The sequence below is a fragment of the Colias croceus genome, chromosome 25 (assembly GCF_905220415.1).
Source record: "Colias croceus chromosome 25, ilColCroc2.1".
NCBI classification, from domain to species: Eukaryota; Metazoa; Arthropoda; class Insecta; order Lepidoptera; family Pieridae; genus Colias; species Colias croceus.
The window spans coordinates 1,119,496-1,190,568 of NC_059561.1; the positions used below are offsets into that span (position 1 = coordinate 1,119,496).

Below are 71,073 nucleotides of genomic sequence, written 5' to 3' on the forward strand. Positions count from 1 at the left end.
TCGGCATAAAACAGGATACTTTTTATCCCGGAAAAATACGTAGAAAAAAATAAATCTTAATTTTTCTTAATTTTTCCGCGCGGACGGAGTCGCGGGCGGCAGCTAGTAATACAATAATTTCATGGATTCAACCTTAAATAATTATCATCAAGCGTGTTTTTTAGTATTATAATAATTATATTTTATTGTTAATACAATATGTTAATTAATACAATGTTAATTACATTTTAATATCTAATTCTCACGAAAATAAATACGTAAACACAATAAACACTCGAGTTAAGCCAATCATAGTGAATTGTTTTTAATCAAAACATTATAGGAAAATAGCAAAACAAAATGACAAAGGAAAATGGACCTAATGACATTCCAATGATAATACTGAATGGATACAATTTCGTCTGATTTTTTTGTTTTTCGCGAGACATTCGGGGCACGAAAATATTTTTATTAATTTTCGTTTTCTATTACGGGGATATTTGGGATTCATTATCATGTACTGGTGGAGTAAATCGTTTTATGGGACAAAATAATATGTTCTTGATAACTTCTTTCTGTTGATAATTTTCAGAATTAGTATAAGAGTATTCTTGAGTATTATTTTTAACTAACTATGAAATGTTAAATCTATACAAATAGGTAATACAATGTTAATTACAAAGTAAAAGTTATAGACATCTTAAGTATAGTTTGTCCAAATATCGATATTTAACTCAATACCTTATCACTACATAGTATAAAACAAAGTCGTTTTCTCTGTCCCTATGTCCCTTTGTATGCTTATATATTTAAAACTACGCAACGGATTTTTTTTTAATAGATAGAGTGATTCAAGAGGAAGGTTTTAGTATTTATACGTAATTTATTAAGTTTTAGACAAAGCGGGCGAAGCCGCGGGCGGTAAGCTAGTTAAAATTAAAGTAAGCTAATTAAATTTAAAAGCTTTTTATTTTTAGTTCCTTATAATCTAGCCCTAAGTTTAAGGTAGTTAGGTACAGGAATAACATTACAAAACAGTGAATTTACTTCATCTATTTTATCAGACGAAAGCTCAGAAAGTCTTTGTAAACATTATACCAACGTATGTGGTAAGCGAACTTCAAACAATATATTATTTCTTATTAGTTAAATTCAGAGTAATGTTAGTGGTTGTTCATTTTGTATGTGATAGTAGTCTTAGTTATGTTGTAGGTAATATACAAAATAGGTTATATACATTTCAATTTTTTTATATTATGACGAACCGCAATCATCGTTACAGCCTTTTTGTGCAGCATTTTGCTGAGGCTGTGTCCATTTGCCTCATTTAATTTTAAGAGAAATTTTGTATATAATGTTAATGGAAATAAATTTCTTTTGTGTCTACAATTTAAGACAAATCTATACTTAGTTGAAGAATTTGGTTTTAGGAATGTAGAGCTTATACTTACTGTATTATAATTACGACAGTATAAGTATGGATGGATCGGACTGAAATTTGGTAAGGTAGATGTTAGGACGCAGGCATCCGCTAAGAGATAAAATAGGGTATGAAAGTTTGTACCATGAAAATTTATCTTTTTTACACAGGCGATGCTGCGGGCAACAGCTAGTTTATTATATTTTTGTGTTAATTTAGCTACTCTCATTTCTTACTCAGATATCCCAATTAGCTCTTATTCGCAGTGAATAAAATATCAACAGTACGACATTTTGTAAATCCTCGAGTCTTCTTTTTTGGCGCACATCCAAATTACACTGCGGAGTCATTAAAAAATCTATATTTTGCACTATTTCAGAGTCATCATTGTTTTCCTGTGTAAGTAATACAAATTTTATACATTTTTAGTTTACATATTGTGTAAATTGAAGTTAGAATGTTTAATTATATTTTTACTAATAAATGCTGAAAAAGGCAGTTCTACCCTATACCAAAAATACGAAAGATAACTTGAAACCTGAGAAAACGAGCAGGGCTTTTGAAGCTGGTAGAGCTAGTTGAAATATAATTATTATTAACTGTATGTTTATTCCATCTAATGACTAAAGGGTCCAAGCGTTTCTGATGAGACTTTTATACACACAATAATATATTACCTACTATTAATTGGATAGTTCGTGAAACTAAAATTCCATGAAAATATGAAATTATTACAATTTTTTTCATACACTATGTAAAAAAGCTGAACATGTTCAAGACATGTAAAATAGGCTTTAAGTAAGGGAACATAAACCTAATTTACATTTGCACAAATTGTCAACGGTATTTATTCAAAAATGATGTGTTAAAATATTCCTGGTTAATAAATAAGATAAACAAATTATTCAATATATATCCATATTAATGCAAACATTTGATTTACATTTTTATAAGCCACGAATTGTTATTTAAATGGATATTGTGCTCGAAATATTGGGTGTGAAATTAACCGATTTATTGCGCTAATTTAAAAAGCGGTTTAACCCTCTTATGCTGAGTACACACTATAGGTTAAGGTTGACCACAAATATTTTGAAGCTTTTTAAAATACTTACACAATTAATACTGATTAACTTTTCTTTCTTTGTTTTTATAAGATATTCAGATTAATAAAAAACATAAATTCTCATCCACTTATAGAAGAACATCAGCTAAACTCTTTTGGTTTGTAGATCTTCTCTTGATTAGGAATATAACCAACTGTAAAGAAAATGTTTTTATATAATTTTGCGAACGTAATAAAGTAGATAGAAAATCATTCTTTCAGTTTTACTATCTTTTAGTGAAAGCGGCGATACAAAAATCTGGTTAAAAAATTTTTAAAAAATAAATAGGGTATAACGTGTCCACAGCATTATACGAACAGTCGTTTGAAAATAGCAATTTTATCGAGTAGATTTGTAGCGGCATTTATGATTTAAATTTTTCGACGTTTTTACGTATGTAGAGTTTATTGTTGTTTGAAATATGTGCTTTTTGTATGTAGAATAATTTTTAGGTTGACCTTTGATCGACGAATGTTTGATTTTTTTATCGTTTGTTAAAATTAAGTAGAATAGGAGTAATTTATCTTAAATCATTTAATATGGATTTGCTTCAATAACATTTTTATTATCCTAAACTTTCTAAGTTTTTGCATAAAGCACTGGCCAGTATCACAGTTCCTTACAAGGTAAGGCATATTATACAGTTCGTATCTATACAAATATTATAAAACTGAAGAGTTTGTTTGAACGCGCTAATCTCAGCAACTACGGGTCCGATTTGAAAAATTCTTTCAGTGTTAGATTGTCCATTCATCGAGGAAGGCTATAGGCTATATATCATCACGCTAAGACCAACAGGGGCAGAGCAATGCTGGTAAAACCGCGAGCACAGCTAGTATTAAATAAAAGTACGGAAATACACGAATAGGTTACATACATTTAAAATTGACACATTTCAACGTAAATATAATGAACATAGTCTTTGATAAACCGACTTTTCAACAAAATAGCTTTCATTTTACCCATGTTTAGCACGCCCTACAATTTTGGGTGTTTCATCCAAACTGCAGATAATTTAACTACGACCAGATGGTCAGAAGTACTATAAACTGAGGGACGCACGTATCACCTATTTGTTATGTTTATAGCTTTTCTTATATCTTCACTAGATTTGAAAGAAAATGGTTTAGCTGGTTTGAAAAATTGAGTCAAATAGGATCAATTGAAGTGATTGCAAAAAATGATAATAAACTATTTATTATCAAGTAGGCAACATTACAAATTAAGAATTTATGTAATAGCAAACTATTTAACTTAACGACCTACATGCTAAAGGATGATGCTACTGGTTGCTGATTTGCTCGATTTTAACTAGGATATAAAACTTTCTATGGTTAAATAATGTTTTAAATCAACCGAGTAAATTGCGCTGCTTTGCTCTAACTTGGTAAGAATGTAGCTTTCTGTGCTAAAACAACTTTTAAAATCGACCAAGTATTTTTTAAATTACCTAAATGACAACAAACATGCATTTTTGAAGGTTATGTTAAAACGCAATAGGCATCTTTGTATCGGGTAGTAACTTACTCTAATTAATTACTTCATAGTAAGTAACCACTTTTTTATGACCATAACTTCAGAATAATCGTGATTTTTTCCACTCTTGAATTTAATTGATCAGTCATCAGCTGATCGCGCTAGCGCAAGGTCGTTGACACAATTGAAGTGAGAGGACAATGACCTCTAACGTTTTGAAGTGTGCCGTGTGCAATATAGTAATTAATGAAGTACTTGCATTTGTTCATAACAAAATGAAAATTATGGACGAGGATGGCCTATCAAGGATTTGCCTAACAGCATTTACGTCAGATGAAATTTTGGAAGCAAAAAAACTGCTGTTTGAGGCGGTGCAATCACAGAAAATTAAAATTCGCAAAAAACAAGATAGATCGGTAAGAGACATGGAAGATATAATAGCGCTATTAAAAAATACTGACGCTACGGATCCAGAACGTCTTCCTATTTTTGTGGCCAGGGACCTGCACAGATTGCCGCCTGTGACCTTTGACCATATTGACGTGACACGGTTGCTAAGAGATGTTAATCAGCTGCAAAGTGAGGTATCCGAAATAAAAAATGGTTATATTACACAGAATCAACTGAAAAACATTTTAAATACACAGCATGATAAGTCTATTGATTACATAAATAGAAAACGGGGAGCTTTTGCAAGAAATAGCTTAAATTGCGATAGCGGACCTATGGGGCTGCATTTTGATAATGACAATTCATTTAACTGCCGGTCGTTATCGCCCCTAGATACAGCAACGAACACAGCCCAAGGTCACACGTGCGAGTCAGCGGCCGCCGTTGAGGCCCAAACAGCGGTTTCTGCTTTGCAAGAAAGGGAGGGTTGCATTGCGTCCAACTTGCAGTTATGCGAGAGAGGGACGACGCCGCAGCAATCGCACGTGGAGGCCACCGCGGTTTCGTGCAATATCTTTCCCGCCGAACGCAACGCGGGCGCATCGAGCGTTAGCCGGACAATAGGTGCAAATGACGAGTTTATAAATAAAAATAAAGTGGACTTACGTAGTCGGTCTATAGCCGAAGTGGTACGCGCGCAACCGGTGTGCACACAAAATGTGAATAATAATAGCCATAATTCTAATAGTGAGTGGACAGTTGTGCAAAAGAAAAAGAAGCCAATCTTAAAGGATAGGTTTAAAAGTAAAACGGGTCGTGCTAATTGTGATTTGAAGTTTAAAGCCGCCTCAAATAAAGTGCCCCTTTATATATCTAACGTATGTAAGAATACAAGTGAAAAAGACATTAAGGACTATATATTTAATAAAACAAATGAGTCAGTGTTATTGGAAAAAATAAACGGTAAGCGTGAGAGAAATTATAACTCTTTTAAACTATATGTGGATAGACATAAATTAGATATATTTATGAATAGTGACATCTGGCCGGAAGGCATTTCTTTTAGACGATTTGTATTGATTAAAAATATAAGTAGACACGGATTTGAAGATAGTAATAAAAAATAAGTTATGGATAATCAAGTATGTACATTTGTCAGTTTTAATTGTAAATCTGTTAAAAGATCAATAGATAATGTCCGAGAATTATGTTCATCTTCAGATATTTTAGCGCTACAGGAAACATGGCTTCTCCCGTACGATCTTGCTTTTCTCGGTACCATAAGTAAACATTTTGAGTACACTGGAAAGTCAGCCGTAGATTTATCCCAAGGGTTATTGAGGGGGAGACCGTATGGTGGAGTTGCCATATTATGGAGAAAAGGTATTTTTAAATCAGTAAAGACCATTGATTGTTCAAGCTCAAGAATAAGTGCCATAAAAGCCAGTTTGTATGATAATTCTGATATCATTGTGTTTAGTATTTACATGCCAACAGATGCAATGGAGAATTTGTTTGAATTTACGAATTGTTTGAGTGAGATTAAAGCTATAATTGAAAGTAATAACGTTGAAAACATTTATATGTTAGGTGATTTTAATTCTCATCCTAATCAACCCTTCTGGAACGAACTTGTTGATTTTTGTTCGGATGAATCCTGGGTTTGTGCTGATGTACAAAAACTGGGTTTAAATTCAAACATTTTCACCTATAAAAGTGATATTAATGGCAGTTTGAGATGGTTGGACCATTGTATTGTATCACAATCGGCTTGGAAAACAGTACTTGATGTTAACGTAACTCGTGATGTCTTCTGGTCTGATCATTTACCTCTCATTGTCAGGTGTGATCTTAATTTAGTTGTCCCAAAAATATTACCGGATGTATATGTCGGTCACAATACTACCCAATGGGGTAATAGATGTACTAGGCAAATAGATGAATATTATGAGATATGTCATAGTCAGCTTAGAAACATTTCGTTTCCAGAATCACTTGTATCTTGTAGTGGAAAAATGTGTACAAATTCTGCTCATAAATGTATACTCGACGATATGTATATCAAAATTATTAAAGTTCTTTCCCATGCTGCAGCTGCCACTCATATGGCTAATAAAAGCTCTAAGGGTCATATAGTTGGTTGGAATAAGCACGTTCGTAGCGCGCACTGTGATGCTCGGTTGAAGTATTATACTTGGCTGTCGCATAATAAGCCGAAAGCAGGCAGGATTTATGAGGATATGTGTCTCAGCCAAAAGATATTCAGGAGTCGTCTGAGATGGTGTCAAAAGCATCAGGACACAATAAAGATGGACATGATAGCCTCTCATAGAGCAGCCAAGAATTTCTCAAAATTTTGGAAAGATTCGAACAAACTGAATATACGACCGAGTTTACCAGTGTGCGTTGCGGGCTGTAACGATGAAAAAGAAATAGCCGATATGTTTAGAAGCCACTTTAGTGTATCATCTCCGTTGGGCCCGGCGTCTCAGAGGTTCGAACCTAAGACCGGAAGTGATACAGACTTATTGCATTTCACTTCAAAACAGGTTACAGAAGCTATAAAAAGGATGTCAGGGGGCAAATCGCCAGGTCACGATAGTCTCAGCGTCGAACATCTGAGATATGCTGGTGTGCATTTACCTAGAGTTTTGTCCATGTTTTACTCCCTTTGTGTGAGCCATGCGTACTTACCTAGAGATATGACGAAAACTATAGTGGTTCCTATTATTAAAAATAAAACGGGTGATATCTCCGACCACACCAACTATAGACCTATCTCGCTCGCTACCATTATAGCGAAAATCTTGGATAGTTTGCTTAATGATGAGCTCAGCAAAACACTAAAATTTAATGACGCACAATTTGGTTTTCAGCCAGGGCTGTCTACAGAAACAGCTATTTTAAGCCTAAAGCAGACCGTAAAATATTACACGTCGAAAAATACTCCGGTGTACGCTTGCTTTCTCGATCTTTCTAAAGCTTTTGATTTAGTTTCTTATGACCTCTTATGGGAGAAGATGGAGAAAGCGGGCGTGCAACGTGAGCTTCTTCTTACTATGCAGTTCTGGTATGAGAGCCAAGTGAACAACGTCAAATGGGGGAACAAGCTATCTGAGCCGTATAAGCTGCAGTGTGGTGTTAGACAGGGTGGACTGACCTCCCCAAAGCTCTTCAATTTGTATGTGAATGAGCTGATTGCGGAGCTAAGCAGTAAACCAGTGGGTTGTTGGGTAGATGGTGTTAGTGTAAATAATATCAGCTATGCCGACGACATGGTGTTACTGGGTCCTTCTGCTGGTTCTATACGGGAGCTGCTGCACTGTTGCGAGAAATATGCGGCTAGGCATGGACTCATATACAATGTGGCTAAATGTGAATACCTCATATTTAAAGCTCCTCGTAAATGCGTCAAATACGACCCCGTAATTACCCTAAATGGGAAAATACTAAAAAGGGTGCAATTTAAATATCTCGGGCACTATGTTACTGAGGACCAACAAGATCGGTTAGACATTGAGCGAGAACGTAGAGCGCTGGCGGCGCGCTGTAACATGCTTGCTCACAGATTTGCTCGCTGTAGTGAGGAGGCTAAAATATCTTTATTTAAGGCGTATTGCCAAACTCTCTACACGGGCAGTCTGTGGTGCAACTATACAGATAAAGCTCTTAGGGCTATTAGAGTACAGTATAACAATGGATTTAGGATGCTGTTGCGTCTGCCGCGATATTGCTCAGCTTCGAGTATGTTCGCTCAAGCGCAAACTGACAGCTTTCCCGCGCTAATAAGAAAAAAGACTGCTTCTTTGCTGAAAAGATTTCGCGGCAGCAGCAATAGCATCCTGAAAGTGTTGTGCGATAAGGTGGATTCGCCTATTTTGGAGCACTTCCGTAAAGTTCTAATAATAAATCATAAGTAGTATTGTGTTTTTAATTTTTATGTTCTTGTTTAATGGTAATTGTTAATGAATTTTTTATCAACTGAAAATTAATATAATTCAAAATTAAATTAAGCACTATTATATTGACTAGAATAAAATTATGTATTGTTACTAACATAGGTATAAGAATATTGTTACTAACAAGTGGACCATTGATGTTACAGTGAATAAATGAATTATTATTATGTTTCTCTTCTCCATAATACTCGGGTACCACCAGAAGGACGGTACCCGGATCTTTGGAAGGCTTACGTGGGGACACGGATCCAACACGCAGAGGCCCTTTAGAGACTTTTAATGTGTTGTGGGACACCAGCCGCAGCCTGCCCATAACTGCACTATAGAGATACAGCCCTGGGCAGTCCGCGGCCGATGTAGAACTATTGCAGGGTATGGAAATTTAATAATTGGGCTATGGATTGGGATGCTAAATGGACTGGTACTGGGGACTATGGGAAACTATGGCACCTGCCTTTCTACTAAAAGAAAGTAAAAATATGTTGGCAGGTGGTGACTCGCCCTCTCACTGTATGGGCCCCCGAAATAAGTCGCTGCAATAGTGCGACTAGGGGGCAACATATTGTGAGCAGCTAAGGGTGGAGAGGCGTCCCTGGACTTTAAACTCCGATCACGCGCTCCCTGAGGGTCCAGCATCACGTGCCCACTCGCCACTTACGCTTCGCATCCACCCTTCGAGCTAAAAGCTCTCGCGACTCCACTCTGGCCGGCCGGTTAAGGCAAGCCAGAGGTGGGGGTCCTGTCCTCGTCAGGCTTCACTCCGACCGGCCGGTGAAGGCAAGCCGGAGATGAAGACAGGGGCCTCCCCCGGGAGCACTCGGTTCCCGCGGGGTCGCTACTCCCCGACACCCCGCCACAAGGTGTCCTGCGGGTTGACTGATTGCACGGGTGGAATATCTATTATCACGTAAACAATAGATATCCCAACCGTGGGCGATGGGGTCGTCACATCCCTACGCCCTTTTAATTATTATTATTATTTAACTGCGTTCGTATGTCGCTAGTTGTTAAAACAAAACGCGATCATTTGTACCGCCAAATCAATTATTGCATAGTCTGAGTGATGTTTTAACTGGCTCAAATAACTGACCAATTTTCTATTTAATACTGTTAGTTTTTAATGGACGCATTGATTGAGCGGTGAAAAATAAACTATACTTCTAACTAATCCGTCTGATTTTAACATTTAATGAACTTTTTCATTTCATTCATTTAATGAATTGCATTGATTGACTGGCCAAGACTAAACTATCCTTCTAACTAGCCCGTCTGCTTTTTCCATCTGATTTGGTATCTTTAAATCTTGACAATTAAGTTTCACTTCTGACACGTGTGCTTGACACACACGCTTTTTTTATTTTATGCATTCTACAGAATACTAGTTAGACCTGCTAAAATAAATTCCCGTCAATCAAGTCTCTATCAGATAACATTTGTAAAACCAAATAATTAAAAACAAATTAGGGTAATTATTTCATAATCAAATTAAATGCTCATTCCATCACCAACCGCGGTGCAGAGCGGACGTCTCAACATGAAGACGAAAACAATAATTCGAATATTATACACATTCGACGCTATATACGTTTTATACGGGCTCGCCACAGTTATAGTTGGCATATGGTTCTTTATAATACAGTATCAGTTCGTGGAATTAATAAAACCTCATCACGATATAGATTTAAATTTGTTTTGGATGCAAATGGTACCATGGGTGTTTTTCATCATCGGATTAATTGACGTGATTCTAGGATTCTGCGGTTTATTTAAAGCCACGAAACGCGAGGAATTCGTTATAAAACTATACTGTGTATTGATGATTCTGTTCATACTTTGTCAGATTACTATCGCTACGCTGTTAATAGTTTACGTGGACAGAGTTTATACAGACGAATTTATTCATGAAACAGTGAACAATGGATTTCACAAGGCATTGAATGATCCGGACACCTTACTATCATTTAATAGTGTTGAAAATTTATACAAATGTTGTGGAGCTAATTCTTCGAGTGATTATCTTCTTTATAGAAATGAACTACCAGTTTCTTGTTGTGATGTATACTATGGTAGTCCATGTGACTTTACGAACGAAATAGCTGTCGAAAGATTAGGCTGTAGTGATGCTGTGACGTATTATACTAAGATGATTAGTTCGGAGTTTGCTGGGACGTTGTTATTCATCTGTTTGATTGAAATAGCTCATGTGTTTTTGGCTAATAAACTTTTTGGGAACGATCGTGTTAGTGATCCTCATATACATACCTACCTTGGTTATTAGATTTGATATATAATAATATTGTATTTGGTGAGTTAAAGATTAGTTAAAAAATAATGTTTTGTGATATTTATACATGTGTGTGTTTCGCATATTTGTGTAGTTAAATTTTATTTTTATCAAAATTCTCTAGTGTAAAACAAAATAAATGATGCCTTCACAATAGGATTATGGACAGTTGTAATGAAAAAATAACAAAGACAATGAATTACGTGCTACTAAATCATAATATCAGGTGGCCAAGATAATACTAATTCAATTTTAATAGCCAATTAATTAAAAACAAATCACTTCTATAATCAATGTATTTTTCATTTATTAAAACCAATTAAATCCTCATTTAATTACCGACCACGGCTCAGAGCGGACGTGTCAACATGAGCTCGAAAACCATAATTCGAATATTATATTCATTAAATGCTATATACGGCGTGCACGGCCTGGCCACAATTTTAGCTGGCCTATGGTTCTTTGTCATACAATATCAGTTCCTGGATGTATCAAATGTCGATCATTATACAGACTTTGCTGTTTATTGGGCACAGATCGTACCGTGGGCGTTCTTTATCCTTGGCTTGATTGCAGTGACACTTGGCTTCTCTGGATTATTGGCAGTTAACAAACGAAGCGAGATTGGAATAAAAATATACTGTGTGTTTTTAGTTCTGCTCATACTTGCCCAGATTACTGTATCTACCCTAATATTCATATATGTAGACAGTGATTATTCTGACGAATTCATTCGGAAAACTGTGTATGAATCTTTTAACAAAGTAATGCCGTATCAGAAAATCTGGACACCGTTTAATACAGTGGAAGAATTATATAACTGTTGTGGAGCCAATTCATCGAGTGATTACAAGAACTACACGAATGAACTACCATCTTCTTGTTGTAATTATGTTACTGGAACACCCTGTACATCTATAGTTAACGAAAAATTAGGCTGTGCTGACGCTGTTTCTTATTATACTAAAATGATTAGTTCTGTAGTCGCTGGTAGTTCATTATTCATTTGTTTAGTAGATTTAGTTGATGTATATTTTGCTATTAAACTAGCAAATTTGTTTCGTAAGGCCAGTATAACAAGATAAAGGATGGTGGAATCACAATTGTAATTATAACAGTCTTGGCTCAGGGCGGTATTGTGAAACCTAGACGGGAGCCCTAGGCTAAAGATTCAGTACCTACTATTCTAGTTAATAATAACAATTTAGATGGAATACTTTATGTATAATATAGACGAATTTTTTGGCAATATTGATTTACTTTTCGATTAGTTGGAGCTAGATTTTTCCAATCTTATGTGTATTTATTGTATGGAATAAATAAAATAACCATAATTATTTGTGTAATTAAAAATTTATTTCCATAAATGTAAAACATAAGAATAAAGGCTTATCTTACATTTCCTATGTGTTTTTATTTATATTACTACAGCTATAATCTATCTCTGTACCACAAATTTTAAAACTATTAAATTGAAATCTAATCATAAATTTTTGCACGAAATATTAATATCATGCATTTTTTGGATATACATATTATAATCTTAGTAGATACAGCAGAAATTACATGTAAAAGCAAAGAAATGCTCTTCCTTGTTTAATTAGTAAATTATAGAGATTATTTTATCAATTTTGTATATTTAAAAATATAAAAAGAACGAATAAATCAAATTACCAAGCTAATCTAGAACATTAGTATATAACTGAATTTTAATAGGGCATGACCTCGAATACGAATTTCTATTAGAAAATGATTTATGCCTGAACTGATAAATTAGATTAAATTTGTATGAACCGAGGCCTATAAATTTAGTAAATTCGTTTCAAACTAGAACTCATTTTCATATAAATGTTATGTAGCGACTGGACGAGATTCGTATGTACTTTAATTATCTATTTTTAATCTATTCTAATATTATAAAGCTGAAGAGTTTGTTTGAACGCGCTAATCCCAAGAACTACTGGTCCGATTTGAAAAATTCTTTAGGTGTTGGATAGCCCATTCTTTAAAAATTTAACGTGTTGCAGAGTTACACGTGGAAATTTCAACAAAAAAATTCATAACGTTTTTTCTGAAGTTTGATTGTAAAGCTTATTTCATTCGATTTGAAATATTTAAATACCTAGTGTTTTTTTTATTTTATTGTATTAACATTTTAGAATTACAGTTTCCAATTCCCATTTCCAAGCATTGTTAGTTATTTAAATTTCAATAAGCCATTGCAATACCAAGTACAATAAATGAATTTAATTAACTAATATTGCAATATTCCATTATATTAAAGGCCAGTTGGGTTTGTAGAACCAAAATTAACTAAGGAAGGGACAATAGTAATTCAAAGCTGGTCACAGAGCACACTAATACCACAATATACAGATACAAACAGTAGGGAAACTTCATATAAACGTTCGAAATGGCTCACGCACACAAGCAAGCGTGTTTACGAGAATTGAAAGGGTATTCTTATATCTGTCAATTGTCATAATATCCTTGCGATTCTCGTAAAGACGTTTGCTTGTGCGCGTGAGCCATATCGAACGTTTGTATGAAGTTTCCCTACTGGTTGTATCTGTATATTGCGCTAATATAGTATAGTTGCGTTTCGCATTGTTTATAAATCAGTCTATTGTTCTATTATGTGGATTTATTCTAGGCGTGAGGTCTTTATCATGCACAGTAGGTTAGATACGATTTATGATAGTGAATTGCTATTGAATGAATTTAGAATAAGGATTTCAACGGAGACTAATTTTACATGAGAAAAGTGTTTGTATATTTTGATAAAAACATAATATTACGAGCAGTTTTATATCTACACTAATATTATAAAGAGGAAAACTTTGTTTATTTGATTGTAATGAGGCTCATAAACTAGGACCGATTTTAAAAATTCTTTCATCATTCGAAAGCTACATTATCCACGAGTAATAGATTTTATACCGGAAATCCCACAGGAACGGGAACTATGCGGGTTTTCTCTGAAAACACGGGCGAAGCCGCAGGCGGGAAGCTAGTAATAGAATAAAATTCAGAGAATTCCGCTGTTGTCATAAATTCTAGTCTTAATAATTGTCTTCTGTTTGATTTAACACGAGTATAACTGAAGCTAAAAATTAACGGCTTTGCAGCAAGCGCAGCCTGATCACGGGGAACATGTATTATATTATTATACTTATATTTGACGACGCGGTTGGCGCAGTGGTAAAGTAACTGCCTACTGAGCCGACGGTCCCGGGTTCGATCCCCGGTCAGGGCAAATATTTGTGTGATGAACTCAATTATTTGTTCTTGGGTCTGGGTGTTATTATCTATATGTATATGTATTTATTAAATATTATATTTATCGTCGCCTAGTACCCACAACACAAGCCTTAATTGAGCTTACTGTGGGACTAGTTCGATTTGTGTAATAATGTCCTATAATATTTATTTATTTATTTATTTATTTATACTAGCTTCCGCCCGCGACTCCGTCCGCGCGGATGTCGGTCTTCGCGTGGATGGTTTATTTCTCCATTTTGAGTAGGTACCTCTGACAATAAAATCTTATAAATATCTATTGGACCCAATTCCCAAATACGGCTAGGCCTATAATAATACGCAACGTGTGTTCGCGGTTCTACGGAACAACGTCTATGGATAAAACTGAAAAATTAAGATTAATTTTTTTCTACGTATTTTTCCAGGATAATAAGTATCCTATTTTACGCCCAGGATAATAAGGTATAATTATACCAAGTTTCATCGAAATCGAACCGCTAGTTTTCACGTGATGCCTTCACATACAGACAGACAGACAGACAGACAGACAGACGGACAGACAAAAATTTTTTTAATCACATATTTGGGTTTGGTATCGATCCAGTAACACCCCTATTTATTTTTTCAATATTTTCAATGTACAGAATTGACCCTTCTACAGATTTATTATATGTATAGATTATTATGCATCTTAAAACTCATAATATTTATATATGCATTATATTATTGTAACTCATAATATTTAATAGGTATTATCAACTTTCATATTTCTTTTTAACACGTTTTTGTTTAAACAACTTCTTATTTTGGAATCATTAATTTCGTCACTGTCATCATGTAGTAACTAAACAGTTTTTAGTAGTATTTAAAAATACTACATTCATCGCAGAAAATGAAAGGACATAACATATACTATAATATCATACAATACAAGCAATCTATTTGAACAAACAACTTGTCTCGAACCCTGTTTGATGGACGGAAACAATTATTCTGCTGTTGTTATGTGTTACTTGATAACGTTAGTATTCTATTCTACTGTATAAAGTATTGAATTTTGTTAAGATGTAGAGAAAATTTCATGTTTGATGGTTAAATAAAAATAAGAGCCTAAGCTCTAACTCTAAAGTTGTCCTACTAATATTATAAATTCGAAAGTTTGTGAGGATGTGTGTGTGTTTGTTACTCTTTCACGCAAATACTACTAAACCGATTAGAATGAAATAAATAGTACATATAGAGGGTAACTTGGATTAACACATAGGATAGGTTTTATCCCTGAAATCCCAATTGAACGGTAACTATGCGGCTTTTCTTTGAAAACGCGGGCGAAGCCGCGGGTGGAAAGAAAAACCCGCGTAGTTCACGTTTCCGTGGAATTTGCGGGTTAAAATCTATCCTATATGTTAATCCAAGTTACCCTCTATATGTGTGCTAAATTTTATTGTAATCGGTTCAGTATTATTTGCGTGAAAGAGTAACAAACTTACGCACACATCCATCCTCACAAACTTTCGCATTTTTAATATTACTAGTAAGTAGTATAGGAAGGATAGGATAGGATATCAAAGCCAAGCTTATATCTTTTCATTCCCTATTGCATAACACCATCATAGAAAAAAAAAAAAAGAAAAGAAAAAATATTTATTGCCACATTAAGTTACACACACTTAAAAACTACTTACATTACTTAAAAAAATTAAGTAGAGAATTTACATGGCAATCGGGTCAGACTCAGCCATGCTGTCGGGCTTTAACACCTGAACAGCGCTGATTTTCAGTCTGCCCGTAAGTTTTTATTTCCGAGGCTCACTAAGTCTACATTAAAATACAAATACCAACCAAAAAACATTCTTTACAGTTCTAAAAATAATTTGCATTGTTATTATTAAAAATTACATACGAATAATATATTAAAACAGATTTATAGATAATTAAGTACACATTATTATGATTATATTAAATAAAATAAACACATATCTATGTATATACTTCGTTACTTATATATACTTAAAACATATAAATATATAGAAGGATATAATATTATATTAAATACATTTGCAATCCACAATTTTGCTTTATTGGGGTGTCCAGTTTGATATTTGTTTGTTCAAAAGTATAATTTTGTATTTATGCTTGAACGATATGTATGACATATTAAGTTTCAAGGGTGGAGGAAGGTCATTCCAAATCTTCGAGGCAGAATACTTGAAACCACCCTTAAAACCCGACGTATGGTGCTTCGGTATTACCAATGCATTGCTACTTCTACCTCGTGTATTCTTACCATGGTACTCCTGGGTCCATTTCAATTTTTCATAGAGGTAGACAGGAACTCCAGTGTGTACCAATCTATGTACCAGGCCTGCTAGATGTAACTGTCTACGACCGGCCATCTTTAGGATCCTTCGGCTATTTAGGTAAGGCGTGATATGTGCACGCTTTGGTATACCGAAGCAGAAACGAGCGCACGCATTCTGTACACGCTGTATTGCTCGCTCAGTTTTAGCGTACAAGCGGGGACCATATATCGTATCACAGTAGTTAAAGTGGGACAGAACCAATGACTCTGTAAGCATTATTCTGGACCGCTCTGATAGATCTTGCCTGAGACCATACAAGACTTTCAATCTGTAAAAGGCATTTCTGATAGTGAGATTTATATGATCGTCATATTTAAGCTGTCCATCCAAAACTATGCCGAGATTCTTAGCCCTATCCACTTCAACTAACTGTTTATTATCGATCTTTATTTCCAAATTAAGATTTTTTATTTTTTTTATTTGATTTTTTGTACCTAATACAATGTATTTGGATTTGGATCCATTAAGTACCAAAGCATTCTGTTTAGCCCATAATGACACCCGTTTTAAATCTTCGTTAATTTGACGCTCTGTGATTATTGAATTTTTGGGGTCTATAGGATAATATAACTGCGTGTCATCGGCATACAAGTGTACTTTACAGTGTTTTATGTGTTTTATCAGGTCAGTAGTGTACAGTGTGAATAAAACCGGACTGAGTATTGAACCCTGAGGACAACCACGCGGAGTTGGCTCAGTTCTTGAATAATTTAAACTTCCTTCCTTTTCGGTGACAACAAACTGTTTTCTATCAGATAGATAGGATCTGAACCAACCACTAGCATTTGGATTAACACCGTAGTACTTTAATTTGGCTAACAAAAGTTCCTTATCGATGGAGTCAAACGCACGAGTGAAGTCCAATAAAATCATAATACTACCCATCCCATTATCACTGTCTGATATGACATCATCAGTTACGTGTGCTAAAGCTGTAGCTGTGCCATGCTTCGCTCGAAACCCAGATTGAACATTTGGTAGGATTTTTTCACTGTCTAAAAATTTTACTAATTGATTACAAACTACTCGCTCAATAATTTTTGATAAAACAGGTAGTATACTGACGGCCCGTAAATCATTCAGTTCCTCCACAATTGGTTTTTTTGGCAAAGGCTTTATCTTAGCAGTTTTCCAAGCATCCGGAAATGTTCGGGTAGATATAGATGTGTTAACCATCCGCGTTATAATTGGTAGAGTTACAGATAAAGTCATCCTTATCATATCAATATTAATTGTATCTTGGCCAGCCGCGTTCGTTTGTATACCTGATATTATTTTTTTGACTTGATCTATTGTACATGGCTCTATATTAAATTGATTACTTACGCCGAAATTATTATTGTTATAAAAATTAATTAGATTAGCATTCAATACGTCGGTTAAGGTAAAATTAGTTTGCATACAAGCAATGTAAATCAAATTCATTTCACCAATTTGGCCCATTAAATCTGAGATCGCAAATTATTATCTAAGATAATGTATTTCTGCGTAACAATATTCGAGGATTACTCGGAAAATTGAGTTTAATAGAGTAGTCGGAATCGTAGTATTTGGTTTAGTTTTAAGTTAAGATTTTAGACAATGCTCATAGCTCTGCAAGGTTGCTTTTAATATTACAAAATGGCGACAGCTTCTTGCTGTTCATGAAGATTTTTTGCCTTTTTTATTAAACTTATCCGTAGGAATCCAGATCTTTGAGTAGATTCTAAATAAAAATAATGCATACAGACAAACAAATAACAATTGCATTGATTATAGCATTTCAAGTTATTGAAAGGTAGGAACTAACCTTATATTTCCTACCTACTTAAGATTTATTTATAACTAGAGAAAAAAATTATGTTTGCTAAATTTATATCAAAAAACGAACAAAGTTCTGAATTACTAAATCAATTACAAAACATTCAGCGCTTAACTCTTAAAACTGAACGCTAAAGCAACAATTACAGAAAATAACTTCCAAATTGAGAACTCCGGAAAAATCGAGCAACAGTTTCAAAACGAAGATTAGATATTACGTAAACGATAAACACAATAAAACGGTACTTAAACTGAAGTATAAACCGTACTTTATATGAGGGTTCTCTAAAGGGCACAAAAGAGCATCATGCAATATCAGATATTGGACCAAGTTGATATTAAACTGCAGTCACGTAAATGCATGATACAAGTACGCATGGAGATGAAATTTATTCAGTAAGGGTGCTTTTCCACCAATGTGTAGAGAGGAATGTGTAAATAACCAATAGTATTGCTATAAACGCTAAACGCTTCAAACTTAAATAAATGACGCGATATGATTGCTTTTTTACAAACACATTCCTTGCTAAACATCCTCGCACATTATTAGTGTAAAAGCACCCTTATAACTCTCGAGCATATTATCTTCACGACATAGTATAAAAAAACGGGTTTTGATTCGGTTTTTTTAATAGATAGAGGGATTTAAGAGGAAGGTTTTAGTACCATTATAGGTAGGTAATTTATTAGGTTTTAGATAAAGCGGGCAAAGCCACGGACGGAAAGCTAGTCTATCTATACTAATATTATAAAGCTGAAAAGTTTGTTTGTTTGTTTGAACGCGCTAATCTCAGGAATCACGTGTCCAATTTGATTACTATTTCACTATTAGTTAGTTCATTTATCGGGGAAGGTTAAAGGCTTACCATCAAGCTAAGACCAATTGGTGCGGCGCAATGTAGGTAAACCCGCGGGGCGCAGCTAGTTAGATACCTATTATAAAGATGAACTTGAAGATTTCATGAAAAACTGTGCAAATAATACAATATTCATAATTTTGTTCTGTGTGAACAATTCCATTTACATAATGAAATGTAATATTATGAACATGCCAAAAGTGTGCAAATAATTCAAGAGAGATAGAGATATTTACTTAGAGAGACAAAAATTCCTTTGCTTAGGTATATTTATGTAAACAATTTAATCTATATAGAAGCTGATCTGGTGTGATGAGTAATAAAAATGCAGGCTAACTTTCTCACAAACATAAATGTACGCATAATCTTTGTTTTGGTACTATGACGTCATTTGTTGCGACGTCATATTATGCTCTGATACAGCATACAATATAATGTCTTTATTACCACAGTTATCACCTAACTACTGTTTAAGTGTCTTGATATAAAGCTAGATGTAGACGGCATATAAATATGTTTTTTGACTTTGAACTGGACAAGGGTCGAGTTGTATGAACTTTGCTTTTAAAAATATCACTGAAACGGAGTTTATTTTTCTTTTTAAGCATTTTTAACGCGCTTTTATTAGCTTCTTTGGTATGTTTGTATGGAACTAACTCATTGAGACTGTTTGAACCCATTTTAAACAGACATATTTAGGTAATATATGTCTGTTTAAAATATTGTGCTCTTTTATTAATTAATGTATTGTGTCCTTACTTGTACTTCTCTATATGGTGCACAATAAAGTATTTTTGTTTGTTTGTTTGTTTGTAATAAAAAAACTTAGTACACTTATCGAGGATTGGTGACAAATAGTTTTATTAGTTTACCTCGTTAAAGGGTTTGGTAAGGGTTATCTTACACCGAAATAATTTTTCTAATCGGACTAGTAGTTCCCGAGATTAGCACGTTCAAACAATCAAACAAACTTTTCAGATTTATAATATTAGTATAGATATAAAACAGCCTCAAAAGTAATGAGACAAGTGGAAATTTCAAGCCATATGTTTTAGTAACACTAAGCCACGTTAACCGACCGCGCAAAGTGCAATTGTGTCGCGTCACCGACGTGACGGTATCAGTTTGTTCCTGTACGGTTATAGTAACAGCGGAATAATTATAAACTTAAATATTTTATACTATTAAGTTTATTTTAGAAGAGCTTGAATAAATATAGAAGTTTATAACTGAACTAAATAAGTAAGGTAGGTAAATCTTTTTCTGCCAGGCTACTTCTTTTTACATAAAAAATGTCTTAAGAACTATTCTCACAGCTCAAATTTCAAAATTGGTCAAGCTGTTGCGGAGTTTTTGTCTTAACTCTTTAATCAGCAGTTTATAATTTGGAACGAAATTTAGAAGAGCCCTCTGTATCCATGTTGTTGACAAATTAGACTGGTATCGCCCAGGAAACGAATTTCGACTTACTGACTTTTGTAAATTTTCTTACCTAGGTTTCACTGAATGTATCCCTGTGAAACATTGATTCGAAAAATATTCCTACTTATACAAGAGCTATTTGCGTGTTAATAGATAGATTTAATAAGCTGCCTGTAGGCTCCAGAGTTGATTGTATTTACACCACCTACGTTTATTACCCACATAATATACGGGTGTGGCGTAATTGATCCATATTATTAACCAATATTGTATGCGCCTGCTTTTATGGCAAATTCCGATCAAGAAATAATTATTATTAAAGTAGGTAATCATGTGAATTGTAACTAATGGAGTCATTACTGGTGCATCAAATAAATTAATAAGTAACCTTAGTAATAATCCTTTACCTCAGGTGGCCTGGAAGAAATCGCTTTTAAGCGATAAGGTCACCTTTTGTACTTTACCTCGAATCTGTACAACTATATATTATATACTGTAATGTTAAATGGTGTGGTACAATAAATGGTTAAATAAAATAAATAAATAATAAATAAGTATTTTAAAATCGCTGTAACAAGAACCTAACTATAAATGTTCACAGTTTCAAACTTGGCCTTATCTTTCAGTGTCGTGCTCGGATTTGCATGTTTAGTTTAGATTTAGTTAGCTTCATATTTTATACGCAAATTCGTGTTACGAATACGTAATTAACTTTTTGATTTGATTAATTATGTATTGAAGTTATTTTGTAATTCTTGTAATAGTGAAATGAAGTGTATTCTACAAGTGGATTTTTATAAATGAAATTACAAAAATTGACGGATGTTCCGTCATTCGTTTTCAACTTGTTTTTTTGCTGGATGACTTTTGAACCGAAACTTCTTTTGGCGCGTTGAGAATAAAAAAATTAAAATTTAAAGGTTGCGTCATGGCAATAGCGTCACGTCATAGAGTAAGGCGACGATTTTGGTATCTTTGAATCTTGCCAAAGAAGTTTCACTTCTGACACGTGTGCTCGGCACATAGCTCTTAGTTTTAATACTGATCTTTTAAGATACTACGCGTAACCGCAATTTAAGACTTCCATCAAGATAACAATGATAAATGTAAGTATTAAATTAATAACTAAGCCACACCATGAATATTCGAACCAACAATCCCACTCCATGCAATCTCATCTCATCTGATCGCATCGTATCCCGGTGTAAGTTCAGGCACAAGTCACGTAACCAGGATGACCGGGGTATAAATCCGCAAGTTGCATATTCCTCACTGAATATATTATTTTGCATAGAATTTCGTATTCTGATAGTGTTGGCTATTTTATTACTATTTTCGATTTTATGAGTTCGAGTTCTAATATTTTGAAATATAATAGTTTAATGCGAGGGTAATGTATTTCGTTATAAGATAAATGGTGTACTTATACTATTTCCTTCTTCCTACATTATACATTTATTATTCTGTTAATAAAGGGTTAAGTAACTACCTAATGTTCTATTTGAAACTATTAAATGAAATGATTGTGTGTCAAATTTTATTAAGAGAATCTCATTGTTCTGGTATGCTGTTTAGTTGTGGTTGTTTATCGATAAATTTTTAAAATTTTAATTAATTAATTTTCTTCTCATACCTTTTTTTATTCAGGTAAGTGACGAATTTAAATATAATATCATCTATCCATGGAACCTTTCACATTTATATTAAAAGAAGGACTGTATCATGTATTCGATTGGATTCGATAGAATAAAGCTTTTTAGATGATTATAAAATCCACTAAAATCTGTCCATCCGCGCTAAAGATTAGCATGAACAAACAGAAAAACAAAAATGTTTGTGATTGTTGTTTTGTACGTATTGATTGCAATCTCATTCATTCACTTTCATTTTATTTGTTTGCATAGATTTTCAATAAAAAAGCAAATTCGTTCTATAGGTCCTCAGAGCCCTGGTTTCAATTCCCGGAGGAAATTAACAAAAAATGCTTGTCGGGTACAAAAGGCTTATCACCTAACTACCAATAAAGAAAATCAATCCGTGAAAAAGTTGTTTTAAAATTCAACTGCGAGTATTATAAATTTAGAAACTAAAGACTTTTTAACGGATTTTAAACGGGATTTATTCATTATATTATTTTCCCGACGTTTCGAACACGAAAAGCAATTTTTTAATGACCGTCAAATATCTCAGTCTCCCCGTGACCACGCTCGCTGTAGTGTTCGAAACACAGTTCGAAACGTCGGGAAAATAATATAATGAATAAATCTCGTTTAAAATCCGTTAAAAAGTATTTAATTTTTTAATTTGAAATTCTTCATGTAGTGTACACAAAAGGCATTCGCATTTCTTTAAGATAAAAGTAACATTTCTGCTAAAAATCCGAGACAACACTATTAATTATAGTATTTTCAAAAGCTGAAAATATATCTTGGAGAATAAACAAAGGTTTAAGAAAGCAACTTTGACCCAAATACGGACAAACCGTCATTTATATAAAGCTAAGTGCGGTACGCTGAATATGTATGGGAGAGCTCATTTATTTCTGTATGTATAAATCTTAAACAGTCCGTTGAACATCGTTTATACGATATCGTTACGATATTTTTGTAGAGTCGTGTCGTAGATATAGAGCTTGAGAGGTACCAACTGAAGTATGTTTTATCTACTAAATATTTGTATGAGTGTTGCAAGATTTTTTAATTCTACAATAATTAATTTACGTTGAAATATGAGAGATACTCTTGATATTTATTTCACAAGTACTTAAACCTTAAAGGTTCTAAATATAAGAAAATCCGACAAAAATCATCTTACAAACTGTCTAACATGTAAATTCGTATGACATGTATTAAAACAACAAAAAAAAATGTGTGCGTGTACTAGTGCACACACGTAAGAAGTGAAACTTCTTTATGACCTTATTTTTCAAAAAATAATTTACTATATGGAACTTTACAGAAATACGTCAAATCACGCGAGGTAGGGATAAGAAAAAGATGGCGCGTAACGGAAAAAGGTCACGCGTAACGAAAAAATGTTACACTAAATTTTTTTCAAACCCCGATAAAGAAGTTTCACTTCAATTAAATTAGACTTTCATGATATTCAGCTCCTGTTTCATAAAAATATTCACTTCGTAACAAAATGCAACCATAATACGACGATCAATTTATATTTTACTGATCCAACACTTTACAACCACTGACGAAGCCAAAAAACTCCGTATTTTTCCATGCACGAAAAAATATTCACGCCGCAAAAGTGTTCGTTTTAAACCGAAATATCGTATGAACGGGCCTAGAATATCGTATAAACCACGTATAAACGGACGTTAAACATTACCAGTTGAATATGTCATTTTTAGCATACACTTCGTGACAACAAAATCTTCTTTATACGAAATAATTGGGTCCAACCACAAACAATATAAACTAGTAATTGCAACTGTTTATTTAGAACGCCTTTGCTATGCTCATAATATTATGTGAAAGTTAAAATGTTTTAATTTAGGCACAGTTGGTGTTCAAAGCGTCATTTGTGCACAAATTACATGATGCTACGGACATTAATAATAGTGGGTATTGTTTCCTATGTTATATAATATATTATTGTATTGTTTGTACGTAGAAAGTAAATATTTTATCTACCTATCTATCCTACTTATTTGTTTTTTCTTCTTTCATGTGAATGATAATAATTCACAGCTATAAAGCAAAAAAAATATTTTCTTGAAGTATAAAACGAAAAGGTGATTGACTGACTGATCTATCAACGCACAGCCCAATTTACTGCACCGATCGAAATGAAATTTTGGCATGAAGATAGCCGCTATGATGTAAGCACCCGGTAAGAAAGAATATAAATTCTACCTCCCAGGGGATAATTTTTTTTACCACGAGATATTTTTCAGTAACAGCGATTTTCTTTATAAAATCGTTGTGTATTTTAAGTATGAGTAAATCTAGTGCTAGCGTCTAGCGTACATAAATCGTGTATATTATAGCTTCCAAACACACGCTAATGTATGGAACCAGGTTAAGTGGTCATCAATTGGTTCGTAATGGAAACATTGACATGGCACATAATGTAATCTGCGATTTTTCCACAGCATAGAGCACTTAGCAACTGATTTTCTAAAATCTTGTCATCGAAATAGGTAAGTACTAAGCAGTATGCTAGTCGAGAGAGAGCATGGAAATATTAAACTTATTTTTAATTTATTAGTACATTCCACATGACCACTGCTACTTATATATTATTATTACTAGCTTTCTGCCCACGGCTTCGCCCGCATTTTCAAAGAAAACCCGTTCTGTAGGATTTCCGGGATAAAACCTATCCTATGTCCTTTCTCGGGTATCAAAATATCTCTATACCAAATTTCATGCAAATTGGTTCAGTAGTTTAGGGCTAAGGCGTGATTGAGTAACAGACAGACAGAGTTACTTTCGCATTTATAATATTAGTATGGATAATGCAAAATACGGTAAGGACTGTGGCATTTATCAAACCTAAACATATATTTTGTTGTTCTATTGTCAAATCGCCCGGAGTGCATTATGACTAAAGATGCTCTAATGATTTTGATTATTAATATTTTTGAACGAAAATCTGATCATTAGCAGAGTCAATCTCTGTTAGAATTAGGAAGTGACAAACTAAAAAAGTTACTTCCCAGTCTAAAATACCATTGATTAGGTACCAATTAATAAATCAAAGCCCTTTCTCAGTCAATATTAATTTGTAAAAGCAAAATCCGTAATATTAGCAGGGATTATATCCATCCCTATAACAATACAGCCTCCCTTCTCATTAATAAGAGAATCAATTTACTGTAATAAATGAACACCACATATTTTTATTTCGTGCGGAAATGATAAAGGGAGTTCATTTATTTGGAGGAAATGACTTAGTGCGGATATAAATTAACTGGATACGACATTTTGTACGATTTTTATATTTTAACGTTTTGACAATTTGTTAAAATTTTAACGTTCATTTCATTTTCCTTAGCAATCATGTGTCAGAGACTTAAAGAGAAGGTTTATCTGTGTGTTCATCGTGTAGGTAATCTTATCTAATGGTGATGTGTTAAGAGTGTATGTCTTGTCATAGCAAATCATAGAGTTTTATAATCTGTTTGAAAATTTTTAATAATATTGTGAGTACCTACCACGAATTACGGGAATCAAGACACTGAGTAGGTATAGAATATTCGCTTACTATCGCAGTGTTACTAGAATGGTCAGATTATTTACAGTATTTGGTCTCGGCCTCACGTTTTATTTGTAACTGTTTCAGTATATTATCATTTATTGGGTTTAAACAAACCAGGCCCGGGCGGGTTGCTACTTAATAATAAATTACCCATTTCCAGTACATTTATATCCGTGCAACATCTAATTGTCGACGTAAACAATTTACCTGGCGACAAGGCACTCCATTAGTCACTGTGTTCAACATCTTATTGAATCTTAATGAGAGAGCTTGATAAGTGGTGATCACATTTTTGTGTGCTATTAATCACTTGACCTATTATGGCTGTTTAATTAACAAAGTGGTTTGTTTGTAAGCACAGATCTATGATTTGTAAATATACTGGTGTATCGTGGAACGAGCTTCGATTCCTAGGGATGAATAAATACGATTTTGACATGGCAGTTGTTTGAATTAGGAAAATCGAACTATTAGTACCTAGATGAGACATTTTCGAGGCATTTGTTTTATTCATTTTTTTTCTTTATAGTATTCAATTGATTTGTAAATCATTTGAATACTATAAAGCTATAAATTAAATTTAATTGAATTGTTTAATGCATTATGTTTATATTAAGTGGATATATATTTGATAATTTTGTTAATATAAATTATAAAGAAAAGAAAAACGATAACGAGGTGGGATTCGAACCTGCGTCTTCCACGCCAATCCGGGGCGGACGCCTGACCAATTCGGCCATACCTGGTTTAGTTTAAACGTATTTATGTGCTTGCCTGTTGCGTAGTAAGTAACTCGTGGAAGGATGAATCGCTTAGAGTATAGTTTCAATATGTAATTAGAATTCTCGTATACTGTATTGTTCTATTAGAAATAAAAGCAGTCGTCTTGTCATAATAATAATAGTAAATTATACCTAAAATATCTTGATTATAATTTTTAAATTAATTTAAGAAATATAAATATTTAATGATATATTTTCCAACGTTTATTGAGCATAATTTTCGAATTCAACACCTTACATCATTAAGGCAACATTTAAAAATTCGTATTCATTAAAACACATGCAGTTAAGATTCTTAATGTATGTAGAACCAGGTTAAGTGGTCTTCAGTCTTAAGCTTACGTTACAAAAAGCCTAAGTATAATAAGCACTGTGCTTTAAACGAAAAATTAACTTTTCATGCATTGTACTGTAATATTGCTATAAACAGGTATCTTCCAGTTAAATTATGTTTTAAACATTTTTTCCCTAAAAAGAAGGAGACAACTTGGTTAATTTATAAATTAAAAATAAAAAGTAACAAAGCAGTAGATGAAAAAAAAAATCGAAATGTACATCTGATAGTGTCCATGTTCTTATTATACTTTATGTATTAAGAACTTTTCTCAGTCATGATTATATTTTGAATTTTCTTAAATTTTGAAGAAGTAACTAAAGCTGTTAAAGGTTGTACATACCAGGAACGTATAGGTATTTAAAAGCAATGAATTTTGGAAATAGCTGTGTTAATTTTAAAATAATTAATATAGATGAAACACATCTTACTAGTTCTTGAACTTTAATAGAAACGTCTGTTTTCCCTCGAGTCACGGAAAACGTCGCTTTATAAATGCAATGCAATTAACAACTTTATATGGACAGGAATAATCATCAAAATTAAATACGCTGCAATTCAGCCAAATTATGCCGTCTACCTGAATTTAGTCTACACAATACTGACACATCTTAAATATGAATGACCTGCTTAATTTCGACCTTAATTCTCAGTTCTTATTATTTGAAATCGAACCTAATTTCAACGATATAGAGTGTATATTTGAAGAATGATAAATAAAAGCTAAGATCGTCAATATTCTGGGTGCGATCCAAGTGGTATCCGAACTGAATTTCTCGTTCTAATCTATGTTATCTAGTCTATAATTATTCTACAACTTTATGGTTCGGAAACGTATTCAAATTAGTCTGTTTTGTATGTAAATCGATAAGTGAAATACGCTTGTTTTTGGAACAAAACATGTTTGCAAACAGTGTAGATGTTTTAAAAAGTTGTTTAGTTTTTTGAACAATTTAGTTTGAGTTAATTTTATAATGTTTGTATTTTTAAGGAAACAATTTGTTTTATTTTTTACTAGATTTCCGCCCGCGGCTTCGCCCGCGTTTGCAAAGGAAAACCCGCATAGTTCCCGTTCCCGTGGGATTTCCGGGATAAAAACTATCCTATGTGTTAATCCAAGTTACCCTCTATAAGTGTGCTAAATTTCATTGTAATCGGTTCAGTAGTTTTTACGTGAAAGAGTAACAAACATCCATCATACATCCATACATCCATACTTACAAACTTTCGCCTTTATAATATATATTAGATTAGATATTAGATACCAGTAAGATTTTTTAATAAAGCGTCAGTAGTAAAAAATAAATTCTAGTATCAAGTGAAGTTTGTGCACTCATTTTTTTGTAGGTTATGGAGTATCAAAATACATGATTTGGATAAAAATAAATTTACTTTGAAAATGCTTTCAAACTTTCAGTTCGGTTTTTTTTGACTTTGTTTTTATTGAAGTGAAATCCTTTTGCGTAAAATTTCAAGGTCGCGTCATGGCAATAACGTTACGTCATGGAGTAAGGCGACGATTTTGATATCTTTGAATATTTCCAAAGAAATTTCACTTCTGACACGTGCTCGGCACACACGCTATTTTTTTCTCCGTAGTAAGCGAAATTTAATACCAGTCGGTTGCTAACAATTTCCTTATTATTGGAATGCTTCATTCGGAAATTGAGAAATTATAACCGAGGTTTTTGCTTAGGTATATTTTTATTGAAATCAATTGACATGAAAGCAATATAAAGGAGCATATAGAAATGAATCATTTTTGTGTAAATGCCATTTTAGTTGAGTATAAACACCCATAAACAACCTACAAAAACAAAATAAACGATCCACAAAAGAATTTCATGCACCAATCGTGTGCGTCGATGCATTCAAATAAGGCCAATTATCGGTCAGAATGGACCCTCGTTAGTGTCATCTGGATCCCGGATCCCGGATCCCGGATAATCCGCGCACCGACAAGCGTTCGACCGGGAAAGACGACGGTCAGGATACCAATACCGATTTGTATATAGGTGTAGATGGAGTTTCTGTATAAATAGCTCTTCTTTGGTAAATATGGGTAGGTATATCATAGTGCTTTTAGTCGCTGCTATGGAGCAGCGAAGCAACGCGGCAAGAAACCATTTTCTAGCGAGATGATACTTAGCCTATATGTTGAAACAACATGTTAGTGATATTCGTGCAAAATTTAAAGTTAATTCATGCAGTTATTTTTGAGTTTAGCCCGGACATACATACAAGGAGACATTAAAAATATATTTTTTGCCTTCGATTGGAGATCACGACGATTTCCTACGATTTTATTACAAGTATAATAGATATAGGGAGGTGATGGACCGGAGCTGAGGTGATAGACATAGGTCTTTGGTTGATGTGGGTTAAGTAAATAGACAGTTTTATTGGAACTATTGTGTCAAAATAAGTAATAGTTACGACTTTACTGAAACTGCCTTAGCGTAAATACCGATGATCATTAATAGGTAAGTTTCATAATGTACTAGTTAACGCTCTTGGCTTCGCTTGCGTTGTCTAAAATTTAACCAAAAAAAATATGTTATAAAACCTTCCTCCATTTATGAGTTTATCGCGAATTGACAGACGAGGCAATTTTGTATTATAATAATAAAATATGTACCAATTCGTCACACGATATGTAATTATTTATTACAATATTATTAGCTATAAGGATTCTTAACGTTGATTAGGTAGTCTATGGGGCTTCATTTGAACTAGTTTAATGTTACAAAATTTAATCGCAGTATGTTATAGATTTTCTGTTGTTCGCGAACAATAGTATGAGAAAGATCATTCCCTATTTTTCAGACTTTTAAAGGTTGCTTTTTGAATAAAAGTTATAATTTGTAAGTTTCCTGTGAAAATCCTAGAAATTTTCATTTATATAATACTACTTTCGGTTTCGCCGAGCTAAAGACCGAGCTCTATGGCTAAAAAAAAATACTCTACTCTTTATCTAAAAAAAAAGATGGAATATTAAATTATATAAATTTATAAACAATAGAAAAAATTCATCGCATCCTTTCACGCCAATCCGGGGCGGATGCCTATTGCCTAACCAACTCGGCCACCCGTGACCGTGACCCGCCAGAGCGAATTTATTCTATTCTTTCAGTTTTATGTTTCTAAGGGACACACTGCGCTTTATAAATTTATATTTATAAAGCATTTTTCTATCAAATTCAACATATTAATTTATGTTTAGATAACTCAAATAAATAATGTAGAGACTTAAATAATGTCATACCCCTGACTGAAAATTATCGTTTTGACAGTCACATTGTAGAGACTGCAAATGTGTGTGTTAACGCTTTATGGTTGGCACATTAGTTGTGACTAGCGTAAAAAAAAATTCGCGTTTTTCTGATGAAATACATCCGTAAACAGCACAATATCTAACCATTTTCTACGAAAAACGATAATCAGAATCACAAATCCAAAATAATAAAATTACTTTAAGTCAATTTGATTAATGTTGTCAATCTTCGTTGCGTATCGTCCTTGCAGAAAAATGCGGGACATTTATAGCACGATCGTGCGGGGTGAGGTAAGTGCACACGGTAAGTGTTTAATTTTAGCGGGAGACGGAGAGTGTCCGTTCTGTAGCGTTTAGCTACTATTATGTATTCTGTGATAATGTAGAGCTGACATAATCTTTAAAACATGCAACTATTTCAATTCTTCCCAAAAAAGAAAAAATATATCCAAAGAATAAACTAGAAAATACTCCAAAGATACTCGATATCCTAATAGCCTCCAATACCAAATCAATAGGACTGAATAGTGCTTGATTTTTCTGACTCGTGAAATCGAATCTCGATATTTAAGTCTTGGATTATCCCAGTGCAATTCGAAGACTGTATTTTTAAGAATTCAGTTAAGTTCTTATGCTTTTTGATAGGGGATTAAATGAATAAAATGTTATCTGAGTTTGATAATGGAGGTAGTTTTCTTACCTACGAATGTAATCGCTTTCAATTTTAATACGGTTTGTAAGTTTTTAGAAACATTTGATTGTATCCCAATTTCTAGGTACTTATTTAAATTAAAATAAATTACTCTTTTTAATTGCTTTACGGATATTCTTTCAAAGATTGGTAAGAAAATCGTTCATTTTAAGCAAGATTCATGTTTTGTACATGAAAAGACATAATTTTAAGAGTACCATGGAGTTTTTATAAAACTAATAAAAATCGACATTCGACCGTGACCGTGACCGTGACCCTGACCGTGACCGTGACCCTGACCGTGACCGCCTAATCGTCTATAAAACGTTTCTCCGGGCGAAGCCGGAGCGAGTGCGAGTAAATTACACCTAAAATGTTCATAAAACTCATATGTTAAAATTTTCTAACAGTTGTTCCGTGTTTACAGCATCGTAAAATATTTCGGTATACGGAAAAGTTTTTTATGCACATAACCAAAGAGTGCTTGGGTGTAAAAACATGTGAAGTTATGTTACACATCCCGCATTTGACATAATGATTATACCTCTGTAGATTATTGATTTTTATGTACCTACCGAATGCGCTTGCATTAACACGAATACATTTTATGAGGAAAAGTAAAACCCTTTTATTTAAAATTCGTGTTTACGATCTCAACAAAATGGTTTTTGTGAATTTTATTGGAGTAATAATTTTTTATTTTTATAAAAAAAATCTACTGCCTTGGCTTCATTAATAAGTAACTAGCTTTATACCACAACTTCATCCACGATAAAAAAAAAAACAAATAAGAAATTTTATCCCGTGTTTTTACTTTTTACTCTTTAAAATGTGTTTTATGAAAAAAACATACCTACCTTGCAGTTGGATATTCATCCCAAATATTTAAAGCGGTTTAGTCTCTAATACGTTACAGATAAACAGACACACACACGAATTAAGATTTAACTTACCAACAAGACCTATATGTAAATTCGATCATTATTCATCCTGACGTGTAGATTTCTATGGCAATAGGTACCTAGAACCAAGTAACTTCGTCTTAACCTAGGTTAAATAAGGCTGTTTTCATATTGACGTTTTCCTATTTTCTTAGGAGAGTATAATTGAAATTATTTTTGCGAGTTTATTGAAGTTATACTTCTTTTGGCGCGATGGAGAAAAATGATGAGAGTGAATTTTTACGTTGCGCGCGCACACCGACACCTAAATTTAACAGCATGAAGTTAGTTCTAGGTGGTATGAAAATTGATAACTATGTTCAAATTGTATATATTCTAGTATTTTTTTTCCATACGCCAAAGAAGTATAACTTCTAACGCGTGTACATAAGTACACACACTCATTATTTTTTGTGTAGTTATTGTATCAGTTTGTAAGACGATCTGAATAATTGTTTAATACATCTAATAATTAAATCTGTAGGAGTATTACTAACATAGTTACCTATAAATTATATAATATACATTAATACAAAATATAAATTGCCTTTACACAGTTATGTTTTACCTTCACATTTACCCATTATATATTATACTAGCTTTTCGCCCGCGTCTTCGCCCGCGTTTTCAATGGAAAATCCGCATAGTTCCCGTTCCCGTGGGATTTCCGGGATAAAACCTATCCTATGTGTTAATCCAAGTTACCCTCTATATGTGTGGTAAATTTCATTATAATCGGTTCAGTAGCTTATGCGTGAAAACCATACATATATACAAACCTTTCCTCTTTATAATATTAGTTTAGAAGTATAGATTATGTTTTTATATTTACCAGATTACTTTCTTCCTACACGTACCTTTTATCAAATCACGATAAAGAAACACACGCAGTACCATACCTTTAAATACATCCCACATGCACCTTTTACAAAATTGACAAAAATACATAAACCAATACTACGTAAAGTAGATACAATAAAAGTCAGTGGGCGTCGGTATATAATATGTCTACGTATTTATCCCAACTAATATTATAAATGCGAAAGTAACTCTGTCTGTCTGTCTGTTACGCTTTCCCGCTTAAACCTCTCAACCGATTTTGACAGTCACATTGTAGAGACTGCAAATGTGTGTGTGCTTTATGGTTGGCACATTTGTAACTAGCGTAAAAAAATTCGCGTTTGTCTGATGAAATACCTACATCCGTAAACAGCACAATATCTAACCATTTTCTACGAAAAACGATAATCACTGTCAATCTTCGTTGCGTATCGTCCTTGCAGAAAAATGCGGACCATTTTTAGGCTGATCGTGCGGGGTGAGGTAAGTGTTTAATTTTGGCGGGAGGCGGAGAGTGTCCGTTCTGTAGCGTTTAGCTCACAGATCACAGATAGATCTCTATGGTTTAGCTACTATTAAGTATTCTGTGCCAGAAGCTGTGAAAAATACATGTATACATATTTGAGCCAGTATGAATACAGCTCTACCAAAGTTTAGAACGTTATAATAATGATTAAATGCGAATTCAATTTTCGACCCAATACTCTGCTGACTCACGGGCGGGATATTAATTAGGCCTAGGATTTGATTTGGGTGAACGGTGATTAAATACCGTTTTTAGACCTGAGTTAGTAATTTGTACGGTTTTTTGTTGATGTTTTAATTGATACTTTGCTGTTTTCAATGCTTATTGAGATTTATTGCACGCCTCATAAGCGAAGCGTTGAGGTGGGTACTACTGTCACTTCGCGCAAAACATCTAATTTTTCAAACTTAAAATGTCTTTATGTATCATACATTGCACTTGTAAGATAATACATACACACACATATTAAGAAAAAAACACTATTTTTAACATTCATGATATTTTTGATGTCATTTTTGTTATTTAAACTAGTTAAAAAACAGTTTAAAAAAGTTCTGTCTTGGACGTTCGTGTGTCTGTATGTGCGGAGGATTTTCTTGTTAACACGATAGCGACCGAAATACTTCACTAATCGAGTCTTTTTTTTTTCTCTTACGCTTGAGTATGCTCAGGAATAGAACCCTTTCATTTTTCAGGGTCTGATTCGATGTGGTTTAATTGTTATTAAATAAACAAAAAAAAAATATCGACTGTTCTCCATAATTTTAGTATAATATCTATATAGATATTATACTAAAATTATATACCTATATTCTTTATTTTTAAAGTGTTAGTGTACCTTTTTTTAGTGTACTCAAAATTCACCATTATAAACTCGATTCTTTATACTATAAGCCAAGGTTTAAAAAAATAAGTTGGTAGTCAGTCCCTTAAACCTGCGCAGTTTCACATCTAGGTGGGGCCACAAGAAAAATAGCTCAATTATTACGGTACCGCTTTCTTTACTTTTCCAACTGTTTTATTTTATTTCTTTTTTATATTTATAGTTTATAAATAATCAATTTTATTGTAAAGGATGAGATTATGAGGCGTGCACTTTTGGATTTTCCAAACTATTTTTCATATTAGACTGCTAGAAAAGCTACTATGAAAATAAAAACTCAAAAAAAAACTCAAATAAAAGCGTGAAGTAAGATTTTGTATTTTTTTTTTTTTATAAAATTGAGTTTAGTAACACATTGACGTTGTGATAACAAATGTAACATTATGTTCAAATAAATAATATTTTGTTGCAAAAAACGTGTTATTGAGTGCTAAACTTAAATAAGTTGTATTAGTATAATATTTTCTATTACATTCTTAAAACAAAGCATCATAATTCATAAATGCGTTATAAAATACAGCTGCTAAGTACAAACGATCGTCAGAAATTCTTAGAAAATAAATTGCGGAAAGGCATTGTTATTTAATGCTTTCCTCGTAACAGAAAAGTCACTTAGGTATGTTTGGATAATTTATTAACAAACAAGGACATGGCACTGTTAAACATAATACAAGTGAATAGAAAGAAAGAAAGCGTTTATTTAAACACACAACCTTAGTAATTAAAAATACATAATAACAAGTAAGTATATGGAATTATAATAATAGAGTGCAATAATTTAGAAATTCTTGCGGTGATGTTCCTTTGATTAGCTAGCTGTGCTTGTGATCGGCCGTCATCGTAGTTGTTTATTCATATTCGCCGTATTAGCGGCAATCATTTGTTGGGCCAACGTTGCCCATTGTGAAGAGGGCTCAATGGCCAACAGAATATAATATTGTTAAGAAATTCAATTTTTGAACTGAAACTTCTTTAAACGCGTTGAGAGTAAAATTTCAAGGTCGCGTGAATGCAATACCATCACGTCATGCAGTAAGGCGATGATTTTGGTATCTTTGAATCTTGCCAAAGAAGTTTCACTTCTGACACGTGTGCTCGGTACACATGCTCTTTTTTAACGTTAGTAGAATGTCTTCTAATTGTGTGTGAGATAATTTCCATTTAATCTGGTCCTTACGTCATACGTGTATCGTACTTGCTAATGAAGTTAAGGAAGTAATCTTGAAGTTAAAGCAGCGTGTAATAGCTGTAAGCGCCTCGGAGAATCTGTAATTGTTGTACGGATTAGTTTAACATCGCTTGAAGCGCTTTTTTGTCAAATTCGTGGTCACAAACTGGCTTTAATTGTTTATGATTTCGCTCGAGGGCAAAAGGTTTTCTATATCTTATGTTAAATTCTAGTTTGTTAGATGCATCATTGCCAAGTATCGTCAAAATCCGTTTTGTGAAAGAGTAACACATAACACAGGGATTTTTTATTCATTTTCTTCATTCTATTTTCAGATTCAACATGAAAATATGTCTTTTACCAATTTTTATATGACTGCTAAAATACTTACATTTATAAAAGTGGCTACAGTTAAATTTGTGAATGGTCCAGCGGTAAATATAATTAATTTGGATAATTGTCCAACCAGGATATAAATACTTCTCTGTTTTGATGCATTTTGTGACCACCATTTGCTTTCATACGGACCTGTGGCAAGGGCCATACTCTGTAAAATATAACAATTAAAATATATAGTTAAAAAAAATCATGTTATAATGAAATAAAGTCATGAATTCATTATAATGTCTCTTATCTATACTAATATTATAAAGCTGAAGAGTTTGTTTGTTTGTTTGAACGCGCTAATCTCGGGAACTACTGGTCCGATTTGAAAATTTCTTTCGGTGTTAGATAGCCCATTTATCGAGGAAGGTTATAGGCTATATATCATCACGCTACGACCAACAGGGGTGGAGCCACGGGGGTGAAACCGCACGGAGCAGCTAGTCCTTGATATGAGTACAAAGTTTGAATCTTTGTCCATTTACAAGGAGTATAGTCGATTCTAAACGAGTCTGGTACATAACATGGCAGTTACATACAAACATACAGATGAAGTTAATGATATCATATTAATTACAGATTACACGACTAGCTTACCGCCCGCGGCTTCGCCGCTTTATCTAAAACCTAATAAATTATATACTAAAACCTTCCTTTTGAATCACTCTATCTATTAAAAAAACTGCATCAAAATCCGTTACGTAGTTTTAAAGATTTAAGCATACAATGGGACATAGGGACAGAGAAAGCGAATTTGTTTTATACTATGTAGTGATGGAAAAAAAATCGTAAGTAGGTACTTCCATTAATTTTAAAGTTAACATTTTTTACCAAAATATTTACTTACAGCATAATAAACATCGTTGCTGTGCCAACAATAGAGAAAAAGTTGAGATATGCCAAATATGAGATAAATTAATGTCATCATTTGTTGCATTTTATTTGTTTCCATCTGTAACATAAACAAAAAAATATTTAAAAAAAACGACGTGTGGCACTCGGGGACTGCCGCGGTAAAGCTATTGCATGCTACCTATGCCTTCAAGCCACACCTCCGCGCCCGTTGGAGTTGGGAGCGTGAGGTTTTTCGTTAGGTACTAAATTTGGATTCGGTCCCCGCGCTCAAGGCCCGCGATAGAAGCTATGCAATAGCTTAAAATTTAAATCATAATTTAAAATTAGATTTGAGTGCTTCATAATATAAACAAGGCGCTTTTACTACTGTGACGAAAAATAAAATAAAGCATCAATATTACAATATAAATAATGTTATTTTAAAATATGATTTTTGTTTTTAGTAATAACAATCTAAACTGTTATTAAAATATATAGAAAATACATTTTATACAATTACATTTTATACGATGCACTTTGTTTCCAATCAAGGGATAACGTATTTTAACGTTACTTATGTTCAACTAGGTTTCCGCCCGCGGCTTCGCTCGCGCACTCAAAGAAAAACCCGCATAGTTCCCGTTCCCGTGGGATTTCCGGGATTGCGTCATTTTCCCGGGTTAAAAAATAGCCTATGTCTTTTCTCGGGTATCAAAATATCTCCATACCAAATTTTATGAAAATTGGTTCAGTAGTTTAGGCGTGATTGAGTAACAGACAGACAGAGTTACTTTTGCATTTATAATATTAGTATAGATTTTGTATATCGAATTATTTTTGTACTTTAGTCACAGAATACATAATAGTAGCTAAACGCTACAGAACGGACACTCTCCGCCTCCCGCCAAAATTAAACACTTACCTCACCCCGCACGATCAGACATAAAATGGTCCATATTTTTCTACAGGGACGATACGCAACGAAGATTGACAACATTAATCAAATTGACTTAAAGTAATTTTATTATTTTGGATTTGTGATTATCGTTTTTCGTAGAAAATGGTTAGATATTGTGCTGTTTACGGATGTATTTCATCAGAAAAACGCGAATTTTTTTTTACGTTAGTCAAAAATGTGCCAGCCATAAAGCGTTAACACACACATTTGCAGTCTCTACAGTGTGACTGTCAAAACGATAATTTTGTATGGAGTGTCCGGGGTGTGCTTTAGTTTTTACTAAGTATACTACATATGCCCTTTGTTTCTAATCGAGAGATAATTATTGTGTTGAAATCAATTAATAATTTCACAATTGTCGTCACTGTCAGGATGGCCGAGCGGTCTAAGGCGCCAGACTCAAGGTATTCCTTGCCTGCTAAGCAGGTATGAGCTGTTCTGGTCCTCTCTGAGGGCGTGGGTTCGAATCCCACTTCTGACAAAACCTTCTTTTTATTTTTTTTGAAGTGAAACTATTTTATCGGCGTTGGAAAAAAATTTAGTGTAACATTTTTTCGTTACGCGTGACATTTTTCCGTTACGCGCCATCTTTTTCTTATCCCTACCACGCGTCATTCGACGTACTATTTCTGTAAAGTTGCAAATTATAGTAAATTATTTTTTGAAAAAAGGTCATACAGAAGTTTCACTTCTTACGTGTGTACTAGTACACGCACACATTTTATTTTTATTTCATCATACCATTCTTGGAACAAAAGTACATTTTATCACATTTGGATATTTTAATTTATTAATTTTTTGTTTTACGATATACTCACGCTATATTTAAAAGTTTTAAAATAATTTAATTTAAAAATAATTTATTTATTTGTAATTTGGATTGGTGAAAATTGCGTCACAAATATACGTGAAAATTTGTAGGTTTATGTATGTACTTAAGTAGGTTACCTATAATATTAACGATGAAGTTAATTAGATTTACAAGTGCTTGTTTACATTCAAATGTTTTACTTATTTGTACATTTGAATTACACGTTTTGTAAACAGAATTCTTCCACAGACCTATATTGTTAATATTCAATAGCTCTAATATAGTGAATATTAATTTTAAATTATAATTAAATTTTACTATGAAATTGACTCTATATGTAAAACAATAATGAGCAAGGATCGTTTTCAAAAAATGGATAACGTCTTTTAACATACGAATCCAACATTTCTAAGTATATTATTTTAAAGACCAAGAAAATGTTAATAGAAACAATACCTACATTAGCTTCATTGAGATAATATTACTTCGTATGAAGGAGACACCACGAACAAAATCTGTGCGCCATTTTTTTTGCTCTAAGTTTAAAAAAATATTATCTAGTTAGGTACTTACCGATTAAAGTTATTCCTTTGCACTTTTCCGTATTATTTGTATTATTTGTGCAATATCGTAACACACACGAAAGCATATTTGATGCGTTTCACTTTAACAAATAAAAAATGAGCGTGCAGTTACGCCATATGAGGTAAGTATGTTGAGCGGAACATAAGTGATGTAGGCGGTGTCGTCTCCATATGTATATCTCAATGATTAGCTTTGATATTATAAATTCAGGTTTCTCTTGCCAAATATAGTTTGATTTTATACTTGAGAAAATTACTAGAATACCCTTTTCATTAAATTTGATTTGCTCGGTTCGCTTTGTAGTTATATTTACATGAACATATGAATTGAATTTATGTAATTATTATGAAACTAGTTGTGCCGCGCGGTTCCACACGCGTGGTTTCGCTCCTGTTGGTCTTAGCGTGATGATATATGTATAGCCTATAGCCTTCCTCGATAAATGGGCTATCTAACATCGAAATAATTTTTCAAATCGGACCAGTAGTTCCCGAGATTAGCGCGTTCAAACAAACAAACTCTTCAGCTTTATAATATTAGTATAGATATAACCTATTTTATAGTATATATGTTTGTATAGGTTTTATTATTATAATCTTATTGTTAGATGTAAGTAATAATCATACGGTGTATATTTAGATAGGGAGGCGAGGTAGCTAAATGGCGTAATTCAACGGCGTCGTCGAGACTTATCAAAATCGAAAGAGAAAATAATTTCGAAAAGAAAAGCTTCTATGGTAAAAACCATTTTAGCGGTGGGTTTGGCGTGTACGGATTTTCAAAAATGTAAAAAAAAACAGTTACTTGGGCATTCTCGAGCGCGTCAGATATTCATACTACGTATGCCCCAAGTGCCACTGATAACAACGGTATACTAATCTGCCGGTTTGCGTGGTGGGGCTAGGCATATAAATTCGTCAAAAATGCACAAAAAAAAAAATTACTCGAGCGCGTCAGATTTTCGGAAGGGGTGTTAAGTAGGCCCCAAGGAAGCTCCCCTTAAAAAAACTGACGATTACGGCATGACGATAAGTTACGATGAATTTTTGAAAATGCAGAAAAAAAAAGTCCTTTTGAAATACTCGAGCGCGTCAGATTTTCATAGGGGAGGTTTATCTCGGTATCCTGAAAGCATATTTTCTTAATCTGACAAAAATGTTGGTGGGTTCTCTTTATCTGACCGAAAAAGGTTTGTGGGTTTCTTTTTTTTTATCACCGTTATTTCATATCAATTTTTCTTAACACCCTCAGTTTTCGAGATATACTAAAAAAACCGGGAGTTTGAGTTTTTATGATGCATCAAGTAAAAAAATGTTTAAATTCGGAAAAAAATGAAAAGAGCCCTTTTTTTGTAAAATAAAATTACCTTTTTTGTTTATTTTTTGGAAAAAGTAAAGTTCGCGACATATATGCTGCAACGCGTTTTCCGGAAGACGAAATGGCTCCTCCAGACTTCCGGTCATGCGGAAACCGGCAGATTTTGTATTTTTAGTAAGTTTTAGATTATATTCTTCAAAATAAAAATAAAAACAATCGCGCTCGAGAATGCCGGATTAACGTTTTTTTTTTACAAGTTCGCGACCCTATAACTCGGCGGCGTCAAGGACTTATGGTCAGATTAGTTAAATTTAGTCTTAAAACACTAAAATCAACCCCCAATATCTTAATCTGACGCGCTCGAGTATTTCAGATTATCGATTTTTTTTTACTAATCTGATCGTCTATCCTAGGCGCGCGTCACTACATATAGAGCTAAATAGTGAAAAAGTTTGTTCTATTAGGTCTAAGGTATCTCTCATATCTTAAACTGCCACGCTCGAGTATTGCAGAAAATTCCCCTCTTCGCCTCCCTATCTATATTTCTTTGTTCTATATCATTAAGAAATTATTACTTACTTCAAAGTATATAATATTATGTATATTATGTTATTTTATACCATAAGTTACGTACTTTTGCTCTGAAGTGAGTCTCTACATTTGATTATTTTACTTATTACACATTAACATTTTTGTAGTGAAACTTCTTTAGGCGCAAAAAAATGGGTTGCGTCATGGCAATACCGTTACCTCATGACGTATAATATTATCCCACCAAAAACATTTTCATGTAAAATGTTGCCAAGACGAGCCTATATGACTCGCACTGTCAAAAAGTTATCAGATCTCATGTAGAGCCAAGCTTCTAACACTACACGCCCTAACTCTACAAGGCCTAACTTCACAAACTCTACACCTTAGTCAAAATATGTGGCTTGGCCATTTCGCTACATTCACATCGGCGCGGCGTAAGGTGAAAAATTAATTCACTGTTCATTAGAATCATTACTTTTGTGTTATACAATAGTTCTTGCAGTAACGAACGGCCAAGCCACATATTTTGACTAAGGTGTAGAGTTTGTGAAGTTAGGCCTTGTAGAGTTAGGGCGTGTAGTGTTAGAAGCTTGGCTCTACATGAGATCTGATAACTTTTTGACAGTGCGAGTCATATAGGCTCGTCTTGGCAACATTTTACATGAAAATGTTTTTGGTGGGATTTCATTTCTTTTTGTAAGTTGTTAAGTAACAAAATTTTTTTTTATTTTTTTTTCTTCTTTTTTTGGGGTGTATTTCTTGCACATCAGAGACGCCTTTTTTTTAAAGCCCACTCTCTTGTCAAGGACAATTTATTTTTTATTTTTAGCTACTGTGTGGACGTAAGATACATATATATATATACGTACCCATACATATATATATCTAGGGGAACCAAGTTTTAGATTATTAGATTAGACCTCTAGCGTCATCAAAATTTAATTTAAAATTACAGGTCTAATACAAACTCCCATCCCCTAGTTTAAGGGGTTGGGGGATGAAAGTTACAATTTTTTTGTTGTTTGTGTGCTAATACAATTTTTTTGTTGTTTGTGTGTGCTTCAGCTTTCTAGGACATTAGGAAATACCTTAAGAATTTTGATGATCATCAGTGAGTCAGTGACGAAATTAGCGTTTTTTAGATATAAATAAAATCTGAAGTATAAAAGCTAATGTAATTAAAACTTAATATATTCAATAAGTCCCCTATTGACAATATATCCCGAAAATTTTGTTGATCTAGCATAATCCAAACCCAAGTTATGAGGGTTCAAAAAAACGTCGAAGCGCTTCGAGAAAAGGTAGGTAGTGCCCGTGCGCTTCGCTTTCGCTTGGTTCGTCTTGGCGGGGGCACTACCGTGCCCCCAGATTACGTCATGCTCCATGGAGCAAGACGATGAATTTGGTATCTTTGAATCTGCCAAAAAGTTTCACTTCTGACACGTGTGCTCGGCACACACGCTCTTTTTTATCATAAGAATTTTATGTATAAATTATTTCGTGCACTCTCTATATTATTTAATGCCAGTCCTAACTTCACGCTTCTAAAGTTCTCTAAACCTTTAGTTTTCTAACTTATTTTGGAGCAAAATAAATAAATCGCTTACGTTTATTTGATGAGCTGTAGCACAGAGCATTACTGTGCAAATAAATGTGTATAACATCAGTATTGGTGAACTACAGGAGTTATACAGCCGACAGCATCTGTTACAGAAAAGTTATGCTCGTATGTAGCAATATTGTTATTTACCAGACAAACACTGCAATGAAATTTTTCGAAGAGAATTCAAATTAAGATTTGATGAAATTTTCTAGCTCTGGGTGTTTGCTTTTTGAATGTATGTAGGTGTATATTATATGTAGTATGTGTGTGTTTTAATTCTTTAACATTTTATATGTCATAAAAGGATGGAATAAACGTAGTGGACTCGTTTTCAAAATAGCAGAGTCACTGGGTATGACAAAATTATGCATAACGTTATATATTCTATTTCTAATTTCAAAAAGACAATATTGATGAACTATAAAATATCATTAAATAAAGAGCAAGTTAGTTAAATTATAGTAAAAACCGAACACAAGATAATATTATTGTAAAACAACCTTATCAACTCCACATGACGTCGGTGACACCGTTTAATTCTGTCCAAAACAATATCACCATCATTTTCATCAAATATTGTAGCACAATCAATTCTAATAGACTCCAATTCTAAACGAATAAATATCATGACGGATAAAGCAATCATATCATAAGAAGTTATCCAGGCGCAGGCTAATAAAGTACCAAAAGCCTGGATCACACAAGCGAAGAAGTAACCAGGCATTTTATGTTTATCAAAAGGTACCCAGGAACTCACGACTTCCATATAATCTTCTGTACCGTCTTTAGTATTCTCTCTATACTTCGGGGACAAAAGGTACTTAAACGCTGGTTGGAATATGACTACAAAAGCAGTAGCGTATGATAAAGCGCAGAACATATAGGTCACTTTCCGGCTATATCGAGTGAATTTCCTGACAACTTCTTCTTGTTGCGGATCCTTTGAACGACGGTTTTCTAAATCAGCTCTAGTCACATATTCGCAAACATTCCGCCAATCTTTCTGCCAGAAAATCAATGACCATGCCTTGCAAATGTTGATTACGCCCTGCATGGAAAATTTTAGGTTCGTTAGTACTAGGTTCAGGTCAGTTTTAACGTAGAAAATGTCAAGGAATTCGGTCGTAATGAAAATCGTTTCTAGGAGTTGAATGAGGATAGCAAAACATTTATTTCGAAAGCCATCTGGGAGCCAGAGGCCCCAAAAAGACAGGTATTTAAGGATAGGTCCCAGGAAAGGCCTATTCGGATCCTCAAATTGTAGGAATAGTGACGAGAACATTTTGAAGAATGTGCGAAATAATTAAAGTAAAATGTATTTTATACGAAACGTTTATAATTGTGTTAATTACTTCGCTAGTGATGTGCCAAATGTAAGTCAATTATAAGGCTCGGATTTTATACCCAACATTTTGTCTATGAGCTCTGAGTGAAATTTAATTATTCGCGAAAACAAAATAAACACGAATTAAATACGTTTTAAGTAAATCTGGATTGAACATTGAGTATCTTTTATTAGGTATGTTGAAAACGAACACATTACATAAAATGTGCTGTTTTTAAACCAGATAAAAAATTTCGAGATTTATCTTAATATGACACAATTAAATAGTTTATTTGAACCCTTTAAAACTTATCACTACATAGTATAAAAGAAAGTTGCTTTCTCTGTTCCTATGTCCATATGTATGCTTAAATCTTTAAAACTACGCAACGGATTTTGATGCGATTTTTTTTAATAGATAGAGTTATTCAAGAGGATTGTTTAGTATCTACTAGCTTACCGCCCGCGGCTTCGCCCGCTTTGACTCAAACCTAATAAATTATATACTAAAACCTTCCTCTTGAATCACTCTATCTATTAAAAAATCGCATCAAAATCCGTTGCGTAGTTTTAAAGATTTAAGCATACAAAGTGACATAGGGAAATAGGGACAGAGGAAGCGACTTTGTTTTATACTATGTAGTGATGATGTAGAAATGGTATGTAGTGATTATCACATTTTTACTTCGAATTCGTTTTTGTTCATAGTTAGTCATCATACTTTACAACAATAAGGCAAACGCTATAGTTTTAAGCCCTTATTACAAACCACGTTTCCAGTGTAGTGCCAAAATACATTTACGAATTATGGCGACTCAAACTCTGGTTTTCCACTGCATGCTTCCAAATTATTGTCAACCAGCAAAACGTTGGTTTATTTTGTATTTCCTGCATACAATGTGTTCCTTGCATCTCTTCAGTCAAAATTAATATTAAATTAGTTCAAGGGTGTCATTCGGTGTATAGTCGTGAATAATAAAGTGAATTAATTGCAACAATGTAGTATGTGTTGTAATTATAAAACGATTATGAGTAATTGTAGAATTGTATTGGTTTTTTAAGCTAGGTTTTTGGCGTGACGTTGTTTATAAAATGCGTATCTTGGAGAACTATTAAATTTTGTACCTACTAGTTACAGATTTTGCATTCATTGAAATCCATTTAGCTACTTCATTACATAGTAACAAAGTCGCTTCTCTGTCCCTATGTATGCTTAAATCTTTAAAACTATACGCAACAGATTCTGAATCGGTTTTTTTAATAGATAGAGTGATTCAAGAGGAAGGTTTTAGGATACATTTTATTAGGTTTTAGACAAAGCGGGTGAAGCCGCGAGTGGAAAGCTAGTTTATTATATAAACAAATAATAGTATATTCCAAAGTTATATCCAATTAAAGCCTAAATATACAGTTAAAGTCAAAACCAATGAAGTCAAATGAAATGATGAAACTAATAAAAACGTGTTAAAAACCTACGAGTTTTATTTTAAAATTCACAAAAAAGTTAATAAAGTCGTTAATCCCAAAAAGGTTAACATAATGAAATATTTGGACGTGTTTAAAAGCAAATAGAAATGGGTCGCAGGGGTTTGCAGGCACCGGATATTTTAACTGAAAAGTGGAATTGTTGAGAGCCCTGTACTGTACAGTTCTTGGAATAGGGTGACTATTCATTGGGGAATTACGGGAAATCTTTATATTGAATTTGAATAAATCCCTTTGCCTTGTTCACGGCATCACGCGTGAAGTACTGGACCGATTTCGATAATTCTTGCTTTGATTTGTTCGTTATTTTTAAGAGTAGAAACTTATGAAAGAAAATCTCAAGAAATTTGCGCCTAAAAATTAAAAAATGCGATAACTTAACGGTTATTTACACTTTACTGTATATAGGTAGTTAGGTAGCTTACCGAACGCGGCTCCGCCTTGTCTAAAAATTAACAAATTGTATTCGAAAACCATTGTCTATTAAAAAAAACCGTATCAAAATCAAGTTTTAAAGAGAAGCATGTACATAGAGACAGACGGACTGACAGCGCGAAGCGACATTGTCTTATACTATGTAGTAATTTGAAAATGACTGAATTATATCACTTTTATATTAAATAAATCGGTTAAATATAATTGCTTTAAAAGAAAATGGAGATAAAATTTATAAAATTAATAATCGAGTTCAAGGCGAAAATGTCTGGATTATGTTGAAATCGGCTGAAATAATTGACGGTTAAAGAAAATGGAAAATGAATTTATTTTCAATAGTGACTGTGTACTTTTAATGTACTTAAATCGATTGATTACATTAGTGATTGTGCGAAAAATTAAATTTAAGAGAAAAATTAAATTTACAAAATGCTTCAAATTAAAAATAATATTGGAAATTGTGCAAAAATGAAAATATATTTCAAAATATTATGTTTCACATTGCGTTCATAGATAAATTGCCTTTTTTATTTTTCATAAGCAGTTTTTAGTTAACGAGGTTGTTTATGTACTTGGACCTCGTTAACGATTGGGCGCTAACTAGGTTGCTTATATACTCGGAACTAACTGGGACTATTCCAGATAGGTTGTCGTTACCTAATTGCTTTCTAGGCACGGGTTACGTTGTACTGTGACTTATTTTATAATTGCCTGTTTTTGAAAATTTTTAAGATATAAAAAAAATTACTTACCGTATTTAGTGGGCTGAAATGTTCTCAATATTCATTAATGTCATGTAGGGAGTACGAATAAGCAAGTATTGAGCAACAAAACGCAGGTAATACAAGAGAAAACAGCATAGGAAAATTGAAATTTTTATCGATCATTCCTGCGCGGGGCTGCAAGTCGATGCAGATATTTTATTTTTTTCTGGATACTATATCATCTGGACTTACTTAATATATGAATCTAAGCATCCGCAATTTAAAGCAACGCGAGAAAAAAAATAATAAAGATTTTTCTCCATACAAAAAAAATCAACAATTTTTTTTCTCAAAAACTATACGCCTAGGGGATTTTTACCATTTGAAAAAGTTGATAGGTGTTCAATTATCTGTCTTGAAAATAAAAATCAGCGCGATAGACCGACATTGAATCATGTGTCCATGAAACTTGAATTTGGAACCACTGTGCGTCGGCTCGCGACCGTCTTTTTGTAGAATTTGTGATTCAAGTCGATCAAACCTAAGACTTATTTTTTTATTGCAAAATCAGAAAATTTATTTATATAACTAGCTGCTCCGCGCGGTTTCACCCCCGTGGCTCCACTCCTGTTGGTCGTAGCGTGATTATATATAGCCTATAACCTTCCTCGATAAATGGGCTATCTAACACTGAAATAATTTTTCAAATCGGATTCGTTCTTCCTGAGATTAGCGCTTTCAAGCAAACAAACTCTTCAGTTCAATAATACAAGTATAGATTGACCAATCCTGTTAAATAATAATACACATCATAGGTACTCAATTTGAAAATGGCTCAGTCTAATCAAATAGCCTACATGAAATAATAAATATTAAATATTGACCTTACAAACGTTCCTATTATCTTTTGTTTAATTTCATTTTATTTTTAAAGTATTTTCAATTAGAACAGCATATTTGTTTACAAATACTGTTTTATTTATTTAATTATTACATATTTATTTGCATAAATATGATATCTAGAAATTAGAGGGTTTTAACGGTTTTGACTGCTATTTATTTCGTCATTTCGTTAAGATCTAGAAATTTTTTTTAACAGATTTTTGTCGCGATTTATTCCGTTATATCAGTCTTTATTTCCTAAATGTTATTACTCGCGTAAAACAGAAGGAACTACATAATACCATATCTCCAAAATACACACAACTATTTCTCCATTTTACTGTTTATAGTAATTCACTCCTAATTTACTCCAAATAGTTATATTTAGTTTAAACAGATTATAAAAGACAATTAGTGAAGTTAACTGGAGTGAAGTTAGCCGATAAGAGTTAATTTCACTTTTATCTTACTGCAGTTGTAGTTAAATGGTAAAGTTGGTCTTTCCGATGCGATACTAGTTTGTTTTATTTCATTTATTAGTACCACTGAAAATAAAAGCCACAATTTTAAACCGACTTCAAAAAAAGAGGAGGTTCCCATTTCGGCCGGTATTTATGTATGTAAGTAGGTACACCGATTTCGCTGAGGTTTCTGAACCGATTTACGTGATTATTATTTTGTTTGATGCGAAATAGTTTCGAATTGGTTCCAAATTTGATTCGAGCCTACCAAAAGTATTTATTTTATAAGCATTTTTATCGTAATGAATAATCTACATTTACCACAAACACGACAATTCACAGATTCAAAATCCTTTTAACATACAAATAATATAACATGCTCTTTACAATTTTCAAAGCTAATTTTTAAGCTATTTGAAAAGAAATACACAAGTACCTCTTTTCTGTGATTTTATATTATTAGTATATTAGTGGTTAGGCAGCCAATATATCAAATCTATACTAATATTATAAAGCTGAAGAGTTTCTTTGTTTGTTTGAACGCGCTAATCTCAAGAACTTCTTGTCCGATTTGAAAAATTCTTTCAGTGTTAGATAGCCCATTTATCGAGGAAGGTTATAGGCTATATATAATCACGCTACGACCAACAGGAGTGGAGCCACGGGGGTGAAACCGCGCGGAGCAGCTAGTTATATAAATAAATTTTCTGATTTTGCAATAAAAAAATAAGTCTTAGGTTTGATCGACTTGAATCACTTTCACCAAGTATTAAGAATACTAAAAATGTTATTTTTACTCGTATGAAGAATTTATTTTCAAAGTTATTTTATTAAAAATCCATTTATATTTTCCCTAAATCAAGATCCGTGAAGAAAAGCTAGCACTAAACAATTTTATGTGGCACTAAAAATTATTTTAGTATTTTCATTTCTCGCTATAAAACGTTTGTAACTTTGGCTCAAATAAATATTGCAAAATGGCGAACGAAAAAATAAAACTTATTTTCGTGAAAAAAATTGTAAAATTTTAAGTCTGACAAAAAGTATCTACTACACTATTTCAAGTAGTAAAATATATTTTAGTTAAATATATTTTGCTACTTGAAATAGCGCAGTGGTGGCTCAGTGGTGAGACCTCGGACTTCGAATCGATAAGTCCGGGTTTCGAGACCAGGCGAGCGTGCAGGAAATAAATTGATTTTTCAATTTATCTGCGCATGTTGTAACATCACCACTGCTCGAACGGTGAAGGAAAACATCGTGAGGAAACCGCCATGTCGAAGAATTAAAAAAGTTCGACGACATATTGTGTCATCTGCCAACACGCACTTGGCCAGCGTGGTGGATTATGGCCTGTACCCTCATAGGAGGCCCGTGTCCCAGCAGTGGGAACGTATAATATGGGCTGATGATGATGATCATGATGATGATGATCATGATGATGATGACTTGAAATAGTGTAGAACCCGAATTACGAGTAACATAATAAATGTTATTAAAAATGGTATAGTAGTTTTTGTATAAGCAAATTTTCAAAAGGGTCAGTAAATTATTAGTCTTAGTATTTTTTGTATGCGAGGTTCAAAAACGTTAGCAATAAACAACCTATAAAGCATGAATTCTTATACATAATAATTTAAACATAATATTTCATACAATATATTGTTAGTTTTATCCTCATACAAAAGTAATATAAAATATGGATCACTTATAACTTTGAGACACTATAATTTGGTCATAAATCTAATCAATATCGATATTTTTGTTATAAACTGCCTGTAATAAAGGGAAAGATGATAAATATTGTCTCCCAAGTAACTAAATATACTTCTCATATACAGGGTGTAATCGTTAAGTGTGCACAAGCGATTATTCCGTAACTATTGCAGATACCAAAAAACTTTAAACTGATATCGAAAGTACTTAACCTAATGATTAAAATGGCCATAATAAATTTTTAAAAATAAAACGAGAAATATCCAAAAGTGTTACATTAAACGCTCCCATACATTTTATTTCCCATACATTTTGTATTCATAGCAGATTTTCGAAGTGATGTCCTCATTGTGAAATACAATGCGGAGCTCTATTTATAGTTTCTAAATGAACTTCCCTTTAAATTTGCGAAGTAATTAAAGCAAAAAACCAAAAAAAGAAAGAAAAAGCTAAAATCTTTCATATTAAATGTACTAGGTTGATCCAAAAGTAATGATAATTGGGTATTTCCTGTGCACATAAAAATATAAAATAAATGTTTTTTGCTTGCTCATGTATTCACTAAGTAATCACAAAAAAATCATATCAACAGGCCACGTTTCCAATTATTTACATTAATTTGAATGTGAACCGTGCGTGCCAGAATGTTTCCCGACGAAAAGAAGAAACAACGATTCGACATGTAGAGGGTAAATTTCTAAATTTTTAATGATATCAGGATAATTTTTTGTCACGTTTTGTGATCATGGACGTTACCCGAGTTCACTATGTTTATGCTGAAACCAAAAAACAATCAATGTCCTGGATGCGAGCTTCCAAAGCGACGATGAAGAAATTCAAAGTGAAAATCAGTAGGTTAGATTAAAACGGTAGTTTTTTGGGACGCTGAAGGAATAATTATGGTGGAATATTTTAAAAAGGTAGCCACTTTATTGGGCTCTTACTAAACAGACCAAATTAAAAGATTGCGGTAGGTTAGTAAGGAAAAGAGACATGGCAAACTGCGGACCTGAACGCTGTTTCACCAAGCAACGCACCAGATCACAAAGCGTCAGTTGCGATGGCTGCCATTCAAAAATCGGCATTCCAAATGCTTTAACACCTACCCTATTTTTTAGATCTAGCTCCTATTTACTTTTATCTCTTTTCTCGGCACAAGAAACACTTTCTTAGCAATAAATTATTTTAAGACGACAGCGAAGTGATGGCCGCGTGGAGGGGTTTTTGTGGATGAAGTCAGTATTTTTTTTTAAGTTTAGGAAAAAAAATATTGAAGTGTATTTTCTAGTGAGAAGACTATCTAGAGAACTACATAATTTTTATAACAGTAATGACCTTGTTTAATATTGATTATCATTACTTTTGGATTAACCCATGTACATGGGATATTCGTATCTCATACTAAATGTATGGGAGGGTTTCAAGTAAATTTTTTAGATATTTCTCGTTTTATTTTTAAAAATTTATTATGGCCATTTTACTCATTAGGTTAGATACTTTCGATATCAGTTTAAAGTTTTTTGATATCTGTAATAGTTACAGAATAATCGCCTGTGCACACTTAACGATTACACCCTGTATATTATATATATATATATATATATATATATATATATATATATATATATATATATATATAGACTATATATATGTATAGACTTTAATAAAAATTGTAAAAAATGTGGTGTTTCACATTACAAGCTGATAAATTTCGTCGAAAACTGATCAGCTGTTTATGGTATGAAATAATAACAAATCTATACAAATAGTAAAATCGTAGGAAAGTCAAAACTGTACATTAAATATTTTTTAAAATAATACTTGGGATGTGACCTACAATGGATACCGAAGCCAAAAATATAGTTTTATAGAGTTTTTTTCTGTTTGGTTGTATGTACGTCCAGGCTAAACTCAGAAAGCAAGGATTTACTTCAGATTTAGTACAGAGGTAGATATAGACCTTAGAAAGGATAGGATAGGTTTTATCCCGGAAATCCTACGGGAACGTGAACTATGCGGGTTTTTCTTTGACTACGCGAAGTCGCTGGCAGATAGCTAGTAATAACCATAGGTAATACGATAAAATCATTTTACAAACCACAGACAGGCAAATAAAGGTTGCAAAGTATGTACTTGTTTAGCTCGAATCTCCAGTCGTCGGATATTGTTTTGACAGATGCTTGCCATCATAAATAATAAAAAAACTTTGGCCTATCGGTTTCTTTGCTAAATTATTTTACTTACCCACTGTGCTGGTGATATCACCGTGATAAATTTTATTTTTAACTAGCTGTGCCCCGCGGTTTTACCCGCATTTCTCATCTTCTATTGTTCTTAGCGTGAAGATAGCTTTCTTTTTGCCACAGTTTTTAGATTTCAAAGTACATTAGAAAACCTCATTGAAATATATTTTTTTTACCTACTCCCCAAATTGCAACATAATATTGACATTCACACATAATCACTACATAGTATAAAACAAAGTCGCTTTCTCTGTTCCTATGTCCCTTTGTGTGCTGAAATCTTTAAAACTACGCAACGGATTTTGATGACTTTTTTTTAATAGATAGAGTGATTGAATAGGAAGTTTTTAGTATAATATAATTTATTAGGTTTTAGACAAAGCGGGCGAAGCCGCGGGCGGTAAGCTAGTAATATATACAATGAAGTGAAACAAATGAACACACGGATATCGCAAAAAAACGAGATATCGAAGCTATCATTTAGGCTACAATTCACCATTCCACTCATACTTTAGACGAGCCGGAGAAAGTTTGAAACATTTTGTTTCAAAATTAATGATGAAGTTGCCTAAAAGGTTATTTTGAGTACGAATTGAATGTTGGGGATTTTCTTTTTGTTTTTTAATAAAATATTTACGTGAAACGCGGATTGCGATATTAATTATTTATGTATTGAGGTACAATTAACCTAATTACGTATAAATATAGGTTTATTGTAATTACAACCAACAATATAAAACGAAAATCTGTTAAGCTTTTACAAATATTTACCGTTGCGAATTGCAAAAAGGAAACAGGATTTCTTCAACAAAATATCATTGAGAACCGTTTTGATAAATAATCTTTTATATAAAAACCGCATACGAATCAGATTATCTGTTTGTGAACTATGATAGCATAAGCAAACACACAAACAAATACGTAGAAACATTGGTATTTGGTACCTTAAAGTTTAACATAGCTTATTTTTCCGCCAGATGCCAAATAACATGCTTTTAAACGTTCCTAATGCTTTTAAAGGTCCTACATACCTACCTATATTTCTTTTAGAAATTGCTTGAAGCAATAAAGCCGCCCTTTGCATCAAATGTCCTGTCTGTGTGTGTGAAATTTGTATTTTTTTTGTATGCAATAAAGATTATAAATATATTTCCATGTAAAAAATATTTAAAAATAATACAAATATTACTCCACAAAAAATACTCAAGTACATAAACAAAAAAACATAAAATACAAGTAAAAACCGCGGAAACGCTTGACGTACACGGGTCCAATCACGCGCACATAATATATTTTCGATACATGATTGACGATTCTCAACCCCTCTTCTGTGCAAATATGTTACTGGTTTTTATAGGATACGACTGCGACACGATATTTTTGTTTATTTAAGCGTTACGAATATTTTTTAATATTTAAAACATGCTCAACAAAGCGCTGATAAGGACACTAGAAAATACTGTAATGACGTCGTGAAAAAACAAAATTAATTAAGCACCGGCTTGAGCTTGTCTTATTAATTGAAGTAGATGTTGTGAAATGTCGTTTTAGTTAGCCATTTTGAGTATTTATTTCTTTAACAATCCATCCGCCATTATTCAGGTAGAGTTCAATAGCGCAAAAACTATATAAGTGATAAAATTATATACATTTGAAGTTAAACGCAGCACAATCAGATTTTTCAATAGATTAGTAGGTATCTTAGCCGGAAAATGTAAGGATGATTACCGTAAATATTTTTGAAGTGAAACTTCTTTATCGGGAAAAAAATTTCATGTTACATTTTTTCGTTACGCGTTACATTTTTCCGTTACGCGGCTATCTTTTTCCTATCCCTACCACGCGTGATTCGATGTATTTCTGTAAAGTTGCATATAGTAAATTATTTTTGAAAATTAAGGTCATAAAGAAGTTTCACTTCTTACGTGTGTACACTAGTAGACGCACACATTTTTTATTTAAATTGTTTTTGTAATGTCCTTGTGAGGCTGTGCCATTGAATAAACTTTATTTCTTTCTTTAAAGGCCTTGTGTTTAAAAATTTTATTAAAATATCGTATCGTCGTCGTCACGTCGTATGTAAATAAAGCAAACACTATAATAGTAATAGTAAGTTTTTGTTCCAATGATTTGTTTCACGAGAAAACTGCTTTTTGAAGGATAGGTATTCGGCATCTGTATGTTTGAATATATTTACATAATATGTGTTATCGTAAAGGAAGATTGCGTATTTTGTATGTATGTTGAGGATAATATCTGGAACTGCTTGGGAAATAACTTGAAGTTTTGACTTGCTGTTTTATCTCAAGGGTTATTCATTTTAGTTTCAGTTTAGTTGAAATCTACCGTAAACGTTAGATAAGAAAGATTATTAGTAAGTATATAGGGAACATTAATGTTTTTCTTTATTGTTATTTTTTTCTATTCGAATGATATTGATTAGCACAGGAGTGTAACGACTCTAAGGTTTATATTAGAAGTAGCTCAGATAAGATTAGATATTCATCTTTGTATGTTATAGATATACATAATATATCCGAACAAATATCCAAGTGAGTAATATAATATGAGAGAATATTGTGAATGTAAAAAATGTATGCGTGTACTAGTGTACACACGTAAGAAGTGAAACTTCTTTATGATCTTATTTTTCAAAAAATAATTTTCTATATGCAACTCTACAGGGATAAGAAAAATATGGAGCGTAACGGAAAAATGTCACGCGTAACGAAAAAATGTTACACTAAATTTTTTTCCAACCCCTATAAAGAAGTTTCACTTCAATAAAAACTGGATTGCTAAAGACGCTTGAAGATCCTTTTGGGATAACATAAGACACTAACAGTTACGCATTAAATTCAGCAAAACCCAACACAAATAATTCATAATATGATTCTAATAGAACTCCAACATTCAAGATGTTCAACAAAAACAATATTGAAGTAAAGGGTCAAGCTGTGTTTAGGGACAATAAAGCGGACCGGATTTGTTGACCGAAGTAATATAATGTAAACAGTTCTTATAGCTCTTTAGTCTTATAGGTCCTTCGAGTTACGGTACAATTGTTATTGTAATGGTAAATGTTTCTAATGTTGAAGGTTATTGATTGGATGGACGGTTGGTTTAATGGGTCAGCAATTTAGGTCTAGATGATATTTTAGGTGAAGCGGAGAAAATAGATAGGTCAAAAGTACTACTTATACTTCTCAGTCTGAGTAGTATAAGTGGACGAAATAAAAATAAAAGCCCCTGTGAAACAAGTAGGTACACTTGATAGAGGGACAAAATATATCCGAAAGCAACAATTTTACTTATAATATGAATTAAATACATGTAGCAAGCAATATCTCCCATTACGATACGCACAGGCGATTCAAGTATCCTGCAAGTCTCGGAGACTAGTCGCCGCGGAGAGAAGACTATGGGTATCCATATTATTCTTGATTTTTTATCACTAGATAACGCTCAGATAGAGATAGATAGCATAGTTAATCCAACATTTTATGTTATGTTCATCAATATTTACGAATACTATGTGAATGTACCCAATTCCGATGTTGTATTTTTAATGCTTACCAAAACACCTCTTCCATATAAAAACAGACGCATTAGTCCCTTTGTGAAAACATTTTAGTTATTAGATTGATTTGACAGCTGCTGCGTTGTTTTGATTATTTGTTCCAGAACATTCTATTTGAACTATCTTAAATCACATGAACTTGGGAATATTCTCATTAGTAGATAATATTTTGTGACTATGTATACACAAGATAAGTATTAAGTACGTTTGGTTTGCTAATACGTACTATTTATTCTGTCACCATATTAACGCTGTTTCAGAGCTTTACCGACCATCAGTGCGTACGTCAGTCGCGCTTGTCATATGTATGGAAATTCATAAAACCTTTCATAGCTAGACCGACCATACGCACGCGTATTGTCATGCGCAGTGTCATAGTCATACAAATGTTGATGCGTATCGTCAGGACCGACGGTACGCACTCACGGTCGGTCAAGCTCTGCAACCAGCCTAATTATACCTTTAATCATTACTATTCCTAAGTAATGTTGTAAATGCGAAAGTGTATTTGTCTTTCACGTCACAACGGATAAATTTTATAATAAGATTTTGTTGTCTTGAGATAATTAGGGGCTTACATAGGCTACTTTTTACGGCGGTATTATATCACATTTCTATAGGATTTTCCTTTAACTATTCGGCCAAAGCCATGCGTGGACTAGTTACATATATTTTTTATGATTTTTGGGATGTTCCTTTATCTATTCGGGTAAAGCCGTGTGAAATAATAACATATATTTTTACAATTGAATTATAATCAAATTTAGATTTACCCGTAACTGTATTAGGTATAAGACGATATTACTAACCAATTACATAATTCTAGGTCAATGGATAGTACCCAATAAATTTCGATTCCCTTAAGGGTCGAAATATAGGTTTCTTGCGGCGTAAACGACAGTCTCTTTTTAGGTTAACTCAGAAGATTATTTTACAGCTTCACGACTTGAATAAATGGTTTTTATTTGATCAGGATAACCTCTATAGTCGACCTTTAGTTTTAACGCTTATGTTGGAAAAACGTTTTGTTACCACTAAAATGTTTGAAGATCAGCTTTAATTTAAAGGATATTCAAAGCAAATTAATAAAACAAGAGTACTTAATGGTTTTCAAAGCCTAGATCCCACAAGCAATTATCTTAATGGTAGCCATAAATAAACCTGTTTTTTACCATAACGTCTCTTCTTAATTATCAAGTTAATTCTTTAATGTCTTTGAGCAAATTAACTTCTCACCTCGTGGCATCCAGTAACGTCTTTACTGCCAGAAGTAATTCTCAGAGAGCTATGCCATTGTTTAGTTTAATAAAAACATCGCAATTAAAACTTATTTCACGTCTTAATTATAAGACGGTTTCCACCAAATAGCTGCAATTAAGATCGAAGTTTGTACAGTCGATTTTGAGTCCTATCTCTTTGGTTTACAATTCAAAATGTTATGATGTCTCCCAGCCATCAGCTATAGGACTAATTTATCCATGTCACCGCAATTCGGTCCCTCAGTCTAGAGTTCGGAAAGCTTAGTCATGGCACATTAAACCTGCTTTTGACAGAAAGCTTTGTTATTTGCGGTTATATATTATCGAGGTAAACTTTGCCTGGTGTATGCGGCAGGCGCTAAGTTTTTGAAGTCGTCAAACTTGATATTTTTAATATCGTTCAGGTACTTAGGCTAATATGATTATGGAATGAGGGAGTTTTTTTTTGTCTAAGGAGTGTTTGAGTGCTTGGTTGTCTTAAATTTAGTGCTTACATTAACAGGTCTAAAGGCCGAAATTGAGATCTTCATTCAAGTGCTACTCGTTTGAAACAGTCTATTAAATATCATTGTTGAAATGGAAAGTTTAATTTATAAGGCCCAAATCTAACCCTTGTCAAAAATATTCCATTTCAAACTTGATGTTTATTCATTCAACTGTGTTTCTCTTGAAAACTATTTTTCATTGTCAGTTTACTAGAACATACCTACTTAATAAGGAAATAATATAATATTGTACATACGAAATTTCAACTCTTCTTACTAGCTGTGTTTTTTTTAATAGTTTAACATTCACAACTCGCGATTAAAATTACCTATTCCATTTTTAGAGCACTTAAATCAATTTAGTATATTTAAACTTGTTCCCAGTAAACTAATATTGTAAAGATAATTTTTCTTCTTACTATTAAACACAAAAATCATTAGAACGATTTTAAGAATTATTTTACCTAATGGGTTTATACATCTTTACTCGTGCAAAGACGGGGCAAGCAACAAGTATAAACTAAAACGTATAAAACTTTATACATAATACAATGTTAGCATGTAAGTAACACACTCACCTCTTGAATTATTCACAAAGCAACGCAAAATTAACTACAACCAAATCCAATTTTAGCTAGACGATCAAATGTAAATAATTAGAGATTAAATTAAATTCAAAGTGAGCCATTAATTCCTGTCAAGCGCTCAGCTTTATTCGTCCAATGTCCCAGATTCCAGTTTGGACGTCTTGTAACTACCCTCAGACAATTCTTCCGGTAGATTCTTGGGGACATAGAGTAAACAATGGCAAATGCGAATTCTTGTAACTTTTGTTTATTTTGTGGTAATAGAATGATCAGTTTGTTTAAGTCACTGAATTTATAACTTTATGTGGTGTCCATAATGTCTACAAAAAGTCTACAATTTGTACATGTAATTTAAAGGTTTTAGGTATAACTTTAATGTTCTTTATACAGTTTAATTTAATGTAAATAACTGTATTATTTGAAATCACTGGTGTAATCGGAGCGACCGATTCGTTTATTAATTATTAATACTGAATATTCTGTATTAGAATACAATTTAAAGATTTGATAGATGGGTTTGCCAGACAAATGAAAGAGCAGTAAAATTTTCTATTTTTTTATTTATTTTACACGATTGTCTCATTGGTAAAAAATCTTCACCAAACATTCGAATGCTCACACTTAAAGATTTTAATAACAATATAAATGTTTTTACATAAACGAAGCGAAGCGTGAGCGAATATTAATAAATATAAATTAACTAACTGACTTCTCTACTCTATGTCCTGTCGTTAATAAGGAGACTGAAGTTGGTCTTCAACATAAAATCAAGGACACTAGAATAAACTAAGACTTTAATTAGACAAATTAAATCAACGTGAATGGATCTGTTTCGTTTGATGATTTATTAGTTAAATTATTGTTTGCCATTTCATGATATTGTCTAGATTTTGAGAAGTCTTTGTGATGTTGAAGTGACGTTTTGTAAGATTAAGTTACTGTATAGTATTTTGTAAATGGATGAATATCTTGTTACTTTGTATTCATAGTATTATAGTAGATTTTGTTGTTCTTTAGTATAATGCCGTGACTTCGCTCAGATTTAAAAATTTTATGGCAAAGTACAATTTAAATTTTACTTTAGATAAAACAACAGATTTAGAAAATATATGTAGTTAGGTACGAAATATAAAAAACTTTAATCATATCTAGCCATTTGATATCGCATCTTTTTACTGGAAGATCTATTTAATATAAACCTGTTTGTTATTATTTATATATGTTCTTTGGGACAAAATATAAAGCTTACCTTTGGGGCATTATGACCAAGTACTTTATTGGAATATTATACAGATTTAACCATCTGGTTGTATAGTAGGAAAACAAAAAAAGAATAATGCTAAGCTTATTATTGCTGAAAAATATTATGAATGCTCTATTAAAATGATTTATTAAAACTTTACCAATCTATATATTAAAAAAGGCTGTATCAAAATTCGCATTGTAGTTTTAAAGGTCTAACACACATAGGGACAGACGAACAACGACCTTGTGGAACGATTTACCATCTTCTGCGATCCGAAATGTATTCGACGGGGAAACTGAAGGTTAGAAAAGGGCATAATTATATCTCAAAGGTCGGCAACACATTCGCGGTGACCCAGCATCGCGAATGCTTATGGGCGGCGGGCATCACTTTCCATCAGGTGACCCGCCTGCTCGTTTGCCTGCTTTAACGATAAAAAAAGACAGCAACAGTATGTACATAAAAAATAGTGCCAAAAAGTAATTAATTGTTTTGCAATCTGGTTATTGTTTTAATAGTAATCATGTTTATTATTTAGTGATGATAAAACATAATATTATAATATGTAGTTAACAAAACGCCGCACGCTAGTTAGCAGGCATATAGCTTTGCCCTTAGCAAATAACTAAGTCCACAGAGAGTGTACTCGCAAATTTCACAACACTGTGTTGCGCATTGCGGAGCCTTGTAACTTTAAGATAATCGGATTAGTACATTTGTATGTCCGGTACTGTTCCTTAAGGAGAAGATTACGAACTTCGTGTGTTCGATTTGGTTATGGTTGCGCTCTTTGTCACAAAATGGTTACTTCCTATGTACAAAATATAAACAACTAACAATTAAGGTCAAAATAATATAAAATATTCTTATTTTTATTTGTTCAATAAGACTTCTTCTAGAAGCACTTCGTCGTAACATTTTTAACATTTAAACAACACAGCAAAATTGTACTACTTACCGCTTTACAATTAATGTAATCTAAAAGTAAGTAAAATCTTTCAGGTAGGTAGAGATTGTTTCTACTAGTGTACTACAAGTGTACTACAAGTGAAACTTCTTTATCGGGGTAGGAAAAAAATTTAGTTGCTGAGTTGGTCAGGCATCCGCCCCGGCATGGCGCGAAAGGATGCGGGTTCGAGTCCCGCCTCGTGATCGAATTTTTTCTATTCTTTATAAATTTATAAAAAATTTAGTGTTAAATTTTATCGTTACGCGTGACATTTTTCCGTTACACGCCATCTTTTTCTTATCGGTAAAGTTGCATATAGTAAATTATTTTTGGAAAAATAAGGTCATAAAGAAGTTTTACCTCACGTGTGTACACATTTTTTTATGATGGTTTAAACAACATACTAGAAAAAAGGTGATAGTTTTCAAATATTTCCAACTGCCCAATTTTATACTATGACATGAATTTCATTTTAACTCAATGAGTATTATTTTATAAGACCTCTACATTCTAATATAGGCACACCATAAAGAAAGCACCGCAAAGAATTAATTTAAGACGACCGCGACGGGACGGACAAAGCAAAGGGTTAAACTTTTAAGACGTCGTTTCATATGCAAGCCTTTTTTCCCATTATAATTTTTTTTAATCTTGTACCAAAACAAAACTTCAAACAATTATAAATAGAAGTCGGAATACTTAAATTAATACAAAATAAAGTTAGCCGAAATATCCCTGTTAGTAAACAAACATAACTTTTGTTATTACACGAAAATGGGTTTCTCAACGATTAAACCGTTTCTTATATAAGTTGAACAAAGCAATTTAAAGTTTGTAAGTGTGTTACGATATATTGGTACGAGCGAGATTAAGAAGGTACTGCCTCTATAGAATGCTTATCTATATCTGTATGTATTTTGTTTGGAAGACACACAATTTATACATATGAAATACTAAACGTGCCCTCGGTTTTACCCGCACTGCTCCGCTCCTGTTGGTCTTAGCGTGATGATATATAGCCAATAGCCTTCCTCGGTAAATAGTAGCCTATTTACCTATCTATCTTATCTAACACCGAAAGAATTTTTCAAATCGGACCAGTAGTTCCTGAGATTAGCTCGTTGAAACATACATTTAAGGTGTTATACATATATACTTATATAGATCTGGTTGTTAGTTCGTGATACTAAACTGTTGGTATGAATATCTAAGCATTATTTATATTGATATATTTATCCTATTATTTATCCTTTATATTGATAACATTACCAACTAAATTAAATTAATGTATTTTCTTTCTTTCTTAACTGCCTCTTCAATATTATTTATTTGTATTTACAATTGTATCAACACAATATAAAATACTGAGGGTATTTTAACTCTATACATTGTAATGAAACCAATTATTCTACAAAACTCAATAAGTCTCAAAACAATTGCCTCCGAGGGTCTGTATTGTTTGAAATAAATGACCTTTGTACTCTAATTAAGAAATAGAATTTGTATTTTTCTTTGAATAATGTGAAAATTTAACTGGTTCTAAAAAGAGCTTTTTTTTTGTCAATAAATGTGCTTTATACAGGACAGTATTAATATTTTTTTGCATAAAAAATACATAGTTTACGTTTTTAAACGTTTTCTTTTATCTATATAATAATTTATACAAAAATTTTATCAATATCAGTCTAATCATTTTGTAGCAATTATGTTACCAAATAACTTGTACTACAACAATGTGACTAAAAAATTATAAGTAGAAATACTTACTTTTTGTAAGCGAACAAATTTACATAAAATTCTACAAAACCATAAAACCGTATTACCCAACATTTATTAAATAAACCAACAAGGACTCATTCAAGCTATTAAAAAGCAATAATTCATTCAAAAACGTTCCTAGAGACGAGATAAAACTTATCTATAGAAATGAGTCTTAAGCAAATACCGAGCAGATCGCTCGTTTAAGCTCGTATACGATATCTTGAAGGCTTTTAGTATTCGATCGAGTTTCTTGAATATTATGGCTAATTTGCTTCGAGCTTCGATCGAGATTTGGGGCTATGGTTATTCAATCTGTACCAAATACTGATATGAGCTCATAATATACGGTGTCGGCTTTTTTTATATAATTCGATTAAGTTACTTGAAATACCAATAATCTCCAGATAAACAATAATTATATCAAGTAAAAAGGCCGAGTTCCGAGCACACGTGTCAGAAGTGAAACTTCTTTGGCAAGATTCAAAGATACCAAAATAGTCGCCTTACGCCATGACGCGACGTTCAAATTTTACTCTCAACGCGCCAAAAGTTTCATTCGAAAGCACTAACGCTAAGGAAAAAGAGGACTCACCCATTCGATCACACTATTATACACTTCTTAGCACACTACATAAAAATTGTAGGTACTTTTTGAAAACATGATTTCACAACACAAAAACAATCAAACAGAGGCACCAGTAGCAAGATGTAGTATATTAACATTCGTACAAGCACAAATGCTAACGTAAATATCAAAACAACAATACAGTTGCGGAAACGTTAACGTAGCAGCCTTGATTGTAGCGTTTTGGAGCTTTGTAGATCCGTTTGTGTTTTGGTTCAACTGGCGATAGTTGGCCTTGGATAATTTATTTTGTTGGCCAGTTGCAAGTGTGAATTAAAATACAGAAGAAACGAGTTTATTTACTTGACTAGAACAACAGACAAGTTTGTATTTAAAATTAATTTATAATGAAGAAAGATGAGTAATTAGTTACCGATATGGGTATATAAAAACAAAATACAGTAGCTATGTATAATAATTCAGATAAATGTTTCATATAATTTTTTTTTGGAACAAGTAAGAATATTAAGGAAAAATATCAGCGTAATTTATGGAAATAGCTAAATTTGCACGTGGTTTTGTTGTTAAACGAGTATTCATTTATTAATTATACTCTATCGTCCTAACTTAAACAATGAAGCAATTTTATAAACAAGGCAAGTAAGCCAGTAGAAATAACGCGTTCAAACGGGCGCCATACCGAAAAATATTCTAATCAAGGTATCAAAGGTTGACAGGCGGATTGTTGCGTTTTTATTTTTTTCCCAATTCTCCATCAAAACTGTCAATTATTGTTTATTTGTTTTTGTAAAGTCGTCCGTTTTGATACGTACGAAATGTATTGTTTTTTTTTGTTTTGAAGGAAACAGGGTAAGTTTAGTGGAAAAATCTTTGAATGCTTTTCCGAAGAAAGGGAAGCTATTTATTGTGAAATGACGGACATGGAAAATTTGTTTTTAGTTTCGTTTGATTTTTTTTCTACATACTTAAATGAAAAAAAAATCTATTTGTAAAACAAGTGCTTACAAGTTACAGACCTATCTTTATACTGCGATATTTGTCAAATTTCTAGGTAGTAAGTACCGTGTACCTAAAATTGTAATTTTATAATAAAACTAAAAGCTTCTTTTAAAGTGAAAACGATAAATATCTACTGTTGTTCACTTGAATGAAGTCGCATGCAAAAGTTTATAAACATACTAAAACAACATACATACAACTAAATTAATTTAGACCTTATTAAATTTAATTAAACAGAGCAAAGTTCCAAGTACAATATTATAATAATAGCGGAAAATTTAACAAAACCCTATTAGGAAAGTTTCAGCAAATTAGAGATATTAATAGCTTAGATTACAGAAGCACTAGAGATAGGAACTAAACTAAGCAATCTGTTCGTTCGTTTTTTATAAATGCGTACGTATGAAACTTTTATAATAGGTATCTAAGTACGAAATCGTTTTTTTTTAATAAAAATCAAACTTTTACTTTAAAAGTATTCATATGCTTTGTAAATGTAAAATCCTACTAATATTATAAATGCGAAAGTTTGTGAGGATGTGTGTGTGTTACTCTTTCACGCAAATACTACTGAACAGATGACAATGAAATTTAGTACACATATAGAGGGTAACTTGGATTAACACATAGGATAGGTTTTCCCACGGGAACGGGAACTATGCGGGTTTTTCTTTAAAAACGCGGGCAAAGCCGCGGGCGGAAAGCTTGTATTAAATAATATAAAAAAAAGTTTAAAAAATTTGTCATTTTTTTATAACACAAACGGTAGTCGGTAAGCTGAACATTTCATTGATGTAAGGTAGCTTATTAATAAAGCTTAAGGCTAGGATCTTAATTAAACGACTGACTATGCTGGTTGATTATGAAATTATTAATAAGGTAAATAATATTATTAAAGATAATTTTTTGGTAGGGATATACAGACGATAGTGAGCTTCATCGAGATTGCGAATATCGGTGAAATTTGATATAAGTACCTACAAATAGATTATTGTTGTACAACTTATAATAACATAAATATTACTTTCAGCTAGGTTATAATGCAAAGCTGCTACTTTAAGATCTTTCAACTAATTAGTTGAAAGCTTTTTCAGTGCACTCGTAGAAAACTGAAATAAATTAAATTAGATGCCTTTGTTATTTTAAAGTTATGACAAGAAGGGATTATTACTTACAATTTGTTTGTTGCAGAAAATATATGTACAAATGGAGTAAGAATACTTAGAAGAATACCTTTAATCTAATCTTAGATTAGTAGTTTTTTTTTTTTTTTATAGTGGAGAATGCAAGATTAGTAGGTAATCTTTAGAAGTTTATAACGCCTTAAAACGAATAATAGTTACTTCTACCAGTTAATAATATTATGATGACGATGAATTATATGGTATGATCACAATACCAAAAAAAATACATAATTAAATTTTTTTTAAAGTTACGCAAAGTATAAGACGTTAGATACATACCAACTAATTATTGCATTAATCTTATCACACATACTTTATCCTATGTATATCATATTCTTATATATTATATTTATATAGCATACATTTTCACGAGAACCTGGCTAATTAGTTACTCATAAAACGTGGCAAAATCAGCCCGGAATTCCCAAACAAAAACTTCAAATACACTTAACAAAACCTCTCGTTAAGAAAAGTTCCATTAAAATTTGCCGAGAATCGAGTTACAAGTTTAGTCGATTAGCATATAGTCAAGTTTTAATACTTTTCTATCCACATTAGCAAAGTCGAAGACTTCGTAATTACAGCTCTGACTCTGTACGTCTTTGCTTTGACGGTAATGTTGTTTGGTCCAAGTGTAAGATAGAGATATTATGAATAATCTATACTATATACATGTATTAAGCTGAAGAGTTTGTTAATTTGTTTGTTTGACCGCGCTAATCTCAGGAACAACTCCGGTCCGATTTGAAAAATTCTTTCGTTCTTTCTTTTTTTAAGAAGGTCATATAATCGTCTCTACATTCTTTATCCGAACCATTAGGGACTGGTACTTGCTGCACTTTTCGTCGCGGTCTCTCGTCTTCAAGAGTAGAGTGAACGGGTACCTTCTGGGAAGTGCGTACCATCGTAGACCAGATTTTAACTTAGTATCAGGTGAGAGAATCATACACATTATGGCAAGTCTCTAATGTCAATAAAAAATGTTAAAAACTGTAAATAGCTGAATTCACACAGAGCGAGCAGCCTCGGAAAGCAATGCTACGCCAAGCTCAAGACGGCAAGAGTATTATTTTTAACAAAATTTAATTACTACATTTTTGATAGCCATATCACTTCTAACTCACATATTGTATCCCCATACAGCCATTGTATTTTCAAATGTGATTGTTCACACTTAAACAAACACCATAAACATCATGCTATCCCGCTCTTACCTTGCACCACACCCAATGTGTAAATGAGAGAGAGATAAGCCCGCTTCCGTCGTCTTCCGGCGTCACTTCCTTGATACGTTACGTGATTGTATCAAACATTTTTACACCATAATGTATGTATGGATGTTATGTATGACAGCATTATGTATTGTATGGTATCAATTTGTATGTATATTTAAGTTATTTAAGTTATAATGTAAGTATATTAACATGAATAATAAAGATATTTTAGGTGTTTACTTTATAAAGTATATAATCAATACATATAATAAAATTCTAGAAAAGTCGTGTCTGTACAATCAAAATATATAAAAAAAATTAGCAGGTGCTATTATTAAATCGATGCCAAACCCAAAACTGTAGTTAAAAATTTTTTTGTCTGTTTGTCTGTTTGTCTGTTTGTCTGTATGTTCGTGCACGCTAATCTCAGAAACGGCTTATCCGATTTAGATGCGGTTTTCACTAATATATTGGAGTAATCTTCATTTAACATTTAGTGTTTATTTCATGTCAATCGGTTCGTAAACAAAAAAGTTATGACCATTTAAGTATTCACGGCGAACATTTGCTAAGGCATTCTATTTATTGTACACTGTACAGTGTACGATAAAACGTAAGTTATCTGTTACAGTTATTCCTATAAATGTCCAGGTGATCATATCGAAAGTCACCAAGGGTGGGGGGTAGGGGGGTCAAATTAGAATTATGCTTTTTTCTAGGTAAATTTTATACATAAAATGATAAAATGTCCTTTAAATTATGTCGTATTATATTTTTAACTCCCGACGCAAAAAGATGGGTGATAAGTTTTTGATCGCTATGTTTGTCTGTGTGTGTGTGTGTGTGTCTGTCTGTTTGTGCTACCGTCGCTTGTTAACTGGTAATCCGAATTAGATGCGGTTTTTTTGTTAGGCAGCATATTTTCCGACGCTGGTTCTTAGATAAAGTGTATCAAAATCCGTTCATCCATTTATTATATTTAGGTATATAGGGGTAAAAGTGAAATGAAAGTGAATGACCTATCAGTAACAATAAGTCAAATTTTATCAAAATCGGTTCATCCATTTATTATACCTATATATGGGTAAAAGTGGGAATGAAAAAAACGAATGTTGTCAAATATACCCAAGTGACATATCAAATGAAAGTGCATAACGGGTGAAGTACAGTTAGTTATATTTTTATCCAATTCGGTTAATCCATTTATTAGATTACAGCGGTAAAAGTGGGAATGAACAATAATCGAATGTGGTCAAATAATATACTCAAGCGGGGCATATGAAAGGGCAACGTGTGAATTACAATTAGTCATATTTTATCGAAATCGGTTCATCCGTTTATTACATTTAGGGCACTTTAGGGGCGACAGTGGGTATAAATAAACCAAATGGAGCATCAAACGACAGGATATGACGTGTACAATGTACATATAGGTACAATTAGATATGGTTTACATCAAAATCGGTTCTGCCATTTACTAGGGGTGGAAAGGGAAGGGTTGAAAGTCTGTGAAAGAAGAGGAGATATGGGAGCGAGAGGAAAGCCACATAGGCCTGGCTCTTGGAATTTTTTTTTTCCTAAATATACCACTTCTTTTGCCACTGTCGTCCATTACAATTTGTGCACGGTTACGGCCCAACGTAGGTAAAAGATATTAAGGAGCAACAAACTTATAGATATCAATATGATGTAGGAATGTAATATGGAGGTACATTTGATAGCTCGGTCTCGCTCACTTGAAAATATTACATGAAAATAAGAAACCGAAGTTTAAAAATTTAAAAATAAAAAAAAAATCCCAAAGCAACGAAGATAAAGGAGATCTGATTTGGATTTGGTGCTGGATTTGATAAAAACTGAGTATCGATTAAGCTGATCAGTTGCAGCACGATACATTGTTAATAACATCCATACAAATAGAAATTTGCTCGCCTCCCCCCTGGTGCCTAAAAATAATATGACAATTTAAAAGAAATACGTAGAAAATTAATTAGGCATTTATTTTTTTTATTTTTTAGCTCAGTTCGGTAATAAATTTTACTATCGGTTCTTTTAATTATTTATGGTAGTACGTGTTTACTCAATAATTAAGTTAAGTAGTAACTACTATGCAGTCACTATTCCACGCGGACGAAGTCGCGGGCACAGCTAGTCTTTACTAATAATAAAAAGCTGTTGAGTTTGTTTGTTTGCTTGAACGTACAGGAACCACGGGTCCGATTTAAAAAAAAGTTATAGGCAATTCATCACGCTTAGACCAACATGTGCGGAGTAAAACCGCGGGACACAGCTTTCAAACTAATAAATACGATAGGCTTTCTGTCTGTCTAGTACGCTTCCTAGTCTAGTAAAAATAATAGCTGTTGCAATACGTTTGTCAATTTATTTATTTATTTATTTTTTTTTTTATTGCAACCCCGGCAATGGAGCAGGCGACCCACTTGATGGTAGGTGATGGTCGCCGCCCATGACAGTTCACAACATTAGGGAACGTATTGCCGGTTTTTAGGTGGAAGAAGGCTTTTGAGGTGGGTGTAGGCTTTTTTCTTGAAGGTTCCCATGTCATATTGGTTGGGGAACACGGAAGGTGGTAGTTTGTTCCACAAGAGTGTGGTTCTAGGCAAGAAATGCCGTGCAAAACGCACAGTTGTCGAACGCCATGCATCGAGATGGTGACGATGATATTTTTGTTTGTGCCGAGCAGTGCGGTGATGGAATTCTGCAGGTGGTATCAATGCAAACAGTTCCTCAGAACACTCGCCGTTGTAAATGCGATAAAACACACATAGAGACGCAACATCACGCCTCAAAGCCAATGGATCGAGCCGATCGGTGAGCTCAGGAAGGTCGACAATGCGGCAGGCACGACGCTGAAGGCGGTCAAATGGAAGTAATTGATACTCGGGTGCTCCAGCCCACAAGTGAGAACAGTACTCCATGTGTGGCCGAACTTGTGCCTTGTAAAGTAGTAGGCGATGAGCTGGCGTGAAGTACTGTCTCGCTCTTGCGAGCACCCCGAGTTTCTTTGAGGCTAATTTAGCCTTGTCTTCCAAATGACCGCGAAATTGTACGTCACTCGCAATGTCGACACCGAGAATTCCGATGCTAGGCATGGCTTTGAGCGGAGTATTCTGGAACTTAGGGGACACTGCAAAAGGCTTCTTCTTAGCTGAAAATGCGCAAACTTGTGTCTTTGAGGGGTTAAACTGCACAAGATTGTTTTGGCCCCATATTGAGACTTCTTCAAGGGATTTCTCAATGTTAGACACAAGTTTTTTTCGATGCTCATCCACTTGCTCCTGAGAGAGATTTGCAAGACCGGTATATGCGGCGTCGCCCGTGCTATCGTCGGCATAACAATGTATGTCACGTATTTGTAACATATCATTGATATGTAAAAGGAATAGCGTAGGCGACAGCACGCAGCCCTGTGGAACACCAGCATTCACAGGCAGGGGCTCTGAGCATGATCCGTCGACAACGACCTTATTTTATTTTTAATTTATTTGAATCCTGTTTGAAAAATCATCAAGAGGGTCGTTATTAACGCTAAAATTGTTTGTGTTAAAAATTCGTTGCGTGTTTTTGATACTGAGTGTACTAAACTAATAGAATTAATAGGTACACTTTTCTCTATATTTTAACATTTATTTTAGTACCCGTGAATTTTGTAATCATTCGAAAATTTAATATAGTGTTCAATGATATAAAAGTTGTTGCTTAAATTTCTTTGTGAATGAATATTATAACGACGTCCACCGTTATTTATGATAAAAGTTTTCAAGAGTCATTAAAACGATCAAATTATATTGAATTGGAAACGAATCTATTTCAGGGTTATTTAAAACTTTTCCTTAACCCTTTCGATACACGTGTAACTAAATTAATTACAAAATAAAATCGCCTTAATTACTTCCCAAGTACATAATTACCCATGAAAAGCGAAATTCCCTTTCCTTAAGGGAATTCCAAAAACTCTATCAACCAATATAACCTGATTTAAAGATAGCGATTTTTTTTCAAAACAATTTGTAGCCCATGGGAAATCGTACTAGACACTAGTCCATTTATAAATAATGTATGCCATTTGAAACTCTAAGTGAAGGATATTAGGTATAAAATAAGTTTTGGTTGAAATTTTTATTGATAAAAGGAGAGGAACAAGTGAATATATTTCAATTAAACAAGGATAGAGTTTCCTATATTTGAATACTAGCTTACCGCCCGCGGCTTCGCCCGCTTTGTATAAAACCTAATAAATTATATACTAAAACCTTCCTCTTGAATCACTCTAGCTATCAAAAAAACCCGCATCAAAATCCGTTGAGTAATTTTAAAGATTTAAGCATACAAAGGGACATAGGGACGGAATTATAGCGACTTTATACTATGTAGTGATTTATTTTAATAAATACGTATATACATTACTTAAATAAAACACATGCAATTATTTGTTATTCACTTGCATGGCATAAAATAACTTATGTCATTAATTTCGTAAAACTGTGAAGTATAGATATTTTTAAAATCTTAAAAAAAAACATTAAATTTATTTTGTAAATGTTTAAAAAAAAATCAATGGAAAAATGGTAAACTATCACACGAGGCCACACTACCAGCTAGTATAAATATCCATAATTTATTCCACTAAAACCATCAAAAGGCAGAGAAACGTTTGAACTCAAAGAGTTAAAGTTATTTTTTTGCTTCAATAAAACCGCCACGTCTTAATTTATATGGTAATTCCTACGCTTTTAGAAACTATTTACGACCAGATATAATATGAACTTTTGAACTAACAAAAACTAGAAAATTTTTGAACCTGGCAATGTGGCTTCGTCCATTTTCGTGCACACTTCGGAGAGATGGTGCTCTATTGTCTCCAAAACTATGTACTTACAAACAGATACATGACTTTTGAACTAACCTGGCAATGTGGCTTCGTCCATTTTAGTGCACACTTCGGAGAGATAGTGCTCTATTGTCACCAAATAAAAAGATCTTATATACTTAATTTGGAGCGTGTACAGCGTATACCTATAAAAGTATCATAGATATTATCTGTACCAAATTGTATTCATTCATTCATATTTGGTATAGATTTTTCTAGAAACTATGCAGTTTCTTGCCGTTTCTTCTCAATAGATACTGCTTTCCAAATCGGTGGTAAATGTAAAAATATGTAATGACGGTTCAAAAGTGCAGAAGAGAAGTCTAATTGAATAAATAAATGTTTGAGTTTGATTAGCTGTTGGCTGAAAGGCTGAAAGACTCATCCATCCATATATTTTCAAATCTATACTAATATTATAAAGCTGAAGAGTTTGTTTGTTTGAAGGCGCTAATCTCGGGAACTACTGGTCAGATTTGAAAAAGTGTTACTTGTTAGATAGCTCATTATCGAGGAAGGCTATAAGCTATATTATATATCATCACGCTAAGAGGAGCGGAGCACTGCGGGTAAAACCGCGGTGCGCAGCTAGTATATAATAAATTTTAGATGTATTATATAAGTAGGAGCCTTGACTAACTTCTTAAGCCCATTTTATATTACGAAATTAAATGATTTTGGGCCATTAGTTGTTAACAAATGTGTGAATGTACGTTTTATAAAACATGCATTTATTTCATGATAAATACAGTTTCGTGTTATGTGCTATTTTTGATAACACTTAATATGTTGCAGAATTAGTCTATTTTTAGAATTCTATTTGTTAAAGTGGCCACTTATATTTACTGCATAGTATAAAACAAAGACGCTTTTTGCAGTCTGTATATGTTTGTATGCATAAATCTTTAAAATAACGCGACAGATTTTGATGGGGTTTTTTTGATAGAAAATTTGACTCAAGAGGAAGGTTTTAGTAATGTATATTTGCAAAATAATGCTGAACTAAACAAACGCGAACGAAGCGAAAGAGCAATAATTTTAATGATGCTGTTGAATTCACCACACTATAATTTTAATAAGTTT

The 71,073-nt window shown here is 33.0% G+C and overlaps 3 protein-coding genes and 1 non-coding gene across 4 annotated transcripts; 3 read left to right on the forward strand and 1 right to left on the reverse strand.

The window, feature by feature from the left end:
* Positions 1-9,819: 9,819 nt before the first annotated feature.
* Positions 9,820-10,608, forward strand: LOC123703004 (leukocyte surface antigen CD53-like). Its single transcript, XM_045650873.1, has one exon. It carries the CDS (start codon positions 9,820-9,822, stop codon positions 10,606-10,608), a length of 789 nt encoding a protein of 262 aa, XP_045506829.1.
* Positions 10,609-10,982: 374 nt separating this feature from the next.
* LOC123703005 (leukocyte surface antigen CD53-like) lies at positions 10,983-11,699 on the forward strand. The gene has a single exon (XM_045650874.1). It carries the CDS (start codon positions 10,983-10,985, stop codon positions 11,697-11,699), a length of 717 nt encoding a protein of 238 aa, XP_045506830.1.
* Positions 11,700-34,855: 23,156 nt separating this feature from the next.
* LOC123703007 (odorant receptor 49b-like) lies at positions 34,856-43,281 on the reverse strand. Its single transcript, XM_045650875.1, has 5 exons — positions 42,500-43,281; positions 42,004-42,100; positions 36,205-36,309; positions 35,365-35,520; positions 34,856-35,071 (listed from the first exon to the last, which is right to left on the reverse strand). Exons 1-5 carry the CDS (start codon positions 43,279-43,281, stop codon positions 35,033-35,035), a joined length of 1,179 nt encoding a protein of 392 aa, XP_045506831.1. The 3' UTR covers positions 34,856-35,032.
* Positions 37,516-37,630, forward strand: Trnal-caa. Its single transcript has 2 exons — positions 37,516-37,553; positions 37,586-37,630. It is a non-coding gene; the product is annotated as a tRNA-Leu (tRNA).
* Positions 43,282-71,073: the final 27,792 nt, after the last annotated feature.

Excerpts from the sequence above, each read along its gene's own strand:
- LOC123703005 (XM_045650874.1), top strand. The coding sequence starts at position 10,983 with ATGAGCTCGAAAACCATAATTCGAATATTATATTCATTAAATGCTATA.
- LOC123703004 (XM_045650873.1), top strand. The coding sequence starts at position 9,820 with ATGCTCATTCCATCACCAACCGCGGTGCAGAGCGGACGTCTCAACATG.
- LOC123703007 (XM_045650875.1), bottom strand. The coding sequence starts at position 43,281 with ATGTTCTCGTCACTATTCCTACAATTTGAGGATCCGAATAGGCCTTTC. Across the intron at positions 42,101-42,499 it reads CGTCATGTGGAGTTGATAAG|ATGCTGTCGGCTGTATAACT; the intron begins GTTGTTTTACAA and ends TTTCTGTAACAG. Across the intron at positions 36,310-42,003 it reads CTACAGCTCATCAAATAAAC|ATGGAAACAAATAAAATGCA; the intron begins GTAAGCGATTTA and ends TTTATGTTACAG.